The sequence below is a fragment of the Salvelinus namaycush genome, chromosome 26, assembly GCF_016432855.1.
Source record: "Salvelinus namaycush isolate Seneca chromosome 26, SaNama_1.0, whole genome shotgun sequence".
Classification (NCBI taxonomy): domain Eukaryota; kingdom Metazoa; phylum Chordata; class Actinopteri; order Salmoniformes; family Salmonidae; genus Salvelinus; species Salvelinus namaycush.
Window position 1 is genome coordinate 14,602,559 of NC_052332.1, and position 66,615 is coordinate 14,669,173.

At 43.2% G+C, this 66,615-nt stretch overlaps 1 protein-coding gene across 1 annotated transcript; it reads right to left on the minus strand.

Annotated features, from left to right (window-relative positions):
- Positions 1-16,214: 16,214 nt before the first annotated feature.
- Positions 16,215-48,613, minus strand: LOC120021887 (rhotekin-like). Its single transcript, XM_038965727.1, has 12 exons — positions 48,506-48,613; positions 40,480-40,679; positions 40,329-40,390; positions 29,778-29,831; positions 28,830-28,947; positions 28,337-28,588; positions 28,063-28,164; positions 27,889-27,982; positions 26,155-26,283; positions 19,840-20,008; positions 16,650-16,754; positions 16,215-16,243 (listed from the first exon to the last, which is right to left on the minus strand). Exons 1-12 carry the CDS (start codon positions 48,611-48,613, stop codon positions 16,215-16,217), a joined length of 1,422 nt encoding a protein of 473 aa, XP_038821655.1.
- Positions 48,614-66,615: the final 18,002 nt, after the last annotated feature.

Genomic DNA, 66,615 nt, shown 5'->3' on the forward strand with positions numbered 1-66,615 from the left:
ACGGACCCGCCACCTCCAAATCAATCCCGCTCCAGAGTACAGGCCTCGGTGTAACGCTCATTCCTTCGACGATAAACGTGAATCCGACAATCACCCCATGTGAGACAAAACCGCGACTCGTCAGTGATGAGCACTTTTTGCCAGTCCTGTCTGGTCCAGCGACGGTGGGTTTGTGCCCATAGGCAACGTTGTTGCCGGTGATGTCTGGTGAGGACCTGCCATACAACAGGCCTACAAGCCCTTAGTCCAGCCTCTCTCAGCCTATTGCGGACAGTCTGAGCATTGATGGAGGGATAGTGCATTCCTGGTGTAACTCGGGCAGTTGTTGTTGCCATCCTGTACCTGTCCCGCAGGTGTAATGTTCGGATGTACTGATCAGCTGTCCGTCCTGTCTCCCTGTAGCGCTGTCTTAGGCGTCTCACAGTACGGACATTGCAATTTATTGCCCTGGCCACATCTGTAGTCCTCATGCCTCCTTGCAGCATGCCTAAGGCGCGTTCACGCAGACGAGCAGGGACCCTGGGCATCTTTCTTTGGGTGTTTTTCAGAGTCAGTAGAAAGGCCTCTTTAGTGTCTTACGTTTTCATAACTGGGACCTTAATTGTCTACCGTCTGTAAGCTGCTAGTGTCTTAACGACCGTTCCACAGGTACATGTTCATTAATTGTTATGGTTCATTGAACATGGGAAACAGTGTTTAAACCCTTTACAATGAAGATCTGTGAAGTTATTTGGATTTTTACGAATTATCTTTGAAATACAGGGTCCTTAAAAAGGGACGTTTATTTATTTGCTCAGTTTATTAATGGCCAATACAAGCTACAGTTGAAATGTGTGGTCCACAGCTTGTCATTAGATACTCTACCTCAGGCGAGAAAAACTTCGAGACTTCCTTAAAAACTTCTACTTCCTCCCAATCCCGGATCCGGGAGCACCCCCATCAGTAAAAAAGCTGACTAGCATAGCCTAGCCTAGCCTAGCGTCACAAGTAAATACTAGCATCTAAATATCATTAAATCACAAGTCCAAGACACCAGATGAAAGATACACATCTTGTGAATCCAGCCATCATTTCTGATTTTTAAAATGTTTTACAGGGAAGACACAATATGTAAATCTATTAGCTAACCACGTTAGCAAAAGACACCACTTTTTTTACTCCACCATTTGTTTCCTGCATAGGTAGCTATCACAAATTCGACCAAATAAAGATATAAATAGCCACTAACCAAGAAACAACTTCATCAGATGACATATTTATTGTATAGCATATGTTTTGTTGGAAAAATGTGCATATTTCAGGTATAAATCATAGTTTCATCATAGCGGCCGCTGCCAACATACTGACTCAACTCCAGCCACTTTAAAAATGGGAATTGATGGAAATTATGTAAAAATGTACCACTAGCCACTTTAAACAATGCCACTTAATATAATGTTTACATACCCTACATTACCCATCTCATATGTATATACTGTACTCTATATCATCTACTGCATCTTGCCATCTTTATGTAATACATGTACCACTAGCCACTTTAAACTATGCCACTTTATGTTTACATACCCTACAGTACTCATCTCATATGTATATACCGTACTCTATACCATCTACTGCATCTTGCCTATGCCGTTCTGTACCACCACTCATTCATATATCTTTATGTACATGTTCTTTATCCCTTTACACTTGTGTGTGTGTATAAGGTAGTAGTTGTGGAATTGTTAGGTTAGATTACTTGTTGGTTATTACTGCATTGTCGGAACTAGAAGCACAAGCATTTCGCTACACTCGCATTAACATCTGCTAACCATGTGTATGTGACTAATAAAATTTGATTTGATTTGATTTGAGTTTACCATTGCAGCCACCATCACAACTCTTACCAAAGCGACTAGAATAACTACAGAGAGCAACGTGAATTACCTAAATACTCATCATAAAACATTTCTGAAAAATACACAGCGTACAGCACATGAAAGACAAAGATCTTGTGAATCCAGCCAATATTTCAGATTTTTTAAGTGTTTTACAGCGAAAACACAATATAGCATTATATTAGCTTACTACAATAGCCAACCACACAACAGCATTGATTCAAGCCAAAAATAGCGATAACGTATAAACCAGCAAAAGATATTAATTTTTTCACTAACCTTCTCAAACTTCTTCAGATGACAGTCCTATAACATCATATTACACAATACACATAGAGTTTGTTCGAAAATGTGCATATTTAGCGGCACAAATCGTGGTTATACAATATGAATAGTAGCCAAAATGCAAACAAAATGTCGGGAGAAATCTTGGGAGAGGCACCTATTCTAATCGATAACTAATCATAAACTTGACTAAAAAATACAGGTTGGACAGCAAATGAAAGATACATTAGTTCTTAATGCAATCGCTGTGTTAGATTTTTAAAATTAACGTTACTACGACATACAGCGTGCGTTAAAGCGAGACCGCACCTAGATTAATGGCAGAATATGAGTTCTACATTTTTCAACAGAACAACGAATTAACATCATATATAGTTCTTACTTAGTGATGAACTCCCATCAGAATCTTGGGCAAGGTGTCCTTAGTCCAAAAGAATCGTTGCTTGGTTGTAGATTGTCCTCTTCAACGTTTGAATTAGCAGTAAACATTAGCCATGTGGCAAAGACGTGTCCGACTCACTAAAACGCAGTACAAATAAATATCCGAAAATCGCAATATACCGATATAAACTGATATAACTCGGTTTAATATAACATTATGATGTCTTTAACACCTATATCAAATAAAAACAGAGCCGGATATATCTAAGAGCTATAAAGGGAGCTTTCTATCACGACAGCCAGAGATCCTTTCTGCGTCAGAGCGAAGAGGACAAAGGGAGTACACCACGTTGCCAGGCCATTTATAAGCTCTCAGATTTGCCTAGAAACACCATTTCAATTCTCACTATTCGCTGACATCCAGGGGAAGGCGTATGCAGTGCATCTCAACCAATAGAAGACAGGCAAATTAATAAACTGACCTGAGAACAGCTTGCAGAATTCAGCATTCTCACATCCTCATAGGAAAAATGCTCCAACTCGAGTTCTGTTTTACTAACAGATATAATTCAAACGGTTTTAGAAACTAGAGAGTTTTTTCTATCCAATAGTAATAATAATATGCATATTGTACGAGCAAGAATTGAGTACGAGGCAGTTTAATTTGGGAACGAAATTATTACAAAGTGCAAACAGCACCCCCTATTGAGAAGAAGTTTTAATATTAGATTTTGGGCACCAGCTTTTATTTACGAATAGACATAGACCGCCACCACTTGTCTTACCGGAGGCAGCTGTTCTATCTTGCCGATGGACCGAAAACCCAGGCAGCTGTACGTTATCTACAGTTGAATTCGGAAGTTTACATACACCTCAGCCAAATACATTTAAACTCAGTTTTTCACAATTCCTGACATTTAATCCAAGAAAAGATTCCCTGTCTTAGGTCAGTTAGGATCACCACTTTGTTTTAACAATGTGAAATGTTAGAATAATAGCAGAGAGAATTATTTATTTCAGCTATTATTTCTTTCATCACATTCCCAGTGGGTCAGAAGTTTACATACACTCAATTAGTATTTGGTAGCATTGCATTTAAATTGTTTAACTTGGGTCAAACGTTTTGGGTAGCCTTCCACAAGCTTCCCACAATAAGTTGGGTGAATTTTGGCCCATTCCTCCTGACAGAGCTGGTGTAACTGAGTCAGGTTTGTAAGGCCACCTTGCTCGCACACGCTTTTTTTAGTTCTGCCTACTAATTTTCTATAGTACTGAGGTCAGGGCTTTGTGATGGCCACTCCAATACCTTGACTTTGTTGTCCTTAAGCCATTTTGCCACAACTTTGGAAGTATGCTTGGGGTCATTGTCCATTTGGAAAACCCATTTGCGACCAAGCTTAAACATCCTGACTGATGTCTTGAGATGTTGCTTCAATATTTACATTTACATTTAAGTCATTTAGCAGACGCTCTTATCCAGAGCGACTTACAAATTGGTGCATTCACCTTATGATATCCAGTGGAACAACCACTTTACAATAGTGCATCTAAATCTTTTAAGGGGGGGGGGGGGGGGGGGGGTTAGAAGGATTACTTTATCCTATCCTAGGTATTCCTTAAAGAGGTGGGGTTTCAGGTGTCTCCGGAAGGTGGTGATTGACTCCGCTGACCTGGCGTCGTGAGGGAGTTTGTTCCACCATTGGGGTGCCAGAGCAGCGAACAGTTTTGACTGGGCTGAGCGGGAACTGTACTTCCTCAGAGGTAGGGAGGCGAGCAGGCCAGAGGTGGATGAACGCAGTGCCCTTGTTTGGGTGTAGGGCCTGATCAGAACCTGAAGGTACGGAGGTGCCGTTCCCCTCACAGCTCCGTAGGCAAGCACCATGGTCTTGTAGCGGATGCGAGCTTCAACTGGAAGCCAGTGGAGAGAGCGGAGGAGCGGGGTGACGTGAGAGAACTTGGGAAGGTTGAACACCAGACGGGCTGCGGCGTTCTGGATGAGTTGTAGGGGTTTAATGGCACAGGCAGGGAGCCCACATAAGTTTCCTTCTCATGATTCCATCTATTTTGTGAAGTGCACCAGTCCCTCCTGCAGCAAAGCACACCCACAACATGATTCTGCCACCCCCGTGCTTCACGTTTGGGATGGTGTTCTTCGGCTTGCAAGCCTCCCACTTTTTCCTCCAACCATAGCAATGGTGTTTATGGCCATTTTTGTTTCATCAGACCAGAGGACATTTCCCCAAAAAGTACAATCTTTGTCCCCATGTGCAGTTGCACACCGTAGTCTGGCTTTTTTATTACGGTTTTGGAGCAGTGTGTAAGGGTTGCGAAACAGGTGGCAGTGAAGTCAGACGCAGGAGAGCAGAGATGGGTAATAGCCGGAGCAGTTTAATTACAAAAACCACGGCAATACAAAAATAACCTACATGGGTACAAAACCCGACGCGCACCAGTAACATAGTGTACAAGCACTTACAAACAAACAATTCCACACAATTACATGGGGGGAACAGCGGGTTAAATACACAACAATTAATGATGGAAATGGAAACCAGGTGTGTAAAAAAACAAGACAAAACATAACCTTTCAGGTTATGTCGATATAGGACTCGTTTTACTGTGGATATAGTCACTTTTGTACCTGTTTCCTGCAACTTCACAAGGTCCTTTGCTGTTGTTCTGGGATTGATTTGCACTTTTCGCATCAAAGTACGTTCATCTCTAGGAGACAGAACGCATCTCCTTCCTGAGCGGTGTGACAGCTGCATGGTCCCATGGTGTTTATACTTGCGTACTATTGTTTGTACAGATGAACGTCGTACCTTCAGGCGTTTGGAAATTGCTCCCAAGGATGAACCAGACTTGTGGAGGTCTACAATATTTTTTCTGAGGTCTTGGCTGATTCCTTTTGATTTTCCCATGATGTCAAGCAAAGAGGCATTGAGCTTGAAGGTAGACCTTGAAATGCATCCACAGGTACACCTCAAATTGACTCAAATTATGTCAATTAGCCTATCAGAAGCTTCTAAAGCCATGACATCATTTTCTGGAATTTTCCAAGCTGTTTAAAGGCACAGTCAACTTAGTGTATGTAAACTTCTGACCCACTGGAATTGTGATACAGTGTATTATAAGTGAAATAATCTGTCTGTAAACAATCGTTGGAATAATTACTTGTGGCATGCACAAAGTAAATGTCCTAACCAGCTTGCAAAAACTAGTTAACAAGACATTTGTGGAGTGGTTGAAAAACGAGTTTTAATGACTCCAACCTAAGTGTATGTAAACTTCCGACTTCAACTGTACATGTGTAGTTGTGCATGCACACACAAACAAGTGAGTAGCCTTATTACTGGAAGGAAGGTCTAGGCACATAACATCCTCATTGCCAGTAAGTTTTACTGAGCAATACCACCAAACAGCATCACAGATCTACATACAGTCCTCTGACTGCAAGAAGACAGACCGGTTTATAGTCAATCCCATGTCTATCCATATTAATCATGCTGTCATATTAAGGTACACCAGTTTCAGATATCAAACGTTGTGAAAATTCCAGCCCATGTCACCCAGCTCCTCCGCCCACTCCACTGGCTTCCAGTCGAAGCTCGCATCCACTGCAAGACCATGGTACTTGCCTACGGAGCAGCAAGAGGAACTGCCCCTCCCTACCTTCTGGCTATACTCACACACTACACCCCAACCCGAGCACTCTGTTCTGCCACCTCTGCTTTCCACCCCTATGGGAGGGCAGCTCCTGCTCAGCCCAGTCCAAGCTCTTCGCTGCCCTAGCACCCCAATGGTGGAACCAGCTTCCCCCTGAAGCTAGGACAGTAGAGTCCCTGCTCAGCTTAAGAAAACATCTGAAACCTTAACTATGCAAAGAGTATTTTAAATAATCCCACAGCCCCCCCCCCCCCAGGACTTTACAGTTTTAGCAGGAATAACTGGTTAACCTGCCAACCATATGAACACACTCCCGAGCAACTGACATACACGCAATGTTAGATTATAGACATTCTTGAAAGCCGGGACAAAAACCACATTTCCCCATAATATAAACAAAATGTGAAATATTTGCATTTTATTTATTGATATTTTTATTGACCAAAGTATCAGCTAGCACAAGTAAAGGAGCAACAAGTTAATAAAAAAAAAGCTTTACATTAAAATGAAGTTAACTGGAATTATGTCAACTCTGTAAGACTCGATAAAGGGATTTCGATGTATTGTCCAACAAGTGTTTAAAGGCCTTGCTTGTTTAATTCGAACACATGTTCAAATATGTAAAGCAAATCTCCAAATTTCTCTCTTTTAAAAAAAAAATCACTATATAATGCTCCAGCGCAAATTTCGTAACCACTATGATACCACTAACAACAGGTACAGTGCTTTCGGAAAGTACTCAGACCCCTTCAATTGTTCCACATTTTGTTATGTTACAGCCTTCTTCTAAAATGGACACAAATAAATAAATAATACATCTACACACAATACCCCATAATGACAAAGCAAAAACAGGTTTTTAGAAATGTTTGCATATATTCAGACCCTTTACTCAGTACTTTGTTGAAGCACCTTTGGCAGCAATTACAGCCTTAATTCTTCTTGGGTATGACATTACAAGCTTGGCACACCTGTATTTGGGGAGTTTCTCCCATTCTTCTCTGCAGATCCTCTCAAGCTGTGTCAGGTTGGATGGGGAGCGTCTCTCCAGAGATGTTCGATTGGGTTCAAGTCCGGGCTCTGGCCGGACCACTCAAGGACATTCAGAGACTTGTCCCAAAGCCACTCTTGCATTGTCTTGGCTGTGTGCTTAGGGTCATTGTCCTGTTGGAAGGTGAATCTTAGTCCCAGTCTGAGGTCCTGAGCAGGTTTTCATCAAGGATCTGTGTACTTTTCTCCGTTCATCTTTCCCTCGATCCTGAAAAACATCCCCACAACATAATGCTGCCATTACCATGTTTCACCGTAGTGATGGTATTGGCCAGGTGATGAGTGGTGCCTGGTCTCCTCCAGACGTGACACTTGGCATTCAGGCCAAAGAGTTCAATCTTGTTTCTCATGTTCAGAGTCCTTTAGGTGCCTTTTGGCAAACTCCAAGCAGGCTGTCTTGTGCCTTTTACTGAGGAGTGGCTTCTATCTGGCCACACTACTATAAAGGCCTGATTGGTGGAGCACTGCAGAGATGGTTGTCCTTCTGGAAGGCTCTCCCACCTGGAAGGCTCTGTCAGAGTGACCATCGGGTTCTTGGTCACCTCCCTGACCAAGACCCTTTTCCCCCGATTGCTCAATTTGGCCGGACGGCCAGCACTAGCACCAAGTCTCTTGGTGGCTCCAAACTTCTAACAATTAAGAATGATACAGGGCAATGTGTTCTTGGGGACCTTCAATGCTGCAGACATTTTTTGGTACCATCCCCCAGATCTGTGCCTCGACACAATCCTGTCTCGGAGCTGTACGGAAAAAGTGAAGGGGTCTGAATACTTTCCGATTGCACTGTATATAGCAAAGAGTATCCCTAGGTCTAGCACAGTAAATACTTTAAAGATCCAGTGCAGCCTTTTTATCCTCAGTATCAAATAATTTCCAGGTAACAATGAAGTACATTAGTGATTATTTTCAATTAAAATGGTAAAAAATTTAAAAAAATTGCTTTTCTCCGGCAAGAATTTTGGCAGGACTGTCTGGGAGTGTTCTGAGTGAGTAGGAGAAAACGGAATATTTGCTGTTATTGGCAGAGAGGTTTGGAACTCTTTCTTATTGGTCTATTAACGTCACCAGGCAGGCCAAAACTCCATCCCACCACAGGTTGAAATTTCAGGCGGTCTTTTCAGACAGCTCTTACACTAAAAGGGCATTATCATTTTCACAATTCCACAGTATTATTCCAACCTCATAGTTATGAATTACAGTACCAGTCAAGTTTGGACACACCTACTCATTCCAGGGTTTTTCTGTATTTTGATTATTTTCTACATTGTAGAATAATAGTGAAGACATCAAAACCATGAAATAACACATACGGAATCATGTAGTAACCAAAAAAGTGTTAAACACTTCTAAATATATTTTATATTTGAGATTCTTCAAAGTAGTCACCCTTTGCCTTGATGACAGCTTTGCACACTCTTGTCCAAACTTTTGACTGGTACTGTATATATAAAGCACATGAAAATCACGTTTTGACTGCACTGGTCCTTAATTAGTTTATGCATGAACTGCAGAACAGTGAATATTGACAACAATTTGGGTAGCCATCAATGACAGAGTTGACACGCCACTGAAGGAGATGACAGTTCATGACAACAATCATGACCGAAAGACATACAAATAAAGGGTTTTAGGTTTTTATTGCCATCCTCAAGTTTGAGTTACATGCTCCGCATTGCAATCATATTGATTATCTTGTCCTGAATTTTTGTGTCCGAAACAAAACGGTCTCATTTAAATAGGAAGAGAGAAGGCTAAAGAATAAAAGTAAGACTAAGTACCAAAATCATACCAACATATTTCTACCCTTTAAAATCAATTAACTGCATTTAAGAGCCGATTGGGTTTGGACTTTGGACAAGTAAAGAGAAGAGCCAAGTATCCTATAAAACATTGAGTCTGGACTAGAAAAGGTCAAGGCTGCATTACCAGAATAACTCAAGAGTATGGAATGCTACAATTAGCAAAAGTGTGTGATTGCAGCCCTCAATTTGTGGCATTCCTGTATGTGTTCCTGGAGAGGAGTGGCTAGCTCTTGTGGCTGTTTCGTGCTATTATAGGACAGGGATAGGTAGAGTACAGAGACACTGTGTCATGGGAGAGGAGTGTCACTGCACGTCACTCCCAAGAGCAGGAGTACAATTGGGGGTTGGGGGGGGTGCTGTAGTTTGGTAAGAGGTGGATACTGTCCTGGATGATGCAGTTGCCTGATGTTGGTCCCCTTGACAGGGACAACCTGGCATTCATGGAGGGTCCTTCAACTATACCGGTACCACAGGAATTAATATACACTGCTCAAAAAAATAAAGGGAACACTAAAATAACACATCCTAGATCTGAATGAATGAAATATTCTTATTAAATACTTTTTTCTTTACATAGTTGAATGTGCTGACAACAAAATCACACAAAAATTATCAATGGAAATCAAATTTATCAACCCATGGAGGTCTGGATTTGGAGTCACACTCAAAATTAAAGTGGAAAACCACACTACAGGCTGATCCAACTTTGATGTAATGTCCTTAGATCAAGTCAAAATGAGGCTCAGTAGTGTGTGTGGCCTCCACGTGCCTGTATGACCTCCCTACAACGCCTGGGCATGCTCCTGATGAGGTGGCGGATGGTCTCCTGAGGGATCTCCTCCCAGACCTGGACTAAAGCATCCGCCAACTCCTGGACAGTCTGTGGTGCAACGTGGCGTTGGTGGATGGAGCGAGACATGATGTCCCAGATGTGCTCAATTGGATTCAGGTCTGGGGAACGGGCGGGCCAGTCCATAGCATCAATGCCTTCCTCTTGCAGGAACTGCTGACACACTCCAGCCACATGAGGTCTAGCATTGTCTTGCATTAGGAGGAACCCAGGGCCAACCGCACCAGTATATGGTCTCACAAGGGGTCTGAGGATCTCATCTCGGTACCTAATGGCAGTCAGGCTACCTCTGGCGAGCACATGGAGGGCTGTGCGGCCCCCCAAAGAAATGCCACCCCACACCATGACTGACCCACCGCCAAACCGGTCATGCTGGAGGATGTTGCAGGCAGCAGAACGTTCTCCACGGCGTCTCCAGACTCTGTCACGTCTGTCACATGTGCGTGTGAACCTGCTTTCATCTGTGAAGAGCACAGGGCGCCAGTGGCGAATTTGCCAATCTTGGTGTTCTCTGGCAAATGCCAAACGTCCTGCACGGTGTTGGGCTGTAAGCACAACCCCCACCTGTGGACGTCGGGCCCTCATACCACCCTCATGGAGTCTGTTTCTGACCGTTTGAGCAGACACATGCACATTTGTGGCCTGCTGGAGGTCATTTTGCAGGGCTCTGGCAGTGCTCCTCCTTGCACAAAGGCGGAGGTAGCGGTCCTGCTGCTGGGTTGTTGCCCTCCTACGGCCTCCTCCACGTCTCCTGATGTACTGGCCTGTCTCCTGGTAGCGCCTCCATGCTCTGGACACTACGCTGACAGACACAGCAAACCTTCTTGCCACAGCTCGCATTGATGTGCCATCCTGGATGAGCTGCACTACCTGAGCCACTTGTGTGGGTTGTAGACTCCGTCTCATGCTACCACTAGAGTGAAAGCACCGCCAGCATTCAAAAGTGACCAAAACATCAGCCAGGAAGCATAGGAACTGAGAATTGGTCTGTGGTCACCACCTGCAGAACCACTCCTTTATTGGGGGTGTCTTGCTAATTGCCTATAATTTCCACCTTTTCTCTATTCCATTTGGACAACATCATGTGAAATTTTTTGTCAATCAGTGTTGCTTCCTAAGTGGACAGTTTGATTTCACAGAAGTGTGATTGACTTGGAGTTACATTGTGTTGTTTAAGTGTTCCCTTTATTTTTTTGAGCAGTGTATATAGATAGAGAGAGAGAGAAAGAGAGAGACAACGAGAAAGACATCCGTTATACCAACAAATGATCAAAATCCTGTAATTCTACTCCATTTAATGTGTAACAGTACGGTTATACCATCGAGAAGAACTATTGGCTGGCCAACTGATTCATCTAGCTGCACGTGCCAAAGGGGACCTGTGAAGGGTCTTCACAGAGAGTCAGGGCTGGTGCCAGAACAAATCAGTTGCACGGGCATTTGACATCGATAGGGGGGACAATTTATATTCACGGGTCCGCCTATGTGTGCACATTGGCATACTTTTTGGGGCAGACAGAATCAGATACATGGGCGCTGTTTTGTTCGCTCAGATGCTTTATCAGAGATTGATGTGTCTTTCTGTCGGTGCGCATCTCGGACAAATAAATTATCAATATTAAAATATTTTATTTGGACAGGCAGGAGGTATGGTAGGGCGGGCCAGTACCCCCAAGTCCCACCCATAACGCCAGCCCTGTGGAGAGTACAGATGCATGCTTTATCACAATAGCAGGTGCAGCTCTGAGGGTGGCTGCACGCCAATATTCAATTACATGTAAGAAAGAATAACACAAACAGAAGGCTAAACATCTTTGAACGTTACTTCAAAATTTAGATTTTTGCCTAAGTAGACTAGTAAAGCTGCATAGTTTTGGAACTCCCCTTTCTGGTAAAAATAGTTATACATTGCTGAGGTGTACTTCCCTTTTGAGGACACAAGCTCAAATACATAGTTCAAATATTATGAAAAAATATATATTTTTTTAAACATACAGTCCCTTCAGAAACTATTCCTACCCCTTGACGTGTTCCACATTTTGTTGTGTTACAGCCTGAATTCAAAATGTATCAAATCGATTTTTTTCTCACCCAAATGTAATAAAAATTAAATACAGAAATATCTCATTTCCATAAGTATTCACACCCCTGAGTCAATACTTTGTAGAAGCACCTTTGGCAGCGATTGCAGCTGTGAGTCTTTCTGGGTAAGTCTCTAAGAGCTTTCCACAAGTGGATTGTGCAACATTTGCCCATTATTCTTTTCAAAATTCTTCAAGCTCTGTCAAATTGGTTGTTGATCATTGCTAGAAAACCATTTTTATGTCTTTCCAGAGATGTTCAAGTAGATTTAAGTCAAAACTGTAACTCGGCCACTCAGGAACATTCAATGTCGTCTTGGTAAGCAACTCTAGTGTAGATTTAGCATTGTGTTTTAAGTTATTGTCCTGCTGAAAAGTGAATTCATCTCCCAGTGTCTGGTGGAAAGCAGACAACTCTGTTTTCCTCTAGGATTTTGCCTGTGCTTAGCTCTATTCCGTTTCTTTTTTATCTTGAAAAACTCCCCAGTCCTCAACGATTATAAGCATATATAACAGTTTACTTTTAGTCCGTCCCCTCGCCCCGACCCGGGCGCGAACCAGGGACCCTCTGCACACATCAACAACAGTCACCCATGAAGCATCGTTACCCATCGCTCCACAAAAGCCGCGGCCCTTGCAGAGCAAGGGGAACCACTACTTCAAGGTCTCAAAGCGAGTGACGTCACCGATTGAAATGCTATTAGCGCGCACCACCGCTAACTAGCTAGCCATTTCACATCGGTTACACATACCCATAACACGATGCAGCCACCACTATGTTTGAAAATATGGAGAGCGGTACCCAGTAATGTGTTTTATTGGATTTGCCCCAAACCTAACACTTTGTATTCAGGACCAAAAAATAATTGCTTTGCCACATTTTTGCAGTATTACTTTAGTTCCTTGTTGCAAGCAGGATGCATGTTTGGAATATTATTATTCTGTACAGGCTTCGTTCTTTTCACTCTGTCAATTAGGTTAGTATTGTGGAGTACCTGCAATGTTGTTGATCCATCGTAAGTTTTCTCCAATCACAGCCACTAAACTCTAACTGTTTTAAAGTCACCATTGGCTTCATTGTGAAATCCCTGAGCGGTTTCCTTCCTCTCCGGCAACTGAGTTAGGAAGGATGCCTGTATCTTTGTAGTGACTGTGTGTATTGATACCCTATCCAAAGTGTAATTAATAACTTCACCATACTCAAAGGGATATTTAATGTATGCTTTTTAAATGTTTTACCCATCTACCAATAGGTGCCCTTTGCGAGACATTGGAAAACCTCCCTTGTCTTTGTGGTTGAATCTGTTTCTGAAATTCAGTGCTCGCCTGAGGGACCTTTAGATGAGGTAGTCATTAAAAAATTATGTTAAAGACTATTATTGAACACAGAGCGAGTCCATGCAACTTATTATTTGAGTTGGCAAGCACATTTTTCCTCCTGAACTTATTTAGGCGTGCCATAACAATGGGGTTAAATACTTATTGACCGAAGGCATTTCAGTTTTTCAGTTTTAATTCATTTGTAAAACAAATTCTAAAAACATAATTCCACTTTGACATTATGGGGTTTTGTGTGTAGGCTAGTGACAAAAACATCTAAATTTGATCAATTTTAAATTCAGGCTGTAACACAACAAAATGTGGAAAAAGTCAAGGGGTGGGAATAATTTCTGAAGGCCCTGTATATGATTTTTTTCATATTCAACGAAAGCGGGGCAATAGGGCTTGAAATGACTGAAATTCTTTCTAAATATAGTAACAATCAAATGATAAACAGCTTTCTATTAGATGTCACCTGTCTTATAACTGTTAAACAAACCTCTGAGCAACGCAGAAAGATAATTTTAATGTCTGCTGACTCATTAAAAATTAAACTTCAGAAAGTGGTGGTGTTTCAATTCTACAATATTATTTAGTATTTCTTCATGTTGAGAGCTCTAAATCCAGCTGAGAATATCACAGCAATCTCAAAAAATCTCAACTCCCCACTCTGCCCAACACATACCTCGCCAAACGGCTTCATGGGAACGTTGCGCAACACAACTGCTAACACACACAGTGGAGTACCTGTCTAAGATTTCAGATCAGCAGCATTCTTTTGACTCCCCCAGTTACAGTGATTACTGATGTTGAGAAACTGCCAACATACCAAGCAACCTGCCAGATAGGCAGGGTAGACGGCACATCTCAGGGGTAATGTGTGGGACAAGGTAGTACATAAATAATCAGATGACAGACAAGTAAAACAAAGCTCAGAACTATAGTTAATGTGATTCGATCAGGATTAAGGAATTAAGAAGTGTATTGACTCCAATATTTGTATATGTTCATTTGAATCCATCACAACAATAAGGTACCATATGACACTGTTGAAATCCATGATGCAATATAAAGAACGCACAGCCTACACACAGCCATCCGTTGTCGGGTACAACAATGGTCTCGTATGCACTACATCAACTCCTGTATAACACGCCAACGCAACAGACGCTATGACTATGACGTAATTAAGACTTGGTAACCATTTTGACCCAACCCTGGCTTTTCTCTATAAACATCCATCAGCTACCCATCAGTGAGATATTTGGAGCGTTTGGCACATTGACTTGGATTATGCCCTGGCTTAATTAGTGTTTACCATGACTGAGTCAGTCAAACACTCTGCCAACCAGAACAGTTGACGTTTGATGTTGTACATAGTCTCCCAGGGACAGTGTGTCTCGGGTTTGTTGACCGTAGAGCTATTTGTTATGGTTCCTGTCAGATGACTGTAGGAAACCACAGCTGCTACTGACCTGACCTGGTTCAATGCGGGTCAAAAGTGTACGCCAGTTTACGGGCCAATGTTCTATACCAACTGATTCAGCTGATCAACTGATCACCAATACTTTGATTAGCTGAATCAGGGGTATTACCGCTGGGCTGAAATAAAAGCTCTCCAGGACTAGCAGGGAAGAACACAAGCCTACAGTAGAACTCAAACTGAACTATGAACCTGCCCAGTGCAGTAGCTGTCTCACAAAGCGGTAGTAATATTCTAGAGATTAGTGTAAATCTGCTAGGCTGACAGATCAGACAGTTGAAGAAACATTGATGATCATATCAATATGATTTGGGAGTATCAATGGAGTGTCCTATTGAGGCCTGGCTTTGGCAGGTTCCCCTGGCACAAGTCCCAACTATAATCAACCCATTAGTCCTTTGTGGTTTAGCAGGTGAAAATTGTGTATTGTTCCGGGGACATCATTTACACTTCCACTGTGACTCATGTTGTGAAGTTGAAGTGCCGGTTTCCTCTGTGTGTGTGTGTGTGTGTGTGTGTGTGTGTGTGTGTGTGTGTGTGTGTGTGTGTGTGTGTGTGTGTGTGTGTGTGTGTGTGTGTGTGTGTGTGTGTGTGTGTGTGTGTGTGTGTGTGTGTGTGTGCGTGCGTGCGTGCGTGCGTGCGTGCGTGCGTGCGTGCGTGCGTGCGTGCGTGCGTGCGTGCGTGCGTGCGTGCGTGCGTGCGTGCGTGCGTGCGTGCGTGCGTGCGTGCGTGCGTGCGTGCGTGCGTGCGTGCGTGCGTGCGTGCGTGCGTGCGTGCGTGCGTGCGTGCGTGCGTGTGCGTGTGTGTGTGTGTGGGGCTGTTACTGTTGGTGGTACTCTACCTGTGGTTACAGTAAGAGGAGAGCAGGCCCACACGTCAGCAGACAGAGTTATCCTGGATTACCACACTCTCCTGGGGAAGATGGAGTGACTGAGGAAAAGGAGGAGAGGAAGAAGGAGGAGGAAGGGGATGATGAGTAGAGTGGGAGTGTGTGATGTATAGTAGAGTTGTATAAAAAAAGGACAATATGATAGATGGATTATTGTGAAAGAAAGGAGAGAAGGTGTAAAATAGCCCCGAACTTATTATCACTTTCTTCTGGTTCGACTCAGGCATGCGGAAGGAACAAAGAAATTCTGATCCATTTTCCCTCGATCATTTCCTTGAAATAACTCCTCTTTCCTGGATTCTTCTCTACCCATCATCTTTCACATCTGGTTCCTTTCCGTCAATCTCTATTTCTGTCTCGCTCTCAAATTCCTGAATAGTGCCTTGATCCATCTGAGTCATTGTGGTATACATAACAGGTGTTGGCGATAATGCCACCATTGTGCTTCTATGTATGCTGTCGTTATGGTTCAAGTAATAAAAAATACATGTATTGTCATTTGCTCTCAAAACAGGTTTTTCATCCCAGTATCAGAGCAGGTTTCGTTCAGTCCATCTTCCTGAAAGGTAGAGAGGAGGCATATGGAGCGTTTCACCTTTTTTAATGATTATTTTATCCCACGCTTTATCTTAAAGCCCGAAATTTGTGGTAATGGTGATCGATGGTATTTTCACTTCTTTAGAGCGTGTGGGGAAAGTTAGTTTAGATGATTCACAAAATATCTATTTACTAAGAGGTCGCACTACTGCGCTGTTGTAGAAGGACTACTTACAATATTGATGACAACAATATAATCCTTTGAGAGCAATCTTATTTCCCTACAGTTGCGAAAGCATCCAATTTGTCTAATAATTTAGAGAGAATTCTAGCAGGTCTGCAAAATAATATTAGAATCATTCAAACTGTGTAAGTGTAGGTGAGTGTATAGACCTACGTGATGGTGGTGTGTGTTATTGAATAGTTACCTATTTCGTGGTAAAGCGACCCCTGCTTCGCTGTGACCAAATGGGATTTCCTAGGAGAGGGTACCTCGATCTTCATCAGGCCATTACAACACTGTTTCCACTGACCTGTAGAGTGAAAAGTCGACATGTCTTTGTAAAATAGATTTATTGAAATGTTACTATAATTATGTTCAGCTTCTTGGTGAAATGTAACCCTAACCCACTTCAATTTAAATATAGTTAATTTACATGATCTTTACTTGTTCTTTACCCCACACAATCCATCCCTTTGTCCAATAAGGAAGAAAAGAGTGAGTAGTATGGCAAGATTATTTAATTTCAGTATAATGCCAAATCAAGCCACATTCTCCAGACAGGTTTTTCTAATTTATATGCATCGGCATGGCCTTGTGCATGCATTGCCCCTGTATTCCAGAAGTCAGGCCTCTCTCAGCATGTTAAAAAAAGATACATTCGCTGTTTGTAAGAGATCGCATAACTGGGCGTGTAGAACATGACATGACTTGAGTTACAGTATTTCCGCAACTATAGCTGAGGCCGACAACAAATATTACCATTCATCCATCCCTTATTCAAGCATGCTCAAAATGAAATAGACCGGTAGACTATTTTAAATATTTGACAACAATACAAGGCTACAGCATGGTGTTGCTGTGTGATAGAATCACAACATCATAGCCTATTTAATTTCACAGCCTATACCAAGGTAGGAGATAGATCACAATCATTTATTGATAAACAAAATATTGAACAGTTCCTCTCTGGCATAGAAATGTAGGCTGTAATATTTACTTTTAAATAGCTTGAATTAGCAATCAATCTTACAGAATGCGCGGCCAGTGTTAGGCACTCGCTATAAGCAGCATGTTTATTTTTTTATTTAACCTTTATTTAACTAGGCAAGTCAGTTAAGAACAAATTCTTATTTTGAATGACGGCCTAGGAACAGTGGGTTAACTGCCTTGTTCAGGGGCAGAATTACAGATTCTTACCTTGTCAGCTTGGGGATTTGATCTTGTAACCATTCAGTTACTAGTCCAACGCTCTAATCACTAGGCTACCTGCCGCACAGGGCTGGGCAATATGGCCAAAATCTCATATCCCGATTTAGGTCATTTCATATCCCGATAACGATACATATCACGATACAACACATTTTCTGTATTTTCAATGAATAAATAGTTTACATTTTGAATTAAACTTAGATTATTTCTCCTTTTATTTTGAACCTCTGTGCAAATACCAAAATATAAAATAATGTATAAAATCTAAAAAGGTAAATAGAAAACACTTCAACTACAGTTGCAAACAAAATAAATATAGGCCTAAAATAAATAAATAAGCCTCTAGCAACGTCTGAGTCTGAAATTGTTTTGAGCACTCGACTGTACTGTTTTGGGTATCATCCGTAGACTCTCTCCGTACTGTTTCACATGATTCTTGCCTAGGTGGTAAAAGAGGTTATTGGTGTTTGAGCCTGTTGGTCGGGACCGGCCTGCGGCATATTTTGCAGGGGGCGATTTTCTGGTCCGCGTCAGACTTTTCATATCCAAACCACGTCCATGCGACCGAAGTAGCCCCTCTTTTAGGTACGAGCTCTGTGTCTCTGTGCTCTGTGTCACGTTCACTCTCCATGTTTGTTTGTGTTGCAAATTCCCTTCCACATGACAATACCTTGACTTTGTTGTCCTGAAGCCATTTTGCCACAACTTTGGAAGTATGCTTGGGGTCATTGTCCATTTGGAAGACCCATTTGCGACCAAGCTTTAACTTCCTGACTGATGTCTTGAGATGTTGCTTCATTATATACAGATAATTTTCCCTCCTCATGATGCCATCTATTTTGTGAAGTGCACCAGTCCCCAGTGCAACAAAGCACCCACACAACATGATGCTGCCACCCCCGTGCTTCACGGTTGGGATGGTGTTCTTTGGCTTGCAAGCCTCCCCTTTTTCCCTGCAAACATAAAGATGGTAATTATGGCCAAACAGTTCTATTTTTGTTTCATCAGACCAGAGGACATTTCTCCAAAAAGTATGATCTTTGTCCTCATGTGCAGTTGCAAACTGTAGTCTGGCGGTTGATGGCGGTTTTGGTGGCGGTTTTGGTGGCTTCTTCCTTGCTGAGTGGCCTTTGAGGTTATATCGATATAGGACTCGTTTTATTCTGGATATAGATACTTTTGTACCCATTTCCTCCAGCATCTTCACAAGGTCCTTTGCCGTTGTTCTGTGATTGATTTGCACTTTTCACACCAAAGTACGTTCATCTCTAGGAGACAGAACGCGTCTCCTTCCTGAGCGGTGTGACGGCTGCATGGTCCCATGGTGTTTTTTACTTGCGTACTATTGTTTGTACAGATGAACGTGGTACCTTCAGGCGTTTGAAAATTCCTCCCAAGGATGAACCAGACTTGTGGAGGTCTACAATATTTTTTCTGAGGTATTGGCTGATTTCTTTTGATTTCCCCATGATGTCAAGCAAATAGGCACTGAGTTTGAAAGTATGCCTTGAAATACATCCACAGGTACACCTCAAATTGACTCAAATTATGTAAATTAGCCTATCAGTAGCTTGTAAAGCCATGACATCATTTTCGGGAATTTTTCAAGTTGTTTAAAGGCACAGTCAACTTAGTGTATGTAAACTGCTGACCCACTGGAATTGTGAAACAGTGAATTATAAGTGAAATAATCTGTCTGTAAAAAATTGTTGGAAAAATTAATTGTGTCATGCACAAAGTAGATGTCCTAACCGACTTGCCAAAACTATAGTTTGTTCACAAGAAAATTGTGGAGTGGTTGAAAAACTAGTTTTAATGACTAGTAAATTATTAGTAAACTTCCGACTTCAACTGTGTATGTATATGTGTATATAATATAATGACCATCTTATGAAGACAAGAATGATAAAACCTAACATTACAATTTAACAGTAATGATCATCATGTAACTGGTAATGTCACTTCTATCTGTCCCTGTCGGATTTAAGAAGGGTGGGCTAGTAGCGTGTAATGGGTCAAAACAAAAACGTGCACAGCCTGTGAGTATGCAGGACCAGGGATTGTGTCCACTAGTATACAGCAAATCGATAAGTATTTAAATTTAATCAAATAAATAACCAAATAGAATTTAATCAAACTTAATCAAATCCAATCAAATGTAACTAAATTGAATCAGTATGACTCACTCATGTCATAGAAGTGCTGCCAGAAGGCCTCCATCCAGCGCTGTGTGTCCTGGGGTGTGTGTGTGACCAGAGTGTGTGTGACAGCTTCGTCACCTCGGGTGTGTGTGCTGATGGATATACTCTGGGTATGGTGGAGAGGCCCTCTCTCAGACACATGGATGCGGGTCTCCTGAGAAGGAGAGAAACACACACAAGCCATACTGAAATCTTAACAGAAGCATGTTCAAATCAAATAGTATTTGTCACATGTGTCAAATACAACAGGACCTTAGCGTGAAATTCTTACTTAACTCTATTTCTTGAGCTGCATTGTTGGTTAAGTAAATATTTACTAAATAAAGTAAAAAAATATATTCACAGCTTTCTATTTTCTCACAACCGGTCAAACCGATGTCATTTGGACATTTTGCACAGGCATTTGTTGTTGTTGTTGCATTTGATCTCCGTTCCCTAAACGTCTTTGCTTCGTGAAAAAAGCAGATACGACAATTGCAACTTTACCGATGTCAACTAACCCATCTGGACAGTCAACTAACCCATCTGGACAAGAGGAATACCTATGTCAGAATGCTGTTCGTCGACTACAGCTCAGCATTTAACACCTTAGTACCCTCCAAACTTGTCATTAAGCTTGAGACCCTGGGTCTTGATCCCGCCCTGTGCAACTGAGTCCTGGACTTTCTGACGGGACGCCCCCAGGTGGTGAGGGTAGGAAACAACATCTCCACCCCACTGATCCTCAACACTGGGGCCCCACAAGGGTGCGTTCTCAGCCCTCTCCTGTACTCCCTGTTCACCCATGACTGCGTGGCCATGCACGCCTCCAACTCAATCATCAAGTTTGCAGACGACACTAGAGTGGTAGGCTTGATTACCAACAATGACGAGACGGCATACAAGGAGGAGGTGAGGGCCTTCGGAGTGTGGTGTCAGGAAAACAACCTCACACTCAACGTCAACAAAACAAAGGAGATAATCGTGGACTTCAGGAAACAGCAGTGGGAGCACCCCCTATCCCCAGGACAGTAGTGGAGAAGGTGGAAAGTTTTAAGTTCCTCGGCGTACACATCACGGACAAACTGAAATGTTCCACCCACACAGACAGCGTGGTGAAGAAGGTGCAACAGCGCCTCTTCAACCTCAAGAAGCTGAAGAAATTTGGCTTTTACAGATGGCTTTTACAGATGCACAATCGAGAGCATCCTGTCGGGCTGTATCACCGCCTGGTACGGCAACTACTCCGCCCACAACCGTAAGGCTCTCCAGAGGGGAGTGAGGTCTGCACAACGCATCACCGGGGGCAAACTACCTGCCCTCCAAGACACCTACACCACCCGATGTCACAGGAAGGCCAAAATGATCATCAAGGACAACAACCACCCGAGCCACTGCCTGTTCACCCCGCTATCATCCAGAAGGCGAGGTCAGTACAGGTGCATCAAAGCTGGGACCGAGAGACTGAAAAACAGCTTCTATCTCAAGGCCATTAAACAGCCACCACTAACATTGAGTGGCTGCTGCCAACATACTGACTCAAATCTCTAGCCACTTTAATAATTAAAAATTGGATGTAATAAATGTATCACTAGTCACTTTAAACAATGCCACGTTATATAATATTTACATACCCTACATTACTCATCTCATATGGATATACTGTACTCTATACTATCTACTGCATCTTGCCTATGCCGTTCGGCCATCGCTCATCCATATATTTATATGTACATATTCTTATTCATTTCTTTACACTTGTGTGTAAAAGGTAGTTGTTGTGAAATTGTTAGATATTACTGCATGGTCGGAACTAGAAGCACAAGCATTTCGCTACACTCGCATTAACATCTGCTAACCATGTGTATGTGACAAATAAAATTTGATTTGATTGAAGCATTCATTCTATCGATTTATGCCATTCTGGTGAGCAAGCTTTTACTTAGTCTTCTAGGGCAACATATAGGCTAATGACAGAAGAGAAGCTGCATGTATCTAATTATAGACAAGTTGACAAAAAAATTGCATAACAAAATATCGGAAATTATAAGCAGAAACATATTTAAAATCAGGCAACAAAAAATCCTGCCCTCTGTCAAAAGAAATCTTTTAGCGTGTCTGACTGTAGCCTACAGCCCATTTTCTATATTAGCGGGTAAGGGCCTTAGATTTTCACTTTATTACATATAGTCAGGCGGTTGTGGATGGGTTATTAGCAACATGGGCAGGTGCGGGTGAACAAACAGCTGACCCGCGCACCACTAGTGCACATAGCTGCTGTGATGTGCACATGGCTGATGTGCAGGTACTGTAGCTGCTGCCAGGCTGATAAGCACCCACATTGCATGAAATACTTGGCTTCATTGTGAGAGAATGAGCGTGAAGGGGTTAAATAGCAAGCAAACAGAATTCCGTTCCTGTAATGCTCAAAGCAAGATCGGACTTTAAACTTGCTTGTTTACCCAACCGTGGGGCAGACGGTCTTTTGGCCTCCCATCCCATTCTAACCACCTCTCGCCGGCTTTGTATTCATGTTACCTGATGAAATTGCTATACAATATTATCTTTTTGCCATCTGATGCACATTCAAATGTTAGAAATCAACACTGCAGAGCTCTCCCTGTCCTCTGCCGTGTCCTGATTATATTACTACTGATTATATCTGGAAATGTGCATGCACACCCTGGCCCTTCTACTGTTGCTAGCCCCATTTCTGATTTGTGCTCTGATATCTGCTTCACTGATTTCTGCTCTTGTAAAAGCCTGGGTTTTCTGCACGTTAAAACTAGAAGCTTATTACCTAAAATGTATCAATTGAAAGTGTGGGTTAACAGCTCCAATCCAGATGTGTTGGTCATTACTGAGACGTGGTTAAGAAAGAGTGTTTTGAACACTGATATTATCCTTTCTAGTTATAACCTTTTTCTGCAAGACAAATCTTCCAAAGGTAGTGGAGTAGCAATCTTTACCAAGGAACACCTTCAGTGCTCATTTGTCTCCATCAAGTCTGTCCCCAAACAATTTGATTTGCTGGTTTTACACATTAAACGTTCATCTAACTCTTTGTTGACTGTTGCTGGGTGTTATCGGCCACCATCAGCACCGGCCTGAACCCTAAATGCCCTAAGCGCTCTCCTGGCCCCTTCCACTAAGTCTGAATTTGTCCTGCTAGGTGACCTAAACTGGGACATGCTAAACCACCTGAGCAAGTCCTAAAGCAATGGGACTTACCAATCCCACAAGGTATGACTCCAAACACCCAGAAAAGGCTACTCTCCTTGATGTTATCCTCACAAATAATCCTGATAGGTCATTACAGAAAACACCAGTGATCACGGTTTTACAGCCTGTGTTTGTAATGGCTGCTCAGTGAAACGACCTGTCCTGATTTGTTATAGACACTTGCTCATCAAAGTTCTTTAGCAAGCCTTCCTTCATGATCTGGCCTCTGTAAATTGGTATAGAATCAGCTTGATCCGCTCTGTTGAAGACGCTTGGACCTTCTTTTTTAAATATTTTCAGGTGGTATCGTTAACAAATACGCGCCCATAATGAAAATTAGAAATAAAAAAAACAGGTTCAGTCCCTGGTTGGACCGTGATCTGGCAGAGTTTAAATCACCAACTCATTAAGTCAGTATTCCTATTTGACTCAGCCATGCCTTAGTGCCCACCCAACATTTCCTCAAATCCCATCCCTTCTAATGCGCCTATACCCAATGCACCTCCCTCTTTTTCCACTGCCCCGCTCCAAAAGGTTTCTCCCTGCAGGCGGTCAGAGTCCGAGGTGCTAAAGGAGCTCCTTAAACTTCACCCCAAAAAACATAATGTTGTGATGCTACCATGTTGTTGTCATGGGTTGCTGCCATGCTGTGTTGTCTTAGGTCTCTATGTAGTGTTGGTGTCTTGTCGTGATGGGTGTTTTGTCCTATATTTCTTTTATTTTTAATCCCAGGCCCCTCTCCCTTGCAGAAGGCCTTTTGCCTACTGGTAGGATGTCATTCTAAATAAGAATGTGTTCTTAACTGACATGTCTAGTTAAATAAAAGTGATATAAAATATAAAATAAAAATCTCCAGGCAAGGAGTGTCTTTGGGTTACACCTCGACAGTGCTCTCTAGTGGACGGATCATGAAACTGCAGCAGACTTCAAAGAAATCAAATTCTATGTCACATGCACCAAATACAACAGGTAGAACTTACCGTGAAATGCTTACTTACGAGCCCTTAACCAATAATGCTTTTTTAAATTAAGTAAGAAAAATGTGATAAATAAACCAAAAATAGCAAAAATAGAAACACAAAATAACAACGATGCTATATATAAGGTGTACTGGTACCGAGTCAATGTGCAGGGGTATGGCTTAGTCAAGATAATTGAGGTATGTGTACATGTAGGTAGGGTTAAAGTGACTACGCATACATAAAAAACAGAGAGTAGCAGCAGTATATGTGAAGATTGTGAAGGATTGTGAATGGAAAAAAGTATGTGGACACTCGAACATCTCATTCCAAAATCATGGGCATTAATATGGAGTTGGTCCACCTTTTGCTGCTATAACAGCCTCCACTCTTCTGGGAATGCTTTCCACTTGATGAGGGAACATTGTTGCTGTGATTTGATTCCATTCAGCCACAAGAGCATTAATGAGGTCAGGCAGTGATGTTGAACGATTAGGCATGCCTCGCAGTCAGCGTTCTAATTCATCCCAAAGGTGGGTTTGAAGTCAGGGCTCTGTCCAGGCCAGTCAAGTTCTACTACACTGATCTCGACAAACCATTTCTGTATGGACCTCGCTTTCTGCATTGTCATGCTGAAACAGGAAAGGGCCTTCCCCAAACTGTTGCCACAAAGTTGGAAGAACAGAATCATCTAGAATATCATTGTATGCTGTAGCATTAAAATGTCCCTTCACTGGAACTAAGGGGCCTATTCATGGTTCGGGCAAACCATGAATAACAGCCCCAGACCATTATTCCTTCTCCAACAAACTTTACAGTTGGCACTATGCAGTCGGGGTGATAGCATTCTTCTGGTATCCGCCAAACCAACCCAGATTCGTCCATTGGACTGCCAGAAGACAAAGCATGATTCGTCACTCCAGAGAACGCGTTTCCACTCCTCCCTAGTCCAATGGCGGTGAGCTTTACACCATCCCAACGCTTGGTATTGCGCATGGTGATCCTAGGCTTGTGCGTCTGCACGCCCATGGAAACCCACTTCATGAAGCTCCCGACGAACAGCTATTGTGCTGAAGTTGCTTCTAGAGGCAGTTTGGAACTCGGTAATGAGTGTTGTAACCGGGGGCAGATGATTTTTACAGGCTACGCGCTTAAGAACTCGGCGGTCCAGTTCTGTGAGCTTGTGTGGCTGAGCCATTGTTGCGCCTAGGCGTTTCCACTTCACAATAACAGGACTTACAGTTGACCAGGGCAGCTCTAGCAGGACAGAAATCTGACGAAATGACTTGTTGGAAAGTGGCATCCTATGACGGTCCCATGTTGAAAGTCACTGAGCTCTTCAGTGTGGCCATTCTACTGCCAATGTTTGTCTATGGAGATTTCATGGCTGTGTGCTCGAATTTATACACCTGTCAGCAACGGCTCGGTCTGAAATAGCCAAATCCACTAATTTGAAGGTGTCCACATACTATGTGTGTGTGTGTGTGTGTGTGTGTGTGTGTGTGTGTGTGTGTGTGTGTGTGTGTGTGTGTGTGTGTGTGTGTGTGTGTGTGTGTGTGTGTGTGTGTGTGTGTGTGTGTGTGGCGTCAATATGCATGTGTGTGTTTTGTGTGTTTGTGTGAGTGTATGGTTAGAGTCCAGTGAGTGTACATCGAGCCTGTGCAAGTGTTTGAATAAAATAAGGGGGTCAATGCAAATAGTCCAGTGGCCATTTGATTAACTGTTCAGCAGTCTTATGGCTTGGGGGTAGAAGCGTTAAGGAGCCTTTTAGTCTCAGACTTGGCGCTCCGGTACCGCTTGCCCTGCGGTAGCAGAGAAAACAGTCTATGACTTGGGTGGCTGGAGTCTTTGACCATTTTTAGGGCCTTCCTCTTACACCACCTGGAATAGAGGTCCTGGATGGCAGGAAGCTCAGCCCCAGTGATGTACTGGACTGTATGCAGAGTGGTGTTGTGCTGTTATAGCTTGCTACATGGGGTGTAAACCTCTAATAAAAACAATATTGTCCTTTTGTGGGTGCTAAATGGGATTATAGTTCAGTATTTATGCAAATTTGCGTCAGTCTCTGCATTTTGGCCGTGTGTATGGATGACAGTGTGAATATGCTGACATGTCTTGTGTGTTTACAAGAGTAACAAACCTTGTTGATGGCGATGGTGAATAACGGCTCCTCTTGGGCAACCATGCTCTCTTGACTGTGGTAACAGGTAAGACTTGTCCCTTTGAGGACACCGTAGATGTCAGTCCAACACTCAGGCTCCTTCTCAATCTGATCATGAGAATGGTAGGAATGATTATAACGATGCTTTTGACTAAACTAGAGTGCATTCGGAAAGTATTCAGACCCTTTGGCTTTTTCCACATTTTGTTACGATACAGCCTTATTCTAAAATGTCTTAAATTAATTGTTTTCCTCATCAATCTACACACAATACACCATAATGACAAAAAAAGCCAGGTTTTTAGACATTTTTGCTAATTTCTAAAATAAAAAAACAGATACCTTATTTACATATGTATTCAGACTCTTTGCTATGAGACTCAATATTGAGCTCAGGTGCATCCTGTTTCCATTGCTCATCCTTGAGATGTTTCTACAACTTGATTGGTGTCCACCTGTGGTAAATTCAATTGATTGGACATGATTTGGAAAGGCACACACCTGTCTATGTAAGGTCCCACAGTTAACAGTGCATGTCAGAGGAGCAAAAACCAAGCCGTGAGGTTGAAGGAATTGTCCGTAGAGCTCCAAGACAGGATTGTGTGGAGGCACAGATCTGGATGAGGGTACCAAAACATTTCTGTAGCAGTGAAGGTCCCCAAGAACACAGTGGCCACCATCACTCTTAAATGGAAGAAGTTTGGAACCACCAAGACTCTTCCTAGTCTCTGTGGAGATGGGAGAAACTTCCAGAAGGACAACCATCTCTGCAGCACTCCAGCAATCAGGCCTTTATGGTGGCCAGACGGAAGCCAATCCTCAGTAAAAAGGCACATGACAGCCCACTTGGAGTTTGCGAAAAGGCACCTAAAGGACTCAGACCATGAGAACCCAAAAATGTATCTGGTCTGATGAAACCAAGATTGAACTCTTTGGCCTGAATGCCAAGCGTCACGTCTGGAGGAAACCAAGACCCATCCCGATGTTTTTTAGTGGCAGGGACTGGAAGACTAGTCAGGATCGAGGGAAAGATGAATGGAGCAAAGTACATTGAGATCCTTGATGATCTCAGACTGGGGTGAAGGTTCACCTTCCAACAGGACAACGACACTAAGCACATAGCCAAGACAATGCAGAAGTGGCTTCGAGACAAGTCTCTGAATGTCCTTGAGTGGCCCAGCCAGAGTTTGGACTTGAACCCAATCGAAGATCTCTGGAGAGACCTGAAAATAGCTGTGCAGCGATGCTCCCCATCCAACCTGACAGAGCTTGAGAGGATCTGCAGAGAAGAATGGTAGAAACTCCCCAAATACAGATGTGCCAAGCTTTCAGCGTCATACCCAAGAAGACTCAAGGCTGTAATCGCTGCCAAAGATGCTTCAACAAAGTACTGAGTATAGAGTCTGGATACTTATGTAAATGTGATATTTCAGTTTTTATATGCATTTACCCAAATAATCTAAAAAACGATTTTTATTTTGTCATTATGGCGTATTCTGCGTAGATTGATGAGAGAAAAAAATGATTGAACCCATTTTAGAATAAGGCTGTAACGTAAACAAAACGTGGAAAAAATCAAGGTGTCTGAATACTTTCCGAAGGCACCGTAACTACGACTCTAATGATCAAACTAAAACTGAGAATGATTAAACAAATGATATGAATGATGATGGTGGGTGTGATACTAAGGGCGGTGACTACGAGTTAACTCACCTTGATCCTGCCGCTGATAACCTGCTGGGTCATACAGAGAGGCTGGGCTGCCAGACGGCAACACACACTGCCATAGAGAGGCAGCCAGAATGCACTGTCCTCTGGAACAATATTGGTTGATGAGTTTGTTGCTTGCTATCCAAGGACAGTAAACAGCCAAAGGAGAGGAGTCGCCACTCACCTGTGGCTGATATGGACAGGTCGTGTGTTCTGAAGCTGTCCTGAACATGTGCTATTGTCAGTGTGGTGTGGGCCAGAAGGTGATACTTTGGCCCCCTGCAAACAGAAACCACACACAATCAACAGTTAGTCGGAATGTACTGCATGTAAGTATGCATATTTGACGACTTGTGTGGCCAGTTTGAGTTGACATTATGTGCATCACCGTTGCATGTGATTCCAGTTGTGTGTGTGTCATGCGTGTGCAAGCTGTTACATCAACACTCACTCTGTACAGAGAGCAGGCAGCAGAGGTGGTGGAGACCCTCCTCCTCCATCACCTCTCTCTACGTTGGATATGGTACCACAGGCTGCAGACTCTAGAGCTGCCCTGATCCTCCTCCCAGAGGTGCAGCCCAGGGAGCTGCTGAGGCGGTTATGTCTCCTGGGTCCTAGTGCCCCTGGGCCCGGAGAGAAGTCCTCCACCACACAGGTACTGTACAGCTCCACACGGAGCTCAAAGCACGGGCTCGCCTCCTTACTGGATCATATACAGGAACCAACACACGCACACAGATGAATATAGCAACAAAAATTAACAAAGAAACATGGGCATAATGAAATACAGAATGACACAAACATAATTCAACTGAAGAGGACAGAAGTTCTCTATACGTTTCTAAGCAAATATTAAAACCACAGACAAAATGCTACATCACCTGCACTAATAGTGTCATATAAATTAAGGAGACAAAATGAGAGCAACTCGAGCAGCCACTTGCAATATGATGGTGTCCTCGAAGCAGATGTCAGTCAAAGTCCTGTCCGCCATCACCAGGTCTGTGTCATAGATCTCTCTGCCACACTGGAGCAGACAGAACACAGCACAGCGATGCAGCTCTGAAAGATAGCGAGAGCAAGAGAGAGAGAGAAGCGCAAGATGGATAGAGAAAGAATGGAATAGAGTGGGAGATGGAGAGGATGGAGTTTTAGAGAAAAGAAGATGGGCAGAGAGAGCAGAAAGAGAACAGGACAGACACGGCAGAAAAATAGTGAGAACGTAGTAGGTTAAGTAAGAGTCCAATAACTACACCTTTACAGGATTAACCTGTGTGACCTTTAAATCTGACCTGATTTCAGATGTAGCTCAGAGGAGCCACGATAATGCAAGTGTTCTTAGAAACAAACAGGAGGCGGTTAATTGAATGTGCTTACCCCACATGCACGAGTCATAATCTGCATGGATTAGCCACGTAACTGGTTTAGACAAGATTATAGATTGAGACCTTAGATTTACTCCATCAATGGAATGTATGTACTCAGGCCACTCTGGTAGTGGTGGGAGAGATATGGCTCAAATTAAACTCTGATGAACTGATGACGTACCAGCCGGATACACTTAAATACAAATAGCCAATAGACTCCACTCTCTCAATATGCACCACTTGCATTCTAATCTAACCAAAGGGTTTCCAGTAGCTGTTCCATTCAATTCAAACATTATTGTTAGGAGCTAGATGTTATCAAGTGCAATTACTGTCTAATGTTGTTATTGGATGCGAGATGTTCAGGGCCGATGTTCAGGGCCGATGTTCAGGGCCGATGTTCAGGGCCGATGTTCAAGAGCACCGATTTAATAACAAAAAATTCTGTGTTTCCAGGCATTGCCACATGATGCATTGTCATGACAGGGTTAGTGACAGCACCATTTAATGTTATATGGGACTCACCTCCTTTGCTCTTGAAGTACTCTAAGTCTTTCCACATGAGTGGGATACGCAGGTCTGGAGTGGAAGAGGAAGAGCAGAATGGATGGATTGAGGGACAGCGAGAGAGAGAATGAGACATTTCTGTGAAATATAGTACTCCTACCCATATCTGTTGGTCAAATCAAAATCAAATCAAATGTTATTGTCACATACACATGGTTAGCAGATGTAATTGCGAGAGTAGCGAAATGCTTATACATCTACTGTAGATCCGACAATGCAGCAGTATCTAAGAGGTAATATCTAACAATTCCACAACAAACCCTAATACACACCATCTAGTAAAGGAATGGGATGAGAATATATAAGTATAAAATATATGGATGAGCAGTGAGAGCGGCTAAGATGCAATAGATAGTAAAGAATAGACAGTGAAGGATACAGTATACAGTATATACATATGAGATGAGTAATGTGAGATATGTAAACATTCTTAAAGAGGCATCATTAAAGTGACTAGTGTTCCATTTATTAAAGTGGTCAATGATATCAAGTCAGTAGGTTGGCAGCCGCCTCTCTGTGCTTGTGGTGGCTGTTTAACAATCTGATGAGAAACTGTTTTTCAATCTCTATGTCCCAGCTTTGAAGCACCTGTACTGACCTCGCCTTCTGGATGGAATCGGGGTGAACAGGCAGTGGCTCGGATGGTGGGTTGTCCTTGATTATCTTTTTTGCCTTCCTGTGACATCGGGTGTTGTAGGTGTCCTGGAGGGCAGGTAGTTTGCCCCCGGTGATATGTTATGCAGACCGCACCACCCTCTGGAGAGCCCTGCAGTTGTGGGCGGTGCAGTTGCCGTACCAGGTGGTGATACAGCCCGACAGGATGCTCTCAATTGTGCACCTGTAAAAGGTAGTGAGGGTTTTCGGTGACAAGCCACATTTTTTCAGCCTTCTGAGGTTGAAGAGGCGCTGTGGCACCTTCACCACACTGTCCGTGCGAGTGGACCATTTCAGTTTGTCGGTGATATGTACAGCGAGGAACTTTCCACCTTCTCCACTGCTGTCCCATCGATGTGGATAGGGGGGTGCTCCCTTTGCTGTTTCCTGAAGTCCACGATCATCTCTTTTGTTTTGCTGACATTGAGTGAGAGGTTATTTTCCTGGCACACACCGAGGGCCCTCACTTCCTCCTTGTAGGCTGTCTCGCCATTGTTGGTAATCGAGCCTACCACTGTAGTGTCGTCAGCAAACTTGATGATTGAGTTGGAGGCGTGCATGGCCACCCAGTCGTGGGTAAACAGGGAGTGCAGGAGAGGGCTGAGAACGTACCCTTGTGGAGCCCCAGTGTTGAGGATGTTGTTTCCTACCTTCACCACCTGGGGGCGGACCGTCAGGAAGTCCAGGACCCAGTTGCACAGGGCGGGGTCGAGACCCAGGGTCTCAAGCTTAATGATGAAATTGGAGGGTACTATGGTGTTGAATGCTGAGCTGTAGTCAATGAACAGCATTCTTACATAGGTATTCCTCTTGATGGGATAGGGCAGTGTGATGGCGATTGCATCGTCTGTGACCCTATTGGGGCTGTAAGCAAATTGGAGTGGGTCTAGGGTAGAGTGGAGGTGATATGATCCTTGACTAGTCAAAGCACTTCATGATGACAGAAGTGAGTGCTACGGGGCGGTAGTCATTTAGTTAAGTTACCTTAGCTTTCTTGGAAACAGGAACAATGGTGGCCATCTTGAAGCATGTGGGGACAGCAAACTGGGATAGGGATTGATTGAATATTTCCGTAAACACACCAGCCAGCTGGTCTGCGCATGCTTCTGAGGACGCAGCTTGGGAAGCCGTCTGGGCCAGCAATCTTGCGAGGGTTAACACGGTTAATTGTTTTACTTGTGTCGGCCACGGAGAAGGAGAGCCCACAGTTGTCATGTTTTGTCTTTGATCATCATGTCTTGTCCCTGTGCTTCCCTCTGCTGGTCTTATTAGGTTCGTTCCCTCTTTCTATCCCTCTCTCTCCCCCTCCCTCTCTCTCTCTCTCTATCGTTCCGTTCCTGCTCCCAGCTGTTTCTCATTCTCCTAAACTACCTCATTTACTCTTTCACACCTGTCCCCTATTTTGCCCTCTGATTAGAGTCCCTATTTCTCCCTCTGTTTTCCGCTTCTGTCCTTGTCGGATTCTTGTTTGATGTTTGCTGTTCCGTGTCCTTGTTCCGCCCTGTCGTGTTTTTGCCTTCTTCAGATGCTGCGTGTGAGCAGGTGTCTATGTCAGCTACGGCCTGTGCCTTCCTGAAGCGACCTGCAGTCTGTGGTCGCGTCTCCAGTCGTTCCTCTCTACTGACGAGAGGATTTCAGTTTCCTGTTTTGGATTTACCTTTGATAATATCCAGGAGAATCATTGTTTGTTTAATACTGGAATAAAGACTCTGTTTCTATTACGTCGCTTTTGGGTCCTCATTCACCAGCATAACAGAAGAATCCGACCAAGATGGACCCAGCGACTATGGATTCTCTCAACACTGCCGTCGAGTTCCAGGGAGCAATGCTCGGCAGACACGAGCAGGAATTGTTTGCTGCTCGTCATGCCGTTGAAACCCTGGCCGCTCAGGTCTCCGATCTCTCTGGACAGTTTCAGAGTCTTCGTCTCGTGCCACCAGCTACTTCCTGGTCTTCCGAGTCTCCGGAACCTAGGGTTAATAACCCACCATGTTACTCTGGGCAGCCCACTGAGTGTCGCTCCTTTCTCACCCAGTGTGATATTGTGTTCTCTCTCCAGCCCAACACGTACTCAAGAGAGAGAGCTCGGATCGCTTACGTCATATCACTCCTTACTGGTCGGGCTCGGGAGTGGGGCACAGCTATCTGGGAGGCAAGGGCTGAGTGTTCTAACGATTATCAGAACTTTAAAGAGGAGATGATACGGGTTTTTGATCGTTCAGTTTTTGGGAAGGAGGCTTCCAGGGCCCTGGCTTCCCTATGTCAAGGTGATCGATCCATAACGGATTACTCTATAGAGTTTCGCACTCTTGCTGCCTCCAGTGACTGGAACGAGCCGGCGTTGCTCGCTCGTTTTCTGGAGGGACTTCACGCTGAGGTTAAGGATGAGATTCTCTCCCGGGAGGTTCCTTCCAGCGTGGACTCTTTGATTGCACTCGCCATCCGCATAGAACGACGGATAGATCTTCGTCACCGAGCTCGTGGAAGAGAGCTCGCGTTAACGGTGCTTCCTCTCTCCGCATCTCAACCATCTCCTCCCACCGGCTCAGAGACTGAGCCCATGCAGCTGGGAGGTATTCGCGTCTCGACTAAAGAGAGGGAACGGAGAATCACCAACCGCCTTTGCCTCTATTGCGGTTCTGCTGGACATTTTGTCATGTCATGTCCAGTAAAAGCCAGAGCTCATCAGTAAGCGGAGGGCTACTGGTGAGCGCTACTACTCAAGTCTCTCCATCAAGATCCTGTACTACCTTGTCGGTCCATCTACGCTGGACCGGTTCGGCTGCTTCCTGCAGTGCTTTGATAGACTCTGGGGCTGAGGGTTGTTTTATGGACGAAGCATGGGCTCGGAAACATGACATTCCTCTCAGACAGTTAGGGAAGCCCACGCCCATGTTCGCCTTAGATGGTAGTCTTCTCCCCAGTATCAGATGTGAGACACTACCTTTAACCCTCACAGTATCTGGTAACCACAGTGAGACCATTTCCTTTTTGATTTTTCGTTCACCTTTTACACCTGTTGTTTTGGGTCATCCCTGGCTAGTATGTCATAATCCTTCTATTAATTGGTCTAGTAATTCTATCCTATCCTGGAACGTTTCTTGTCATGTGAAGTGTTTAATGTCTGCTATCCCTCCTGTTTCTTCTGTCCCCTCTACTCAGGAGGAACCTGGTGATTTGACAGGAGTGCCGGAGGAATATCATGATCTACGCACGGTCTTCAGTCGGTCCAGAGCCAACTCTCTTCCTCCTCACCGGTCGTATGATTGTTGTATTGATCTCCTTCCGGGGACCACTCCCCCTCGGGGTAGACTATACTCTCTGTCGGCTCCCGAACGTAAGGCTCTCGAGGATTATCTGTCTGTTTCTCTTGACGCCGGTACCGTGGTGCCTTCTTCCTCTCCCGCCGGAGCGGGGTTTTTCTTTGTTAAGAAGAAGGACGGTACTCTGCGCCCCTGCGTGGATTATCGAGGGCTGAATGACATAACGGTTAAGAATCGTTATCCGCTTCCCCTTATGTCGTCAGCCTTCGAGATTCTGCAGGGAGCCAGGTGCTTTACTAAGTTGGACCTTCGTAACGCTTACCATCTCGTACGCATCAGAGAGGGGGACGAGTGGAAAACGGCGTTTAACACTCCGTTAGGGCATTTTGAATACCGGGTTCTGCCGTTCGGTCTCGCTAATGCTCCAGCTGTCTTTCAGGCATTAGTTAATGATGTACTGAGAGACATGCTGAACATCTTTGTTTTCGTTTACCTTGACGATATCCTGATTTTTTCACCGTCACTCGAGATTCATGTTCAGCACGTTCGACGTGTACTCCAGCGCCTTTTAGAGAATTGTCTCTACGTGAAGGCTGAGAAGTGCGCCTTTCATGTCTCCTCTGTCACATTTCTCGGTTCTGTTATTTCCGCTGAAGGCATTCAGATGGATCCCGCTAAGGTCCAGGCTGTCAGCGATTGGCCCGTTCCTAAGTCACGTGTCGAGTTGCAGCGCTTTCTCGGTTTCGCTAATTTCTATCGGCGTTTCATTCGTAATTTCGGTCAAGTGGCTGCCCCTCTCACAGCTCTGACTTCTGTCAAGACTTGCTTTAAGTGGTCCGGTTCCGCCCAGGGAGCTTTTGATCTCCTCAAGAAGCGTTTTACATCCGCCCCTATCCTTGTTACTCCTGACGTCACTAAACAATTCATTGTAGAGGTTGACGCTTCAGAGGTGGGCGTGGGAGCCATTCTGTCCCAGCGCTTCCATTCTGACGATAAGGTCCATCCTTGCGCTTACTTTTCTCATCGCCTGTCGCCATCGGAACGCAACTATGATGTGGGTAACCGCGAACTGCTCGCCATCCGCTTAGCCATAGGCGAATGGCGACAGTGGTTGGAGGGGGCGACCGTCCCTTTTGTCGTTTGGACTGACCATAAGAACCTTGAGTACATCCGTTCTGCCAAACGACTTAATGCACGTCAAGCTCGTTGGGCGTTGTTTTTCGCTCGTTTCGAGTTCGTGATTTCCTATCGCCCGGGAAATAAGAACACCAAGCCTGATGCCTTATCTCGTCTCTTTAGTTCTTCTGTGGCTTCTACCGACCCCGAGGGGATTCTCCCTGAAGGGCGTGTTGTCGGGTTGACTGTCTGGGGAATTGAGAGACAGGTAAAGCAAGCACTCACTCACACTGCGTCGCCGCGCGCTTGTCCTAGTAACCTTCTGTTCGTTCCTGTCTCTACTCGTCTGGCTGTTCTTCAGTGGGCTCATTCTGCCAAGTTAGCTGGCCACCCCGGCGTTCGGGGTACGCTTGCTTCTATTCGCCAGCGGTTTTGGTGGCCTACTCAGGAGCGGGACACGCGCCGTTTCGTGGCTGCTTGTTCGGACTGCGCGCAGACTAAGTCAGGTAACTCTCCTCCTGCCGGTCGTCTCAGACCGCTTCCCATTCCTTCTCGACCATGGTCTCACATCGCCTTAGACTTTATTACCGGTCTGCCTTCGTCTGCGGGGAAGACTGTGATTCTTACGGTTATCGATAGGTTCTCTAAGGCGGCACATTTCATTCCCCTCGCTAAGCTTCCTTCCGCTAAGGAGACGGCACAAATCATCATTGAGAATGTGTTCAGAATTCATGGCCTCCCGTTAGACGCCGTTTCAGACAGAGGTCCGCAATTCACGTCACAGTTTTGGAGGGAGTTCTGTCGTTTGATTGGTGCTTCCGTCAGTCTCTCTTCCGGGTTTCATCCCCAGTCTAACGGTCAAGCAGAAAGGGCCAATCAGTCGATTGGTCGCATATTACGCAGCCTTTCGTTTCGAAACCCTGCGTCTTGGGCAGAACAGCTCCCCTGGGCTGAGTACGCTCACAACTCGCTTCCTTCGTCTGCTACCGGGCTATCTCCGTTTCAGAGTAGTCTTGGGTACCAGCCTCCTCTGTTCTCGTCCCAGCTCGCCGAGTCCAGCGTTCCCTCTGCTCAGGCTTTTGTCCAACGTTGTGAGCGCACCTGGAGGAGGGTCAGGTCTGCACTTTGCCGTTACAGGGCGCAGACTGTGAGAGCCGCCAATAAACGTAGGATTAAGAGTCCTAGGTATTGTCGCGGTCAGAGAGTGTGGCTTTCCACTCGTAACCTTCCCCTTACGACAGCTTCTCGCAAGTTGACTCCGCGGTTCATTGGTCCGTTCCGTGTCTCTCAGGTCGTCAATCCTGTCGCTGTGCGACTGCTTCTTCCGCGACATCTTCGTCGCGTCCACCCTGTCTTCCATGTCTCCTGTGTCAAGCCTTTTCTTCGCGCCCCCGTTCGTCTTCCCTCCCCCCCCCCCGTCCTTGTCGAGGGTGCACCTATTTACAAGGTACGGAAGATCATGGACATGCGTTCTCGGGGACGTGGTCACCAGTACTTAGTGGATTGGGAGGGTTACGGTCCTGAGGAGAGGAGTTGGGTTCCATCTCGGGACGTGCTGGACCGTTCGTTGATTGATGATTTCCTTCGTTGCCGCCAGGGTTCCTCTTCGAGTGCGCCAGGAGGCGCTCGGTGAGTGGGGGGGTACTGTCATGTTTTGTCTTTGATCATCATGTCTTGTCCCTGTGCTTCCCTCTGCTGGTCTTATTAGGTTCGTTCCCTCTTTCTATCCCTCTCTCTCCCCCTCCCTCTCTCTCTCTCTCTATCGTTCCGTTCCTGCTCCCAGCTGTTTCTCATTCTCCTAAACTACCTCATTTACTCTTTCACACCTGTCCCCTATTTTGCCCTCTGATTAGAGTCCCTATTTCTCCCTCTGTTTTCCGCTTCTGTCCTTGTCGGATTCTTGTTTGATGTTTGCTGTTCCGTGTCCTTGTTCCGCCCTGTCGTGTTTTTGCCTTCTTCAGATGCTGCGTGTGAGCAGGTGTCTATGTCAGCTACGGCCTGTGCCTTCCTGAAGCGACCTGCAGTCTGTGGTCGCGTCTCCAGTCGTTCCTCTCTACTGACGAGAGGATTTCAGTTTCCTGTTTTGGATTTACCTTTGATAATATCCAGGAGAATCATTGTTTGTTTAATACTGGAATAAAGACTCTGTTTCTATTACGTCGCTTTTGGGTCCTCATTCACCAGCATAACAACAGTCTTTGGTAGCGGGCTGTGTCGGTGGCACTGTATTGTCCTGCAAACGCGCAAAGAAGTTGTTTAATGTCTGGGAGCAAGATGTCGATGTCCGTGACGGGGCTGGTTTTCTTTTTGTAATCCCTGATTGTCTGTAGACCCTGCCACATACAGTTGAAGTCAGAAGTTTACACACATTTAGGTTAGAGTCATTAAAACTCGTTTTTCAACCACTCCACAAATATCTTGTTAACAAACTCTAGTTTTGGCAAGTCGGTAAGGACATCTACTTTGTGGATGACACAGGCCAACCACCGTTGTGTCGTCAGGAAACGTAATGATGGTGTTGGAGTAATGCCACGCAGTCTTGGTGAACAGGGAGTACAGGAGGGGACTAAGCAAGCATCTACTTTGTGCATGACACAAGTAATTTTTCCAACAATTGTTTACAGACAGATTATTTCACTTATAATTCAATGTTTCACAATTCCAGTGGGCCAGAAGTTTACATACACTAAGTTGACTGTGCCTTTAAACAGCTTGGAAAATTCCAGAAAATTATGTTATGGCTTTAGAAGCTTCTGATAGGCTAATTGAAATTTTTTGAGTCAATTGGAGGTGTACCTGTGGATGTATTTCAAGGCCGACCTTCGAACTCAGTGCCTCTTTGCTTGACATCATGGGAAAATCAAAAGGAATCAGCCAAGACCTCAGAAAAAAAAATTGTAGACCTCCATAAGTCTGGTTCATCCTTGGGAGAAATTTCCAAACGCCTGAAGTTAACACGTTCATCTGTACAAACATCATGGGACCACGCAGCCTAGAGAGGTCTCCTAGAGATGAACATACTTTCGTGCGAGAAGTGTAAATCAATCCCAGAACAACAGCAAAGGACCTTGTGAAGATGCTGGAGGAAACAGGTACAAACGTATCTATATCCACAGTACAATGAGTCCTATATCGACATAACCTGAAAGGCCACTCAGCAAGGAAGAAGCCACTGCTCCAAAACGGCAATAAAAAAAGACAGACTACGGTTTGCAACTGCACATGGGGACAAAGATCATACTTTTTGGAGAAATGTCCTCTGGTCTGATGAAACAAAAATAGAACTGTTTGGACATAATTACCATCGTTATGTTTGCAGGAAAAAGGGTGAGGCTTGCAAGCCAAAGAACACCATCCCAACCATGGAGCACGGGGGTGGCAGCATCATGTTGTGGGGGTGCTTTTCTGCAGGAGGGACTGGTGCACTTCACAAAATAGATGGCATCATGAGGTAGGAAAATTATGTGAATATATTGAAGCAACATCTCAAGAAATCAGTCAGGAAGTTAAAGCTTGGTCACAAATGGTTTTTCCAAATGGTCAATGACCCCAAGCATACTTCCAAAGTTATGGCAAAATGGCTTAAGGACAACAAAGTTAAGGTTTTGCGGTGGCCATCACAAAGCCCTGACCTCAATCCCATAGAAAATGTGTGGGCAGAACTGAAAAAGCGTGTGCGAGCAAGGAGGCCTACAAACCTGACTCAGTTACACCAGCTCTGTCAGGAGGAATGGGCCAAAATTCACCCAACTTATTGTGGGAAGCTTGTGGAAGGCTACCCGAAACATTTGACCCAACTTAAACAATTTAAAGGCAATGCTGACAAATACTAATTGAGTCTATGTAAACTTCTGACCCACTGGGAATGTGATGAAAGAAATAAAAGCTGAAAAAATCAATCTACTATTATTCTGACATTTCACATTCTTAAAATATAGTGGTGATCCTAACTGACGTAAGACAGGGAATTTTTACTAGGATTAAATGTCAGGATTTGTGGAAAAACTGATTTTAAATGTATTTGGCTAAGGTGTATGTAAACTTCCGACTTCAACAGTACGTCTCATGTTTGAGCCGTTGAATTGCGACTCCACTTTGTCTCTATAGTGACGCCTTGCTTGTTTGATTGCTACACTGTATTCGGCCATGTTTCCAGTCACTTAGCCATGATTACATGCGGTGGTACGTGCTTTCAGTTTTGCGCAAATGCTGCCATCAAGCCACGGTTTCTGGTAAGGGAATGTTTTAATAGTTACAGTGGGTACAACATCTCCTATACACTTCCTTATAAACTCTCTCACCGAGTCAGCGTATATGTCAATGTTATTGTCTGAGGCTACCTGGAACATATCCCAGTCCACGTGATCGAAGCAATCTTGAAGCGTGGAATCCGATTGGCCAGACCAGTGTTGGATAGACCTAAGCACGGGCGCTTCCTATTTTAGTTTCTGCCTATTCAAGGGGAGCAACAAGATGGAGTCATGGTCAGATTTGCCAAAAGGTGGGCGGGGGAGGGCCTTGTATGCATTGCGGAAGTTAGAGTAGCAGTGGTCGAGTGTGTTACTCACTCGTGTACTGCAATCGATATGCTGATAGCCTTGTTCTCAGATTAGCTTTGTTAAAATCCCCAGCTACAATAAATGCAGCCTCAGGATATATGGTTTCCAGTTTGCATGAAGTCCAGTGAAGTTCCTTGATGGCCGTATTGGTATCCGCTTGCGGGGGGATATACAAGGCTGTGACAATAACCGAGAAGAGTTCTCTTGGGAGATAATACCGTCGGCATTTGATTGTGAGGAATTCTAGGTCAGGTGAACAAAAGGACGTGAGTTCTTGTTTATTGTTACAATTACACCATGAGTCGTTAATCATGAAACATACACACCCACACTTCTTCTTACCAGAGAGATGTTTGTTCCTGTTGGCGCAATGCACTGAAAATCCTGTTGGCTGTACGGACTCCGACAGCATGTCCCCAGCTAGCCATGTCTCCGTGAAACAGAGTATGTTACAATCCCGGATATCTCTTTGGAAAGCAACTCTTGCCCTAATTCCGTCGACTTTGTTAACTAGGGACTGGACATTAGCGAATAATATACTCGGAAGCAGTGGGTGGTGTACACGCATCCAAAGCCCCACTAGAAGACCGCTCCGGCACCCTCTCCTCCGACGGCGTTGTTTTGGGTCGGCCTCTGGAATCAGTTCAAATGCCATGGGAGGTGCAGACAAAGGATCCGCTTCGGGAAAGTTGTATTCCTGGTCGTAGTGTTGGTTGTGCTGTTAAGTTGACATCTCTGATATCTAATAGTTTTTCCCGGCTGTATGTAATAACACTTAAGGTTTGCTGGGCTAACAGTGTAAGAAATAATACATTAAAAAAAAAATACTGCACAGTTTCCTAAGGACTTGAAGCGAAGCTGCCATCTATCGCCGCCATATTACAATGGTGTCTGTCTGCGCATGCGTACACGCTCACCTGAGATGGCCACATTACCCATGCAGGGCAGCCTCTCATCCAGTGACCCACCAATACAGGACCTGCAGTGGAGAACAGAGTGATTTTATTTATTTATTTACTAAATTGTTATGACAGCAAACTGCCCCCACCCAACCCCTCTCTCTCCTACCTGTTGCCTACTCTCTGCAGGACCTGGGCCTCCCTCATTCTCTGCAGCTGGCTGAGCAGTGCTAGGATGCGGGTGTTGCAGGTGAGCAGGCTCTTGGAGGCCTCCAGGGCCTGGTCTCTCTGGGAGCACGCAGCTAGCAGCTTACTGGCTCCCTCACGCATCCGCACCTCGCGGTCTATCTGACGCTGCACCTCACCGTCCTGAGTGGTTGAGTGAGAGAGGAGAACAAGAACAATAGGGAGAGAAAGATTACAGAAAAGATAGAGTGGCTCTACTTTACTCATCAGTTACTATTGGTTTGTGTACAGCTAGGTGACCCTTCCTCCGCATTCAACAATGCCATATCTAACAGCAGCTCCCAACACTACCCGACTCAACAGAAGTCAGAGGTCTTGGACCAGGCCTAGTCAGGAGGATGAGGGCAGTAAGGATATATTCTGTCCTGTTTACCAGAAACCCTAAACAAACAAGCAGCTGGGGCTTTCCACTTCAAACAGCACAAGAAAGAGGATTGACACCCACCATCTCAGTTTGTTCTGAAATTGTGTCTGTAGTTAGAAACAGATAAAATTAGCATTCCTGCAACATTTTGATGGAATATAATCTGATCTCTTGAAAAGTTAAGATAATTGATTGTGCCCAAATTGGCCATTTAAAATGTATAGGATTCATATAGTATTCAATAAATATAGTACCTAACATCCAATTTGGTCCAAACTTTTTCCTTACAATCAATAAGATACTATGAGGAATCCCCCCCCCAAAAAAAAAAATCCTCCCACGGACCCCCCACACTCCCGCCAATCCCACCCCAAAGACAAGTATACAGTATTAGTTCTCTGTGTATGACAAGTAGTATGGAGCTGCAGCTCTGAGTATAGTTTCTTCAAATGATGCAATATATTTTCAGTGAATTTGGTGGGGTTTTTACATTTACATTTAAGTCATTTAGCAGACGCTCTTATCCAGAGCGACTTACAAATTGGTGCATTCACCTTATGATATCCAGTGGAACAACCACTTTACAATAGTGCATCTAACTCTTTTAACTGTTCAGAGAAATTTGTCTTAAATTGTTAGATTTTATGTCCCATCAGACATCCTGACATTACCAGGTTCTGACCACTAGATTATGCCATTCCTGCTATTAGGTAAAACGTGTGAAAAATGTCATTTAAGTCATAGGAGTGATCTTGTCCCAGTTTGCTGCATCAGTGCCATCCTGCAGCCCACTAAGAGCTGGATTGTGATATCATTTTCAGCAGTTTGACCCTTAAACATTTTGCAGAATTTGTTGTCAGGAAAAGGTTTGGTCCAACTAGGAGGTTTGGTACTATATTTATTAGCCGTGACCTCCACTCTCTGAAGGTGTCTCAAAATGTGCAGTTTTGTCACAACGCAATGCTACAGACGTCTCAAGTTGAGGGAGCATGCAATTGGCATGATGACTGCAGGAATGTCCACTCTGAAAGACCCGGTCAAAATAGCATCTTGGGTTAAACAGACTGATGTGTGATTATACATACATTTTTGGACTTTTAATTGAATTATACACGGAGTGTACAAAACATTAGAAACACCTGCTCTTTCCATGACAGACTGACCAGGTGAATCCAGGTGAAAGCTATGATCCCTTATTGATGTCACCTGTTAAATCCACTTCAAATCAGTGTATATGCAGGGGAGGAGACAGGTTAAAGAATTATTTTTAAGCCTTGAGACATGGATTGTGTATGTGTTCCATTCAGAGAGTGAATGGGCAAGACAAAAGATTTAAGTGCCTTTGACCGGGCTATGGTAGTAGGTGCCAGGCGCACCGGTTTGAGTGTGTCAAGAACTCCACCGCTGCTGGGTTTTTCATGCTCAACAGTTTGCTGTGTATATCAAGAATGGTCCCCCACCCAAAGGCCATTCAGCCAACTTGACACAACTGTGTGAAGCATTGAAGTCAACATGGGTCAGCATCCCTATGGAACTAAATATTCATGTTTGGTACAATCAGTGTACATAAACCTCGTATCCATTGTTTCTTGAAGAATATTACTTAGAAATGCCTCATGAGCCCCTTTCCTCAGCGGTTTACCAAAACAGTGGCGGGGTGCCGGCTTTGTTGTTGTTTGAACTGCAGATTGGCAATTAAGACTCAAGTCAAGAAGAACGCTGTCTGTTCGGTCATGATGTAGTCTCTGAGCTCTCCTCACAGTCTTCTAACCTGTCCACTCAGATAATAAACACAATGTCCAAAACAAGCACTTCAGTGTCAGACAACGAGGAGGAACACCCGAGAACAGTCAGACATCCGAAAGAGGCACACCCACACACACATACACTTAAAATGCCTATCTTACACTACCACTCAGTGGCCTTGTGATTTGAGTACCCGCCCTGAGATTGGATGGTTGGGAGTTCGATCCCTGGCCGAGTCATACCATAGACTGTAAAAATAGGACCCGGTGCGTCACTGTTTGCACGCATTAAGGGGATAGAGTCGCGGTAAGGCCCTTCTATAGACTAGCTTCCTGTCCAGGGTGTGTACTTGTTCATCAAGCTGCCTCACGCTACAGAAATATGAGACACAATCCTGGGGCCTCATTTTCTTTTTAAAAAGCTGAGTACATTCTCCGTTGGTAAGGAGATCGCATAACTGGGCGTGTAGACCTTATATGTTTCTTTCATTATATAAATCAATCAAATTGCAGGACCTCTCTCCTTTTCTGACATGACTTACAGTATTTCCGCAACTATAGCCGAGGCCGACAACAAATATTACCATTCATCCATCCCTTATTCAAGCATGCTCAAAATGATATAGACCGGTAGACTATTTTAAATATTTGACAACAATACAAGGCTACAGCATGGTGTTGCTGTGTGATAGAAGCACAACATCATAGCCTATTTAATTTCACAGCCTATACCAAGGCAGGAGATAGATCACAATCATCTATTGATAAACAAAATATTGAAGAGTTCCTCTCTGGCATAGAAGTGCAGGCTCTAACATTTACTTCTAAATTGCTCTAATAAGCAATCAGTCTTGCAGAATGCGCGGCCAGTGGTTGGCACTCGCTATAGGCGGCATGCATGTTTAGTTTGAAAAAGTCACTGCAAAAGATTAAAATATTCTGCCACGATAATCCATCCACCTAACAGGTGTGGCATATCGAGAGGCTGATTAAAAAGTATGATCATTACACAGGTGCACCTTGTGCCGGGGACAATAAAAGGGAACTCTAAAATGTGCAGTTTTGTCACACAATCCCACAGATGTATTTTCTTCTTTTTTTTTAAGGAGTGTGCAAATTGGCATGCTGACTGCAGGAATGTCCACCAGAGCTGTTACAGAGAAATTAATGAATTTGGCAGTACATCCTACTGGCCTCACCACAGCAGACCAAGTGTAACCACACCAACCCATGAACTCCACATCTGGCTTCTTCACCTGCGGGATCGTGTGAGACCAGCCACCCGGACAGCTGATGAAACTGTGGGTTTCCACGACCGAAGAATTTCTGCACACACAGTCAGAAACATCCGAGGGAAGCTCATCTGCGTGCTCTTCATCCTCACCAGGGTCTTGCAGACTGCAGTTCAGCGTCGTAACCGACTTCAGTGGGAAAATGCTCAACGTTGATGGCCACTGGCACACTGGAAAAGTGTGCTCTTCACAGATGAATCCCGGTTTCAACTGTTCCGTGCAGATAGTAGACAGACGGTTTATCTAGTATGGCGTCATGTGAACGAGCGGTTTGCTGATGTCAACGTTATGAGCAGAGTGCGTCATGTTGGCGGTGGGGTTATGGTATGGGCAGGCATTAGCTACAGACAATGAACACAATTGCATTTTATCGATGGCAATTTGAATGCACAGAGATACCGTGACGAGATCCTGAGGCCCATTGCCGTGCCATTCATCCACTGCCATCACCTCATGTTTCAGCATGATAATGCACAGCCCCATGTCGCAAGGATCTATACACAATTCCAAATAGATTAGGGCCTAATTTATTTATTTCAATTGACTGATTTCCTTATATGAACTGTAACTCAGTAAAATCTCTGAAATTGTTTCATCTTGCATCTAGATTTTTGTTCAGTGTAATATATTTACTGAATATTATACGAATCTTATAAATAAATAAAAATGGCCAATTTGGGTGCAATCAATTAGTTTAATTATATTTCAACAAAATAATGTTGCAGGAATGCTAATCTTATACATTTTAACCACCAAAACCATTTCAGAAGAATCTGAGATGGTGGGTGTCATGGCTTACTGAAATGACATGGAACAGCCCAGCTAAAGTATCAGGGTTTGGGCTGTGTGTGTGTGTGTGGGTATGTGTATGTGTATGTGTGTGCGCGCACTGGCATTGGTACCTGGCAGGATAAATTAATCAGATCAGACTGCTAAGACAATACGTTGTTGGGCAAAATGTGGTGACATTATCTAGCCATGTGACTTGTGTTGTATTGTTTTAGGTTTTGTTGCAACATTGGTTTAACTCTATATCACTATACACATTCAAACCAGATTAAGATTGGAGGATTGGAAGAGATTAATGATCATGCTTTGTGCTGCTGCTACGTCATTTAATTATAGTATTTTGACCATTACCCTCAATGGTATGTTATGTTTCTATAAGCATGGATAGATCCCCTTTTTATTTAAAACTAAACAAGTTAGTTATGAATGAATTCTTATTTTACAATGACGACCTACCCCGGCCAAACCATAACCAGCAAGACGCTGGGCCAACTGTGCACCGCCCTATGGGACTCCCAATAACAGCTGGTTGTGATACAGCCCGGGATCGAAGCAGGGTCTGTAGTGACGCCTCTAGCACTTAGATGCAGTGCCTTAGACCGCTGCGCCACTCGGGAGCCCCATTAACCTTTAGTTCAGTGTACTTAACTCTGAACAACCACATCCCCATGTGACAGTAATTTTTATTTAACTAGGCAAGTCAGTTAAGAACAAATTCTTATTTACAATGACGGCCTACACCGGCCAAACCCGGACGTCACTGGGCCAATTGTGCGCCGCCCTTTGGGACTCCCAATCACAGCCGGTTGTGATACAGCCTGGATTCGAACCAGGGTGCAGTGCCTTAGACCGCTGCTCCACTCGGGAGCCAAAAAGGTAAAAAAATAATTTGTCCAAGCATGTCCAAATTAACTGTGTTATGTCTGATGTCTCTTTCCTCGAACATCTACCAGTTACCTACCAGGATGTAGCACACCTGACAAGGGGTCCCTGATTACCATATCTGTACAGAAACATAAAAATTCCTATCCAGGCCAAATTTACCTTCTAACAGATGTCTACAAAGCCCAAATTCCGACTAGAGTCCACATTCCTTCCAATACATTAATCTGATTATTCACTAGCCATCTTGTACATACATAAATACATGACCCTAAATACATGATCATGGGCGCTCCTGAGAAAGATTTTCTTAGTATATTCACACATGTACCCCATATATTACAACCATCTCTACGCAACAACCAAGCTACCCCTTAGTAAAAAGGTCTTGTGCTGCCTCTGTACCAACACTGTTCTGTACACTCACCTGGTTATTTTCAAAGATGTTCATGTTCCTCGATCCTTCAAAGAGCTCCATCTACTTTGTGAATGACTCCACCAGTTTTATAATGCCGAATATACAGTCCAGTCTAGTTTGAGTTATTAAAGCTACAGTCAGCCAGAGAGACGCGAGAAGGTCCAGTCAACAGGGAGTGGAGGCAGGGATTTTACATGGATTAGTATGCCTTGTTATTTCAAGTCCCAGACTAGTCCCACCTCTGGGGAGACTAACTTAATACCTGGATGTGCTTTACCTGACATGTAATATACAGGCCATAGTCATATGTCATATAAACAGATATCTTAACACCATCTGCAGCTCTGACCTATTGTCAGACTGCAGATTTTATCATGGCTCAGACAAAGTATTATTAAACTATTTGCATGTACTTGTACTGTAACATGACTGAGTACATTTTAGGCAACAGTGCCCTCTCCTGGACTGTTTTGTACTACATCCAATTGCCTTTCTATTCGTAGTTCATAGAGCACATGGTTACAGACCTCAGGCATTGACAATGCAGTGTGACAGCATTGTCAAATCCATTCAACTCCAGGGGGGGGGGGGGTTGGAGCCAATAATGTATAAAAGGATTTGGACTGCCTAGTGGGTTACTGGTCAGTAAAAGCTCAATGAAATGCTGTCCAATCTGATATTGGAACCTGCCACAGTATTATCAAGGCTCTCTCCACTGCAGCACTATGTAGAGATGTTAATGGGTGGTAAAGCTAGCTCACTCTGGCCTACTGATCTAAGGTCAGTCAACTGCACAGGAGGACAGGACATGGATTATTTTAGCCCTTGATCATGACTCAGTTCCATTACATTAAACATAAATAGGGTTAGGGTTCCAGCAGCCATATTTCCATGTTACAGCATTTGTTTATGGAAAACAGATGGAAGACAGAGTGGACTACCTATGCTAATTAGCTAGCTTAAAACTGATGTAGTTTTAAGCTACATTTGAACCCAACCAATGTTTTTAACCAAGACCCATGTCTTAAGCCGTGACCAAAAAAGAATTGAGCCAGCAACCAACTTGTGTACATCACACATGGACGGTCATGATTAGGTCAATATTAGGCTTACTACACAGGAGGACACAGGGTGGTTTCCCCAATGGCAGCATCACATACTGCAGGCTACAACCCACTGAGCAGTATCCAAGGAAAACCCCAAGCTGCTCTCAGACAGAACAGTCATTGTTTGAGACTGACCGCATAGTTAGAGAGGTAACAGAAGTTATGGATCAATCATCCACTGTGACAAATGGAGCTGTCTGGACTTCCGGCACTTGAGCAATGATATGAGTCACGGTCTGGTCTGCTCTCCTCCCACTCCCTGGCGTTAGGTCAGGTGTGTGGGTGTTTGTGTGTTGGGATTTCAGCTCTTCATCTCCCATCTCTCTATATCTCCTTCTCCCCTCCGTCTATTCTTCAATTCACCTGAAGATGCCCCTTGGTCTAGTCTTGGTGGGGACTTTATTATGTAATCAGTTGATTCTGTGAGTCTGAAAAAACATTCCATGTTTATATGCAGCTGATAAAAGTGTTAAATGAGTCTGATAATAAATCTGGCTGTGGCAAGTATAAAGAGTAGAGGGCAAAGAGCTTGGGGGAAAAAATGACATAACGTCGGAATAAAAGCGTTGCATTTCCCATGGGAGGGAGGAATGGGGAGCGAGAGAATGAATGTGTATATGGACTATATATTATTTCAAGCATCGTATCACCTCTTATCAGTCACTTAAAGAGTTACTGTTACTCAAGACAAACAATATCATTTCAAGGCCAGGAAGCAATATGTACCTTCCAACTAGATTACACAGGTATGAGTCATTTCACAAGTTCTGAGAACCATTTAGGATTTATGTCATTTCCAGTATGTGATGTCATTGTATTAATCACCAAAAGCCACAATAATTTTTTTCTCAGGGAAAAAAGAAAATCTACGCAATATTGTAAACTTTTTTTTCAATCCGCTTTTGCTACATACATTTTTGCGGGGCTTATAAATTATATACACTCATTGACTCTTGAATAATATAACTTCTAAATGACTCATGAGCTTAGTTCAACTGACATAGCCCATTAGAACTATAACTTTGATATATTGGATGGTCAGTCCTTCAATCAATAGCTCTGTCTATGAATTTAAGACTAACATTTCTCCAGGCTCATCCCTTCGTTTTTGATCAAAACAGGGGTCGGCGGTGCCCTTTCTTATTGTTTCAAATGCAAGTTGGCCCTTTACATTATAGTTGTTATGAGCAGAGCACATTACTTATTTCAAATAGCCTGATTATGGTGATCCAATTTATCATAGAGAACTCAAATACACCGCACCAACAGCAGAAAACAGGAAAATATGGTATAACGCATTAACACAGGCCGGGAGGATCACTTTGTGGAGTGAAACGTTAGGTCTCCACTCACCTGTGCCAAGTCCGTAAGAGTGTTGAAATGCCCCAGTCGTCGTATTTCCAGATCCAATGATGACCCCCTTGCTATCGTGGTTCTCGACACCTGATTTCGGCAAAACATTCTAATAACCTACCATGTACAGTTATAAATCGAAAGGATTATTGAAAAGCTATGACAAATGGTAGCCTGAAAATGCGAAGACCCGCACTATGACTACTATTTTATAGTAGAAGCTATTGAAAAAGTAATAAGTTATTCAAGAAGTTATAGTAAGGTCCGTGGGTCATCGGCGTGTTGGTAACGTTACCACTATCCAAGGGGCCAAGGGTGCGGTTGGGTTGGGGGCGCGGAGGAGAATAATTATTCTTCGGTATTTTTTTGTGCATGCCGCCACCTATTGATCACGTTACACATTGTGAAATGAAAAAGAAAAATTTGCACTACCAACTAATCCTACACCTATAATAGCACTATTTTAAAAAAAAATAATAATTACAAATAAAATACCATTTTAAAAAAACACCCCATTCCACTACTTTGACCCTAACTGATCCTACACCAGGCCGACGGCCTGGGACAATGGGACACTTTTGTTTAACACACCTTGTAACTCTGCAGTAAAACCTTGTACAACCAAGTACTTCTCTGCAGCTGCCACCACCACATCTATTCTCTGTGATTTACATTCCATTGCTGCGGTACAGTTGATAACCATGACAATGAACGCTAAGAGGCCAACATTACCGAAGCACACATTTGTATCACTCTGTATTGGCCTAGGACTACTACTCACCCTTGACCCATCATCCTCTACTCTCTTCATTGCCTCAGCATACGACACCTTCTGTTCTACTCTGACCCTGGCAACCGGTCTCTCTCAAACCGGGAACTTCTGATCTCCAGCAACATGAGTACCCACACAATTGACACACCGTTTTTTCCACCAATACTAGACATTCCATTTTCCCATGCCCTCATGCACACTTCTCACATCTCGGAATCTCCTTCCTACACACTGCTGCAACATGACCATAAGCTTAGCATCCAAAACCCCTTAGTAGGTTCGGCAAAAAATGCTCTCACGGGATAACTGACTTATCCTTCCAAAGAGACATCAGTGACTGTAACATACTCTGTTTTACAGACTCATGGCGCTCTCCAGATATACTGTCCCCATCCATTACAAAAGTAGTTTGAAATGTTTTGGCAAAGTTTACAGGTAACTTTTGAGATATTTTGTAGTCACGTTGCACAAGTTGGAACCGGTGTTTTTCTGGATCAAACGCGCCAAATAAATGGACTGTAACGAACGTTGTCGGGAGAAGGAGAAGAGGACCAAGGTGCAGCTTGGTAAGTGTTCATATTACTTTTAATAAATATACGAAACACTTGACAAAACAACAAAAATGACAAATGAACAGTTCTGTAAGGTGATGACACACAAAACAGAAAACAACTACCCACCAACACAGGTGGGAACAGGCTACCTAAGTATGGTTCTCAATCAGAGACAACGATAGACAGCTGCCTCTGATTGGGACCCATACCAGGCCAAACACATAGAAATACAAAACAAGGACAACATAGAACACCAGACATAGAATGCCCACCCAAACTCACACCCTGACCAACCAAAATAGAGACATAAAAAGGATCTCTACGGTCAGGGCGTGACATGGACATTTTGGATATATATCGACAAAATTAATCGAACAAAAGGACCATTTGTGATGTTTATGGGACATATTGGAGTGCCAACAACAGAAGTTCGTCAAAGGTAAGGCATGAATTATATTTTTATTTCTGCGTTTTGTGTCGCGCCTGCAGGGTTGAAATATGCTTCTCTCTATTTGTTTACTATGGTGCTATCCTTAGATAATAGCATCGTTTGCTTTCGCCGAAAAGCCGATTTGAAATCTGACATGTTGGCTGGATTCACAACAAGTGTAGCTTTAATTTGGTGTATTGTATGTGTGATTTCATGAAAGTTTGATTTTTATAGTAATTTATTTGAGTTTGGCGCTCTGCATATTTACTGGCTTTTGGCCAAGTGGGACGTTAGCGTCCCACATATTTTGGGCCTGTGTCACGCCCTGACCATAGATTGCTTTGTATGTTGCTATGTTTTGTTTGGTCAGGGTGTGATGTGGGTGGGCATTCTATGTTGTATGTCTAGGTTGTCTTTTTCTATGTGTTTGGCCTAGTATGGTTCTCAATCAGAGGCAGGTGTCAGTCGTTGTCTCTGATTGGGAGCCATATTAAGGTAGCCTGTTTTTCATTGTGTGGTGTGGGTGATTATTTTCTGTTCAGTGTTTTTTGTATTCACCGTTCAGGACTGTTTCGTTTCGTTCTCGTTATCTTGTTTTGTGTTCATGATAATAAATTATCAATATGGACACTTACCACGCTGCGCATTGGTCCTCCTCTTCTCATTCCAACGACGAGCGTGACAGCCTGCTCTGAAATATGTGATAGTTGGCTTTTAAACATGTTGGACAAAGTGGGTTCGGTGTCAGTATCTATAAGTTTGGTCTCAGTATGATATCTTATTGACTGATGGCTGACTTCATGGCAGTATAATATATTGGCATTGTACATTTCATATTGCAAATGGACAGTGTACATTTCCAATGTATTTAATGAGGGATTTACCATTACCAAATGGACATGCTGAAATCTATCTTTGCTCGACCATCCCGAGTTCAACGAGCCAGTCAATTGGCCATTTCTGCATTATATTAGACCATATCCAATTCGTGATGGTAAATGCCCATTGTAAGACATTGCAAATAGACAGCCGTGCACCTGGTAATCTGAACGGGTTACCAGGAGCGTATTTTTAATATGGCTCTAAATGGCTTCAGGGAGGTGCTAGGGGTCCATGGCCAGGCAGGGAGCACCTCCCACCCGGGTCCTGCCAATGGGGGTCGCCCCTGGTCATTTTGGACATTTTCCCCCAAAAAAGTTTTTTTAAATGAATCCTACAGACGAAGAACCATATATGTGACAAAAAAAAAAAAGAGAGATACATGAAAAATCATTATTGGACACCCTTTTTCTATAGTGAACCGGTTTCACAAGCTTTCCACGCGCTAATTAACAATAATTTTTAATTTAAAGATAGGCTCTCGTGGAATAACCGTTTATGTGCACCACTCAGAATGGACGGACAAGCGCACAACTTTTCTGTTGCTGATGAAAATCGCCAAAATGTGGAAAAGAAACGTAAAACAAAACTAAAATAATGGAAAGACAGGCAAAGGAAGATCTTACGGGATGCGGGAAAACCCTATACAAATCGTAAGAGTCAAGAAAAAACTGGGAAAAGCTGTCCAAAAGAGGTACGTGGAAGAACCGTATATCAAACAATCAAGCTAGCTATAGAGTACAGTAGCTAACATGTATGTTCTGGGTTGTCTAATTTGTAACTATAGAGAAAACATATTAGCTAAAGTTCGTTGGCTACTAACTTATACATTATCGTTACAAATATTATTGCTAGATTATAGAAGAAACATAGCTAGCTAATTTTTCTCCATCCACCGGATGATTCAACATGGCTACAGTAGCTAGCTAGTTATAGGTAACGTTACACTGTATCCTGCAGGGAAGAGCGTGTTCCACGACGTGCAGAAAGGATTGTGGAAAGTTGACTGATGAGCGCAAGCTGCATCTGTTCAACAGTTTCTACACTGTCCCATACGAGAAACAACAAGCGTTGATTCTCTCCGGCTTAGAACAGGTTAGAAATAAGACAAAACGCCTATTATTATAATAGCTATATTGAACACTTGCATAGTTTAACTTTGACAGTAATGATACGTACATGAATTAACTCTAAAAGTGCAGTGTTACACAATGGTGCAATACAAACTCATTCTGTGTATAGGTTGGGAGTGTGTGAAAGATGGAAGTCCTGATCAAGCAATACCCTGAATGTGCTACAGTATATTCAATTCTTTATTTATCATTGTCAATTTTTATTGCAGCATGAGGTGAAACGGAGACGTAAACCTGAGGATACAAAGGAGAACAAACGGTGGAAACAAACCTTCAAATACCATGTACAGCAAGCAGGCCAGAGATTGAATGTGTGCAAGGTCACTTTCATGTCTGTGTTCCAGCTAACCAACAGCCGTCTTCAGGCAAGTGAAAATATGAAGAGAAGAGAAGAATACCACATCATTTTCAAACAGCAGAGTCTCAATTTCGGGCCAACCCAGGAGTGACACCTGTGGCAAATGTGACGCATTCTTCACTAAGATGTCAGCAGCAACATCTGAAGAGGAGAAGAGAAAGATTGCAGTTGAAAGTGAGTTGCACCATCGAAAAGCCGAAAAGGCCTACACACAGCTTCAAAGTGACACTGAGTGGGCTAAAGCCAATGCTGACTGCCATGTCATTTCTGTGGATCTACAGGGGTGATGTACACCCCTAATCTGACCCACTCCAATGTCTACTACCAGCGGCAGCTGTCAAATTTTAACCTTTGCATCCAGGAACTTGGAAAAGAAGATCCTGCATACATGTGTGTTTGGCATGAGGGGATTGCACACCGAGGGCTCATTGAGGTGGCAAGCTGCATATTGAAGTGGGTGAAGACAAAATTCACGCCACTCACCAAACCAGAGGTGCGCAAGTTGATCATCTTCAGTGACAGATGCTGAGGGAAGAATAACAACTGGCGGATGCTCAATCTGATGTCGATGCTCGTCTCTATGGGTTACTTTACCCAAGTTGAGCAGAAGTTCATGGTCTGGTCATTCTTTTCTTCCTTGTGATCGATCTTTTGCCACCATCGAGAAGAGGCGCACGGTGTCAGTCCTTCATACACCTGATGATGTTTCAAAGATGATACTTGAAGCACAACCAGCAAAACCATTCAAGGTGATGAGGATGCAATGTGAAGACTTCAGGCACCTCCCAGATTCTGTCCTCAAGCGACCAGCTGGACTACAGATCACCTCAGTGAGGTGGTTAAAAGTCACAGGTATTGCACAGAGAATAGTTTACTAACATCCCATCAATATGTTGTTCTAACAATAAAATATCCTAATGCTTGACTATGAAAGTTGTTTATTGATGTCAGGAACTTAAAATGTTTCTGTTCTAATTTCAGTTGATCCTTGGAATCTGTACGCCAGACAGAGCCACAGTCTATTTGAGGGATGGAAATCGTGGCTGATCTCCAAACCAAAACAAGGAGCTACACCACAACCTCCCTATTTTGCAAGCCACTACCCTAGAGCATATGAGAGTCCTCTGCCCATCAAAAGAAACAAGTATCAAGATCTGATGACCATGCTCAACTACTTGCCAGCTGCTGCACACTCTTTTTATAAATCACTGCAGAGTGAATAATTTGTTGTTAAACCAAGCTACATAATTAACCGTTTTTTCTGTGAGTTTATGATCCCCTGAACCTGTATAGTATGTTGAATCTGAATACATTTCAGAAGAGATGTCACCCCTATTGTAGGAAATTAAATGTATAGTAGGTATTTTCTATGTGAATCAGTTTGTGTAGGATTTGAACCAGCACAATATATTGAATTAATTTAATTTTAAGATGTTGTTCCTAGTGTAGAAAATGTTATGTACAATGTGTTCTGTTGAGAATTATTTTGCGTGTGATCACAATTAATTAAAAACAAATAAGTCATCACATACAGTATGTGAGTATTCATTTGATCTTGAGTCCCTTTTTTATTCGTTACAATATACAGTACGTCTCTCTGTCACCACATTTAGCATTAACTCTAAGCAGTTAATACTTATTTACTGCTGTCACCTCAGTACAGAAGGACATTTCTTGCCTTTAGCATGGGTTTAATGCAATTCAAAACTGAATTGCTGATCATAGTGTTAAACGCAAAGAGAATGGTTTTCTGAACGTTTTGTAATATTGACCTTAGGGACCTGCATAATGGACATGCATATTGGCACATCACATTGATCCATATTTGATATGTACAAGTTGTGCTTGTTTTGATTGAATTAATTTAATTGTATTCTATTTTTGTAGTTATTCTATGGTGTTCACATTGAGGGCTTCATTTTAAATGAGACTAAGATTTCATGACTCAACTTTTAAGAAAAGTCATCAGTGCTGAAGTTGATAGACCACCTTTAAATGAACCTCCATACAAATGAATTAACTACATATTGCAGTTAAGTTATTTACATGAAGGGCATCTGTACTTGAAAGTACTTAAAACATCATATCAGGTGTTAAAAAAGGACATCTTACAAGAGTCATGCAAAATGTCACATATACTGTTCTTCCACAAACTGAAATCATCACTGGAGATATACTGTTCTTCCACATTCTAAAAATTAAAACGACAATAAAAAAAGCATTTTTTGAAATAACAAAAAAATATCAATTGTTGTTGGAAGATATGGGTATGGTGAATTATTTGTCAACCATAAAACACCTAATGTGGTACACACAATTAATAATATAAAAATAACTGATTATCTTAAAATGGAAAAATTGTCACATATATGGTTCTTCGTCTGTAGGATTCAAATGACAAAGTCCCACTTCTCTCTCATTGCACCAACGAGTGATGTAGAGGAACCACTATCACTGCTCGTCCGTTCAACGAGCCAGTCAGTTGGGCATTTCTGCAGTATATTAGACCATGTCCAATTCGCGATGGTAAATGCCCATTGTAAGACATTGCAAATGGACAGTTTGCATTTGTCCATTTCCAATGTATTTAATGAGGGATTTTCCATCACCAAATAGACAGGCCGAAATCAAAACCAATGAGACATTCTTACTTCCTATGGCTTCCTGTGATCAAACATGACAAATAGACCTTCTAGGTTGATTCAGGGCTTAACATAGTGATATAGATAATTTGGTCAGTATAAATGCCATTTGGACATTTCTTATGCCATTTGGACATGGTTCGCTGACTTTTGGTTTCGGAAGCCAACTTCCTATGATCACATATGGCAAATGGACATCACATCCTGATTTGGTACTTTCAATACTTATATATGCCATTTGGACATTTCTTATGCCATTTGGACATGGTTCACTGACTTTTGGGTTCGGAAGCCAACATCCTATGATCAAATATGGCAAATGAACATAACATCCCTATTTGGTACTTTTAATACGTATGTATGGAATGTGGACCTTTCTTATGCCATTTGGACATGGTTCACTGACTTTTGGGTTCGGAAGCCAACATCCTATGATCATATATGGCAAATGGACCTTATGGACCTGATGGACCTTATGGACAAACTCAACAAAATAAGACAAATGTATGTCCATACAGTTATTACATATGAATAATTGACAAAAAAAAGGGGGTTTTATTTTTAGATTTTCAAAATGTCACCCTTGGGACCTGACTTGTGACCATTTGCCATATGAAAATCTACGGTGGAGCGTGCTCGCCATCTTTGGGATTTCCGGGGTATGACACTTGGCATTTGCCATGTTCTGCTTGCAATATGGTTTTGATGAACTGCCGTCCATTTGAGTGGTATTTGTGATTGTGTATATGGTTCGCCCAATGCCAATAAGTTGCCATTCATTTTTGTCCATTTCATGGGGTCTTCCTTTACCCTTGACCCATCATCCTCTACTCTCTTCACTGCCTCAGCAAACAACGCCTTCTGTTCTACTCTAACCCTGGCAACCTTAACCTGTCTCTCTCGCACCAGGCACTTCTGATTCTCAGCAACATGGGCACCCCCACAATTGACACACATAGTTTTGCCCTCCTGCACACCCACATCTCGGAATCTCCCTCCTACACACTGCTGCAACATGACCATACGCTTGGCATCTGAAACACCTTAGTGGGTTCAGCACAAAAGCTCTGACGGGATACCTGACATATCCTACCATTACTTTGTCAGGTAAAGACTGCTTCAAAACTAAAAAAGGACAGACAGTGTCTTCTCAGTTTCACCACACTCGCACATTGGGCATCACACACACAGGGAATTTTCTATTTCAGATGCTCCACCTTAACACCGCCCTCAACACAGAAAATCATAACAAGTCCACTTTGAGCTACCTTCACTGATTATCTCTGGGGTGGCGCATGAAGTGGATGCAAATGATATACCTTAAGTTTTTGACAGTACCTGGAGTGGTACTTCATCCATACTATTGTTCTTTGATGAAGAGTCTTTCCCTTTTCACGTAGAGTTAGACTTTGTGAGATACCCTGTAAGAGCTTTTGTACCCAAGCACCTCCAGTGTCATAAATGCAAAAGATTTGGTCATGTGTCAAGTGTATGCATACAGGAAGAGTATCATATGCCAGCTGAGGTAAAATGCTGCAAATGTGGTGGTGAATATGCGCCCCAAATTCCTGAAGCAACCTGTTAGGGTGAAGGAGACAGAGTTAGCAAGAATAAGGGCTGTTCAACGTGTGTCCTATCAGGAGGCCGGAGTTGGTTAGAAGGGTTGAAGGGGCAAGTGGCATTGAAAAAACAATGGTAGTAGAGCCACCAGTGAATGTTTCTCGTCAAGCGAGGGATCCTGACATATTGCATATGAAAAAGAGGAATTTGTATAATTTACTGCAACGGTCATAAACTGTACAGCACAAGCGGAGAAGAAATCAGAGAAAATCAGCATCATTGTGAGTGTTGCTGAAAGCTTTTTGGGTCTCCTTGATTTCACAGCCGAGGCCTTGCAAGGAATCCTGATAACAACTTTTCCGCCCTCACAGGTCTCTGAGCCTGTGTAGGAATGAGATCTCAATTGGACTATGACTGAAGGAGTGGGATGGGTTTTAATTTATCTATTTTTTGTGTCTTTTTTGTGTGTCTTTTCCACAATGGACTTAAAGCTGCAATATGTAACTTTTTGGGGAACCCGACAAAATTCACATAAAAATGTGAGTTCTAACTCTGTAATTTGCATTGAAAGCAAGTCTAAGAAGCGGTAGATCTGTTCTATGTGCTCTATTTCTATGCTTCCTGTTTTTAAGTTTTGTTTTTGCATCTTTTACTTTCGGTTTTGTACACCAGTTTCAAACAGCTACAAATAGAATACTATTGGTTATGGAAAATATATTTCACAACGGTTTAGATGAAACAATGATTCTCTACATTATACTTGCTTGTTTTGTCACAAACTGAAATTAGGCGAATTATTAGAATTTTAGCAACCAGGAAATGGCAGAGCGATATCTGCATAGTGCATCTTTAAAACAATTTCTCCAGGTGGCGGCATGCACATTCAATGTGCAAATGATATTATACCAGAGAAGGAGAATAAGTTGGGCGCATTCGAGCAGAAGCCAGAGCATCCATACCTCTTAGGCTTCCGGGCGCTGTCATACACATCCAACAAATGTCAGCATTACACCACTTGTAGTGATTCAGGGCTAATCTCTATAGCCATCCAGCTAATTACAAGCAACTGGCTAAACGAAAAGACAAGACCCTACCTATTCTGAGATGTTGGAGTCCATTTTCCAGTGCTTGACATAGGAGCTCAGCTAAGATAGGATGAAGTGAAAAGACTGCACCGTTTTCACACCTGCAGCTCCATTCCGAATCTCCCCATAGCAAAATTAGCCTATATTTAGACTATTGTTTATATGTGTATTTCACACTATGTTGAGGTAAACATCTGAGTATAATGCTTATATGGATGACAACCCCAATACATGTTCATGTCATCTTCAGAAATCAACTGCATTAAAGTTCAAAACCACTGACTACCACCACCAATTTCTGTATGCTACCAGCTTATATGAATGGGAGTTAGCATTTAGCAGTCACTTTTTCTAAACCTGAAAAGGAACAACTAAATGTTAGGCAGCAAAAATAGCCAAATATATCCATATTTGATATTAGTAACCACCTTGTGGGCCTGTTACAAAACATCAATCATGACAGATTTGACAAATATCCACTTTGTTAGATCAAATTTGTTGAATGTGCGCCAATCCAGCGTCCTTCAATCCCCCTTGGTCTGCATTCCATTGACTTCTTTACAGTACCACATCTATCCCCATTACCTCCCTGATCTATTTCCAGGAGTTCAAACACATTTTTGTATCTTTGAAATCCCTATGACGTAAAGATGTTTTTTTAAATTTGTTCACTTGTTTTGATAGCCTTTCCTCAAAGTTCTCTATGTTTGTTGTCAAGGAAGTGAGTTTGATGTACCGCTCCCACCTACCATCAACCAATCATGTCAATGTGGAGCTATATGGAGCCCTCTGCATTGTTACAAAATTTGGCAATGCGGTATGGAGCTCAATGTGGCCTACGCAAGCCTCCGCAATTTCACCACACCCTCCTTACAGAGACTCCGGATTGCATTTCCAGAGCAAGCATAAATTGGCTTTAAGGTTAACGAAACTGACTGTAGACGAAAGTTGACGAGTGAAGTCGGGGGAGGTACATCTGTTGATCTGAGCCAAAGATTATGCATATACTGACAATATACTAACAATGGGAGTCGTCCACAAAGCAGCATGGCGTGCTGTCTAGCTCCCGCCTATTCTTTCTTTGGATTGGTGGATACATCTCAGTATTTGAATACTTTTTGGAATATTTGATGAGGGTTGTCGACGTCGACCGCCTGTATTCAATGGAGCAGTGCTATGCTACTCGCTTCATGCCATGAATAGCCATTTTGATACAACTTCAATATGAAGAGCCTTTTCTCAAAGTTGCGGGGATGTCACGTGTCCGTCCTTCTTATATCAGTACACTCGTAACAACCTAAGCATTACGAAACGTATAGTCAATCAAATAAACGTCAGGTAGCAGATAAGCCATGCATTTTTGTTGATGAACAAATTGACCTCCATATAAAAACTCCTTGCTTGGTGAGCGAAAATTCCCCATCTGCTGGAGGGAGACAGATTTTCCAATGAGTTGGGCCTCTCTTTACCTCTTCCTATGGCTGAGCCAACAGCAAAGCTCAGATCAACATGACAGTGTCAAAATAGCTGCTATTGTTGATCAAAGTTATTCTTTATAAATGTCGAAATAAACATTTCTATATGTAACAGTTGTTTTAAAGTACTGTGTGAATTTCACCAGGTTCATATATTAATATGGCACGTTGATTTGTTACTATGCATGCCTGCATCCTGGGAGTAGGGGAGTGTGTACTTACGTTTTGCCCTGCGTGCTCGTGCTCGTGCTCAAATCATTTTGATGCACTATGAGAGGTAGGCACGCTTTTTCTGTCGTCTTCAGAAAAGTTTGAATATTTTAGGCACAAAGTCATACACACAGTGTTTTGTTCATGAATAATGTTGTATATTTAGAGGTTACTCATAAGTGGATGGTATTGTTAAGATGCACTTGTAACTGTACTTTTTAAGATGATATTGTAATGACCGGACTAGATCATAAAGGAACAATTGTCCAGGCAGAGGATTGAGTTTACAAATTGACGGTTTATTAACCCAACTTCACACAGGCTACTGTTTAGCCATAGCCCACGCAAAATAAATGAAGTATACCCCACAAACCAACCGTGACCTTCTCTTGTGAAGCCCAGACGTAAGACAGAGAACAAAGGCTAAACCTGGTCTTAACTTCCAATGCTCCATCCCCCTGCCCAACCCGCCTCCACGCCACTCCGCCAACCACCAGGATGCCCGGCATCAGAACACTCCAGGCTTTCCCATGATTGGCAGTTAGCAGATTGATTGGCATGTCGGACCCTGCGAACACTGGGTACTGGTAAGTACAACACAACCAACTAATAGCCTAACACATAACACACAGCTGTCTGTGTGGGTCGCTACAATATTAACGTTCTGAATTCAACATGTGGTTAATAGCTATTAGCAGGCTATTAGCAGGTATTAGCAGGCTATTGTATGTGTGAACGATGGCTAGCTCCTCGAATGATCCCAGTCCCTTGTATTGTGCATCTCTTGTAGAAAGAGGCGACGATTCGCAGAACATATGTGCTCTACAAATGTTTTATTTTCTTTTGTATGCAGATACAGGATGCAGAGAGTGAATTCTGCTTAATTAAAACAACCTGATCTCCAAAGTCCACGTCTATAGTCTCAATCAACCACACACAACGCAGAGTTACAGCGTTTCAGTACAGCACCAGTTACACATACACCCACACAAACTGAAAACAACATGTGTCCAATAAATTGGTTATAGGTCTCAAATATCACTTTCATTTGTATCCCCTGTAGCTTTAGAATCAAGGCAAAGTTGGTTCCTGTTTTAGTCACGTCTTTGGTCATGTTCGCGTGGGTCAACCAAAAACACACTAACATGCTGACTACGCCATCGCGCGCATGTTGATTTTGCTTACCCACACCCGATGCGATCAGGACACGCAGGTTGAAATATCAAAACGAACTCTGAACCAACCATATTAATTTGGGGACAGGTCGAAAAGCGAACATTTATGGCAATTTAGCTAGATAGCTTGCTGTTGCTAGCTTATTTGGCCTGGGATATAAACATTGGGTTGTTATTTTACCAGAAATGCACAAGGTCCTCTACTCCGACAATTAATCCACAGATAAAATGGTTAAAGTATTTTTTCTAGTAATCTCTCCTCCTTCAGGCTTCTTCTTTTTCTCTGGACTTTATATGGCAGTTGGCAACCAACTTTAAGGTGCATTACCACTGCTGACTGGACTGGAGTGTGGACCTCAGTTCATCTTTCAATCACCCACGTGGGTATTTGCTCCTAAAAACCAATGAGGAGATGGCACGTGGGTATATGCTCCTAAAAACCATTGAAGAGATAGGAGAGGTATCCAATTGTCATACTTGAGTAAAAGTAAAGATTCCTTAAAAGTAAAAAACCTCAAGTAAAAGTGAAAGTCACCCAGTAAAAACTACTTGAGTAAAAGTCTAAAATCAAATAAAACTGTATTTGTCACATACACATGGTTAGCAGATGGTAATGCGAGTGTAGCGAAATGCTTGTGCTTTTAGTTCTGACAGTGCAGTAATATCTAACAAGTAATCTAACAATTCCACGAATCTAAAGGGGTGAATGAGAATATGTACATGTAAGTATATGGATGAGCGATTGTCGAGCGGCATAGGCAAAGTGCAATAGATGGTATACAATACAGTATATACAGTACATGTGATATGAGTAATGTAAGATATGTAAACATAATTAAAGTGGCATTATTTAGAATGCATTGTATAAAGTGACTAGTGATCCGTTTATTAAAGTGGCCAGTGATTGGGCCTCAATGTAGGCAGCAGCCTCTCTGAGTTAGTGATTGCTGTTTAGCAGTCTGATGGCCTTGAGATAGAAGCTGTTTTTCAGTCTCTTGGTACCAGCTTTGATGCACCTGTACTGACCTCTCTTTCTGGATGGTAGCGGTGTGAACAGGCATTGGCTCAGTTGGTTGACGTCCTTGATGATCTTTTGGCCTTCCTGTGACATCAGGTGCTGTAGGTGTCCTGAGGGCAGGTAGTTTGCCCCCAGTGGTGTGTTGTGCAGACCGCACCACCCTCTGGAGAGCCTTGCGGTTGAGGGTGGTGCAGTTGCCGTACCAGGCTGTGATACAGCCCGACAGGATGGTTTCGATTGTGCATCTGTAAAAGTTTGTCAGGGTTTTGGGTGGCAAGCCAAATTTCTTCAGCCTCCTGAGGTTGAAGAGGTGCTGTGGCGCCTGCTTCACAACACTGTCTGTGTGAGTGGACCATTTCAGTTTGTCCGTGACGTGTATGCCGAGGAACTTAAAATTTTCCATCTTCTCCACTGCTGTCCCTTCGATGTGGATAGGGGGATGGTCCCTCTGCTGTTGATTGAGAGGTTGTTTTCCTGACACCACACTCCGAGTGACCCCTCACCTCCTCCCTGTAGGCTGTCTCATCGTTGTTGGTAATCAAACCCACTACTGTTGTGTAGTTTGCAAACTTGATGATTGAGTTGGAGGCGTGCATTGCCACGCAGTCATGGGTGAGCAGGGAGTACAGGAGGGGGCTGAGAACGCACCCTTGTGGGGCCCCAGTGTTGAGGGTCAGCGAAGTGGAGATGTTGTTTCCTACCTTCACCACCTGGGGGCGACCAGTCAGAAAGTCCAGGACCCAATTGCACAGGGCGAGATTGAGACCCAGGGCCTCTAGCTTGATAATGAGCTTGGAGGGTACTATGATGTTGAATGCTGAGCTGTAGTCAATGAACAGCATTCTTACATAGGTATTCCTTTTGTCCAGATGGGATAGGGCAGTGTCCAGTGTGATGGCGATTGCGTTGTCTGTGGACCTGTTGGGGCAGTATGTAAACTGAAGTGGGTCTAGGGTGGCAGGTAAGGTGGAGGTGATATGATCCTTGACTAGTCTCTCAAAGCACTTCATGATGACAGAAGTGAGTGCTACGGGGCGGTAGTCATTTAGTTCAGTTATCTTTGCCTTCTTGGGTACAGGAACAATGGCAGCCATCTTGAAGCATGTGGGGACAACAGACTGGGATAGGGAGCGATTGAATATGTCCGTAAACACACAAAAGTATTTGGTTTTAAATATATCAAAAGTAAATGTAATCGTTAAATGTTCTTAAGTAAAAGTACAAAAAAAGCACACTTCAACAGTCAGACATAATTTACAAACGAAGCATTTGTGTTTAGTGAGTCTGCCAGATCAGAGGCAGTTGGGATGACCAGGGATGGTGCGTGATTTAGAAAATGTTCCTGTCCTGCTAGGCTTTGAAAATGTAACGAGTACTTTTGGGTGTCAGGGAAAATGTAAGGAGTAAAAAGTACATTATTTTCCTTAGGAATGTAGTGGAGTAAAAGTTAAAGTTGTCAAAAATATAAATAGTAAAGTACATATATATTTTTACTTGAGTACTTTACACCACTGGGCAAAAATGATCTGCTTGACGCGCCCGATATTCATTCTGTAAAATTCATGCACTTTGGTTGGAGTGAGCCAATGGCAGTGTTCCCTTCTCTTATGTCCTCAGAGCCACCACTTTGTGATATACAACAAGGTGTACTCCAAGCTTTATGTGTCATTTTAAAACGCCGGAGGGAGATAGAGAGCTATAACAGAATCGTGGTGAGTCTCAAAGTGTAGGATTTCTCTCCGTGTCTTTGCCTATATCTAGTAAATTTAGCTGATGTCGATATTCGTTTGACATTCTTTTCAAAACATGTATTTTTACAAACACCAGAAAGTACAAATTACTTGTGAGGCAAATCATGTGTGGATTAAGAATCCGTATTTTGGATATCTGCTAAAAAAAAGCAGGCTTCTTCTATATGTGCTTTGAGAGAGAACCCCCTTTTCTATTGTGTAATTGTGAGATCACGTTAGCCTACAACATAATGTATAGTGCCAAATGTCCTGGGACGAGTTTCCTATCGTCAGTCATTATTATCTGATTTATGCCCAAGAGATACACTATCCACATAAATTGGGCAGTGTGCCACATCAGTATGGCCACAAACTCAGAAATCCACCCCTTCTGTCCTGGCCCGACAGTAGTCTGTGTCATAAGTCCTTGTCAGTGTCAAGAAATACTGCCGGTCTTGAACTGAATATGAGACGTATGTTCTGTGAAATCACCACTAGGTGGAAACATGGTGCAGGTTTTGACTGCCACATCTCCCTCACTGCAAACCCAATACTTTGTGATACACTACATGACCAAAAGTATATGGACCCCTGCTCATCGAACATCTCATTTCAAAATCATGGGCCTTCATATGGAGTTGGTCCCTCCTTTGCTGCTATAACAGCCTCCACTCTTCTGGGAAGGTTTTCCACTAGATGTTGTAACATTGCTGCTGGGACTTGCTTCCATTCAGCCACAAGAGCATTAGTGAGGTCGGGCACTGATGTTGGGGGATTAGGCCTGGCTCACAGTCGGTGTTCCAATTCATCCCAAAGGTGTTTGATGGGGTTGAGGTCAGGACTCTGTGCAGGCCACTCACGTTCTTCCACATCGATCTCGACAAACCATTCCCATTCTGTGAGCTTGTGGCCTACCACTTCGCGGCTGAGACGTTGTTGCTCCTAGACTTTTCCACTTCACAGTAACAGCACTTACAGTTGCCTGGGGCAGCTCTAGCAGGGCAGAAATGTTACTTGTTGGAAACTAATTTGAAGGGGTGTCCACATACTTTTGTATATATATTGTTTTTAATATATTCTATTTTAATATATTCAACTAATCATATCAATGATGGGACTGGGGTCGAGGGCATACGTCTGGAAGTGGTCAACACTGAACAAAAATATAAACGCAACATGCAACAATTTCAAAGATTTTACTTAGTTACAGTTCATGTGAGGAATCTATGGATTTCACATGACTGGGAATACAGATATGCATTTCTTGGTCACAAGGTATTTTTGTGCATTCAAATTGCCAATAGATAAAATGCAAATCGGGTTCGTTGTCAGTAGGTTATGCCTGCCCATACCATAACCCCGCCACCACCATGGTGCACTCTGTTAACAATGTTGACATCAGCAATCCACTCGCCCACATGATGCCATACACATGGTATGCGGTTGTGAGGCCGGTTGGACGTACTGACAAATTCTGTAAAACGACGTTGTGGTAGAGAAATTAACATTCTATTATCTGGCAACAGCTCTGGTTGACATTCCTGCAGTCAGCATGCCAATTGCATGCTCCCTCAAAACTTAAAGCTGATTTCCTGCAATTCTACCCATTTTTCCATGGGAGGGAGATAATGTTTGTGCAGTTTTAAAGCATATTTTCTACAAATCTACATATTTTGCCAGTTAGGGCCCGTGGGCACATGCCCTGTGTGCCCGGTCAGTATTCAGCCATGATTACCTCAAGTTTAGATAACTATCTTACCAGTCTAAAAATTGTTAGCTGACATGGCTAATTGAGTGACTGTCAGTGACTGACAAACAAGAGAAAAACTGGTAATGGACAACCACTATAGACCCTGGTTTGATTCCAGGCTGTATCACAACCGGCCGTGATAGGGAGCCCCATAGGGCGGCGCACAATTGGCCCAGTGTCGTCCGGGTTTGGTCGGGGTAGGCCACCATTGTAAATAAGAATTTGTTCTTAACTGACTTGCCTAGTTGAATAAAGGTTAAATAAAAAAAATATTTCAAAAATATGCTTGGAGCCGGCCCTGTATCCCCTTCATAATCGTCTTTGGTCCGCAAGTCATACGCTGTCTGTTTGGTCTTATAGGACACTTTCTGATCAGGATAATAGGGATAGTTAAAGGAAATAGGTCTAGCAACTACTCAGAAGGAGAAAGGGTGAGTGCATGCAGTGAGTTGTGACATTTCCCATCCTTCATGCCTTGGTGTGACTGACAGCAGCCGCCTTCCTTAGTTATACTGTATTGTCAATGGCATGGCGCATGGCCTAAAGATCGTGGCCAGTAGCCATGATGATAATGGCAGCAACAGGGGAAAATGTGAGAGGAGCGAGTAGCCAGCCCGTAGAGATATCACCTCCGGCTGTTTACTTCAGCTTTAATTTTCCTATTTTGCCCTGTAGAAACGGCTGATCTGTTATCAGTCGCTCTGTGTCTGCTTGCATACTTGTTCTCCTTTTGCTCCTTTGCACCCCAGTATCTCTACTTGCACATTCATCTTCTAAACACATCTATCACTCCAGTGGTTAATTTGCGCATACTGTAATTATTTCGCACTATGGCTTATTCATTGCCTTACCTCCCTTATCTTTCCTCATTTGCATACACTGTATATAGACTTTTTCTATTGTGTTATTGACTGTATGTTTGTTTATTCCATGTGTAACTCTGTGTTGTTGTTTGTGTAGCACTGCTTTGCTTTATCTTGGCCAGGTCGTAGTTGTAAATGAGAACTTGTTCTCAATTAGCCTACCTGGTTAAATAAAGGTGGGGAAAAAATTGTTGCCAAGGGTTGGAGGGAGAGTCAGACAGAGATAGATTGTGTGTGTGTGTGTGTGAGAGAGAGAGAGAGAGAGAGCGAGAGAGAGAGAGCGAGAGAGAGAATGAGATGCTTTGCCTTTGAGTTGTTATTGGATCCAAGAGACCATAGTTTCTTACCTTCGTAGTATTTTCTGGTTGAACAATACAATGAAGATAGATCAGATCCTTCACCTTTTTGATTTCACAATTTAATGCACCTCTAGAAATAGTGCATTTAATTGCCTTGATACATTTCTGATGGCGTTG

Coding starts and splice junctions, on each gene's coding strand:
- LOC120021887 (XM_038965727.1), bottom strand. CDS start 48,613: ATGTTTTGCCGAAATCAGGTGTCGAGAACCACGATAGCAAGGGGGTCA. Junction 40,680..48,505: donor CTCTTACGGACTTGGCACAG/GTGAGTGGAGAC, acceptor TCAACCACTCAG/GACGGTGAGGTGCAGCGTCA. Junction 40,391..40,479: donor CTGCAGAGAGTAGGCAACAG/GTAGGAGAGAGA, acceptor TCTCCACTGCAG/GTCCTGTATTGGTGGGTCAC.